Genomic DNA, 72089 nt, shown 5'->3' on the forward strand with positions numbered 1-72089 from the left:
TAGAAGGATACTATACACAAAGGACTCTGTACTGTTTTATTGGGACTCTTTTTCCTTTTTTCTCCCTTTTTTTGTCTCCTGGATTTTTTGGAAAATTCTTTTCTCTCACTTTATAGTCACAAATATATGTTTACATAGTAATCAATACTTACGTAAAATTTTATGTGTTATGTGCACCACTTCATAGTGGAATTTTTCACTGAATGCATTTGTATAATTTTGCACTTATTATGCTTATGTAAGGAAGGCATAATTATGTTTGGTGTCTGAAGTTTTGAGAAGCGCTACACTTTTATATAGCATTGTTTACTTCACACTCGAAACCCTAGTGATGTGTTAGCAGCTCTCCTGTGTGTTTCATTTTTTCATTTTTTGGTAAGAATAGCGCAGTGTTTTGTTACAAAAAAATTAACAAAATCCATCGTGTGTAGACAAGTCCGATGCACAAAGTGCCACGCATGCTCATAATAAATTACCAGATGGATATTTTTAAGTATTTTGTGCTTTTTTTTTTTTTATTTGATTGTTATCTCCATAATTTTTCTGTGGGTTTTGTGTGTCACGTTTCCAGAACACCATTATTATCTTCTAATTTGAAACCTCAAGGAGGTTGGTTGGTGTCCCTTGTTAATTTCACATTGTATTTAGGAAATGTACTACTCACAAATAAACTGTGCTTTTCAAAGTAAAACACATAGGCAAGTATTTCCGAAAAATAAATGCACCTTTATTAGGGGGTCATAAGAAAATAAAGAGGAAGGCAATGCTGGCGAAACTTCTGAAATTGGCAAAGCCTTTGTACCCCAGGGCGCACATCAACTATTTAATAGACATGTGCGATTAGTTTCGTATGAATCGAAAATTCATACGAAATTAAAATTCCTACGAATTTCAGGAAATTCGTACAAATCCGAAATATGCATTTTTATGCATACAAATTCCAATACAAAATTTCATTTACGAATTTCAGATCCAAATTCATAACGAAAATTCATAATTGTTATAAAAAGTTAACAAACTTAAATGTTAAAAATCCAGGAAGTCAGCACATCACAGGGATGGTGGGAACCCCTCATAATGATAAATTCATCATAATGAAAATTCTTAATTGTTATGAAAAGTTAACAAACCTAAAAGTTAAAACCCCAGGAAGTCAGCACAGGGATGGGGGAAACCCTATGGGAATTTCTATGCTTATGAATTTTATACGAAACATGACATTTCGTTAAGGAATTTCAAGATTTTTGGATCCAAATTAACAGAATTGTGACTGGTGTTTTGTTCACCAATCAGAGGAAGTCAGCACAGCACAGGGATAGTGTGAACCCCTCATAATGGGCACAGCGGGTGTACACTCAGACCCAGGGACTCAGTACTCAGCACAGAGATGGTGGGAACCCCTCATAATGGACACAGCAGGTGTACAGACCTGGGAACTCAGCACAGGAATAGTGGGAACTCTATGGGAATTTCTATGCTTACGAATTTCATACAAAATTTTGTTAACAAATTTCCGTTCCAAATTAACAGAATTGTGAATGGTGTTTTTTCATCAATCAGAGGAAGTCAGCACAGCACAGGGATGGTGGGAATCCCTCATAATGGGCACAGCGGGTGTACACTCAGACCCGGGAACTTAGCGCAGGGATGGTGGGAACCCGTCATAATGGACACACAGCAGGTGTACAGACCTAGGAACTCAGCACAGGGATGGTGGGAACCCTATGGGAATTTCTATGCTTATGAATTTCATACAAAATACAACATTTCGTTAAAGAATTTCGGATCCAAATTAACAGAAACATGACTGGTGTTTTGTTCATCAGTCAGAGGAAGTCAGCACAGCACAGGGATGGTGGGAACCCCTCATAATGGGCACAGCAGATGTACACTCAGACCCGGGAACTCAGCATAGGGATGGTGAGAACCCCTCATAATGGACACAGCAGGTGTACAGACCTGGGAACTCAGCGCAGGGATGGTGGGCACCCCTCATAATGATAAATTCATCATAACAAACTTTCGTTATTTTTACGAAAAGTTAACAAAACTAAAGGTTAAAAACCCAGGAAGTCAGCACAGCACAGGGATGGTGGAAGCCCCTCATAATGATAAATTCAGCATAACAAACTTTCATTATTTTAACGAAAAGTTTACAAATCTAATGAAAATTCATATTTCGTACGAATTGAATCTGCTAAAAAAATTAAATTCTTGTCACAATCATTTTTGGTCACTACTGTCTATTGATATGTAAACCACTTTGTTAAATCAGAACTTACTGATCAATAATAACATCTAGTTAACATCATTAAATTTACAACAATAAATATGTTGAACAATGCTCTGACATATTGCTGCCTGGAAGGCCCAGGTTGGACATCGGAAGCCTCAGCTGGGGGGGAAGGAAGCCTTGAAGGAAGAGTGGAGAGTGCTGGCCTGGGTTCCCTTTGGTCTGCCACAAAATGCAGCCTGTCATAGTACCACAGCCTGGTTACATAAACATCATCTGCAGCTCCTGATCTCAGTGAAATCTGGACCTTCTTGCGCTCCCTCAGATATGTACTCCTCATGATACCAATTTTGGCCTTCACAAATGCAAGCAGTTTCTCCAGCGCTGCCTTCCTCTTTCTTAGGTTCTTATAAAAGGGGTGGTTCACCTGCCACAGACAGGGCAGCTCCCTGAACATATCAATAAAGATGGGGATACATCCCCTGTCTTTGAATGGATCCATATTCATATTGTGCAAGACACAACACAAGACAAACCTTAAAGTGGTGTTCCACACACCAAAAAAAAAATGTTTAAAAATCATTAAAAAAAACATTTTGAAAAAAAAAATTAACTCCTCTCTAAATGCCTGTTGCTAGGGAGTCCCTCGTAGTCTGCCTCCTTCAGTGTCTGGGCACCTGATGTCACTTTCCCTCTGCGCAGGAAGGGCTCAACTCCACCCCCTCCTTCCTGTCGTGTCATCTGGGACACGTGACAGGTCATAGATGACTGCACAGCCAATCACGGCATGTGGCATCGCTCGCGCATTGGCAGTGGGTGCCCGGCTGTGAAGGTGGGGGAACGAGCGGGGCTTCGTTCCCCCACATCGCTGGACCCTGGGACAGGTAAGTGTCCGATTAATAAAAGTCTGCAGCTGCAGTATTTGTAGCTGCTGACTTTTAATTTTTTTTTCTTAAGGGAAACTCCTCTTTAATGTCGGGCTAAACTCTTGTCTAATCTTGTCTCAATATAAGCCTCAATCTAGAAGCAGTATAGGCCAGTGATGTACCAAGTTAAAATTGTACCTTTGCTCGAATGATCGGCGCCTCCATTACTCCTTCCTTCGCTCACAAATCGTACGTACGATGCACGCATGTTACGTTTTATATACACTGCGCATGCGTGAAACTCCGCCCACCCCAACATTCTTTCTAGTCTATTCACCGCCCCTTCTCTTTCGGCACAGTGGGTAGAGCACATGGCAGAGACACAGCAGGTGCATGCTAATTACAGCAATGAGGAGGACGAGGAAAGCCGGAGCCAGAAATGTCCCGATCCCGGAGGAGAAGATTTAAGGCCTCCAATATGTCCTTTGGTGAGATGTTGGAGATGGTGGACATATTGAAGAGGAACGACTATGAAGGGAAGTATGGACCTTACCCAAACCCAAATATCAGAAAGGCCAATATCATGACTAAAGTTGTGAAGAGTCTGCAGAAGAATTTTTGGGGTACGACAATCCAAGATTCAAATGAGGAAAAGCTGGTCAGACCTGAAACTGAGGAAGCACGATCAGTACAGAAAGATCAAGCGAGTGCTTCAAAAAAGTAAGTATTTGTCGTGTGTTCATATTATTATTATTGCTTGCATACTGCTCCATGTGATTTTCTTTATTGTTGTGCAGTTTAAAATGGCCACTTTCATGTTTATGGCTTTAATCAGTTGTAGTAAACATTGTTCTTTCGTCCACTAAAATATGATGTTTTGGGAAGCTGCAGTTAACTACATTTGTTCAGGCCTATTTCTAGTTTAAAGAAGTTTGTTGTCTAGAGGGGTTTGTAACTAGAATGAAATGCAAACTTAATTCAGTGTAAAGGAGAGGACAGCTGTTTACACATCTGGACTCAGGAGCACTAGTGTGGGACACCAGAACATTCTTTTTATTAGGGTGTCCCACACACGTGCTCCAGTGGATACTATAGGGGGTGTCTCCATCCGCTTTATAAAGTATAAAAAATAATGTTTTCAGCTTTGGACTCTGCCAAAAAACACAATTGTATGACACTTCCAAGCAATGTTTTATATTCCTATTTCTGCCCCCAAATATCTGTGTGCTAAGTATACCTTCTTTACCTTCTCATAGGGGAGAGAAGACTCTGGATGTCTGAGGACACCAGGGACACCACACCTCCCAAAGAAGGGGAAATACCAACACCAGAAGTAGAGAAGGAGGAGGAAGGAGAGGTTGTTGAAATTGGCAAAATTGTCACCACAACAGGTGAGTGTCTGAGACCACAGCTTCAGGTAATAGATGTATGCCTGCATTTTTATAATACATGGTGTGTTTTTTTATTTATTTTTAGGTGATGTGGATGTTGTGGAAGAATAATCAAATTTTACCAGTGAAAGTGCCCAGATCCTCATCGGGGAGATAATGGGGTGCAATCTCGATTTAGAAAATCTCAAGAAAAACATCAATGATGTTCAACAAAAAATTAAGAACATCATTGATGTTTTAGGGAGAATCTGAAACACACAAAACTAGCTAGCATCGATTTTCAATTTTACAAACCAGTTTTATATTTTTTCAAAAGCCAAATTTGGAAGATGTACACAGTGTGTCAACATGTGCTATCTCCCATCATGGGGGATCATTGTACGTATTTTGTGGACCCCTTCCTCGCTAATAAAGTGGCTGAGATGAAGGGGTTGCACCTCCAAAACACGTACATTGATCCCCCATGATGGGAGATAGCACATGTTGACATTAGGCATGGGATCAGGAGTTCCCAGTTTGAATCACAATTTGTGTGCATCTTCCCAATTTGGCTTTCACAGGGTGATACCCCATCTGATGAAGGCAATATCAACACAGTTTGGACATACTCATGTCTGATACTGTTTTCACTTTTCAGAGTTGAACTTTGTAAGTTTCTGAGTTGTGCATGTTATGCTTTGAAACATGCCTGTTTTATAAAAAATGGCTAGTTATATTAATGTTACCAAAAATAATGTTATATACATCAAATATGTTGGTTTGTTGAAAAACCCTTTTATAAACGCACATGTGAATGTGCTTTGAGTAAAAAGTTTTATTATCATCAACAATGTTTGGCTTCTTCTTTCAATGCTCAAAAACATTTTTTGAAGTAAAGTTGGTGTTTTCTGTGGCAATGGGGTTTATTTACTATGGCAAATCCACTTTGCACTCCAAGCGCAGTTTCAAGCGCACTTTTGCAGTGCATGTGTAGTGCATAATGGATTTGCCTTTAGTAAATAACATTCACAGTGCTTTTTAATTTGCCCCAATCACCGCATTTTCATGACTCAGCACATTTCTGTCATGGTTGCTGAAAATTAGGAATATTTTTTGTTAGTAATGCACTACATACATTAACAACAAAAACAAGGTGTGTGTAGCAGACCCACAACATAATAATATTATCTGAAGAAGAGACTGTCACCTCATCGCTCAAACAAATTTGGTTTGCACTGTTCAAGAAAAAGGCCAAAAAAATTCTAAATAAAAACCTAGGAGACAGCTAAAACAAACCCAAGTAGTAAATGAAAACAAATATTATTGCAGTTTCAAATATAAATGTATTAAAAAAATGTCTCTCAGACATTGTCTGGCATATCAATGGCCCCCCTACCCACAAAGTACTCCGTGTATCTGTTTCTGACCTTGTGGACACTTGGAGGGGGGGGCGGGGGCAAGCCAGGACGGCTAGCTTCAAGTGCCGCCAGGTTGGAAAGTTCTGGAAAGTTGGCCTCAGGCCCAACTGAGCCACATAGTTTGGTGTGAAAATTGTGCAAAATGCAGCAGGAAAGCACTATATAATTCAATTTACTTGGATTGGAGTCAAAAATAGGCTGAACCGGCTGGCTATTATCCCAAAATTGTTCTCCACTACTCTTCTGGCCAGCCGGTAATTAAAAACCCTCTGGTCCAGGGTGAGGGTCTTAATAGGGAATGGCCACATAAGATGGTCCCCCAGTGCAAACACTTCATCCCTGATGAAGATGAAGGGGAGTCCTTCCACATTCTCCTCTGGAGGTGGCAACCCCAAGCTGCCATTCTGGAGACGCCAGTAGAACTCCGTCTGGGCGATCACTCCACCATCCGACATCCGCCCATTTTTCCCCGCGTTCACATACAGGAACTCGTAGGTAGCTGACACCACTGCGGACATCACTATACTGTTATATCCCTTGTAATTATAATAGTAGGACCCTGAGTTGGGGGGGGGTGGGATATGTTTCACATCAATTGCACCTCCACAATTGGGAAAGTACCAATGGCTGGCAAAGTGGGAGGCCACAGTCTGCCATTCCTGTGGCGTTGAAGGAAACTGTGGAGTCAAACAAGACAAAAAAAATTGTCATTTTGCACATCAACATTGCAAGCAGATTAGACACAATCATTTTTGGCCAACATAAGTATAACATTTTTTGAAATGAGTATTTAAAGACAAAAGTATTAGGTCCACTTATCAGATTCCTCACCCCATCTGATGGCCCATTGCAAAAATGTAGGGAGAGGGGGGAGATGTTTTGGACAGGTAACCCTCTCCACTTCATTGAGAGCTGAATGCATAAATAAATAATAAATCATTTGTGTTACTTTGGCCAGCCCCTCCTTACTTACACTATTGGCAGCCCACTGGACAGGTAAGAAGTGTCATAAAAAAATAATGGAAGCACATTTTTACTATTACCTATCAAAATAATAATAGGAGAAATAAATTTTAAACAGTAGCATTTCAAAGTATTCAGACAGGCATTTGCACTACATGCTTTGGTGAATTCAAGCATAAAATATGACCACAAAAGAGGTTGGTATAGTGTGTATGGGTTGGCAAAGTCAGCAAATAGAGGATTGCTATCAGCTGACTTAGCGGTTGGGGAGAGGGGGGGTTCCAAATGAGTTTGTGACACCAAAAAAAGCCTCTGGCACTCTGCATGAATTTAAGGACACACATAACATTTGTACACATTTTAGGGGTGTTTAGGGTAAAGCACTACTATGGAGCTGACAAAATACATTGCTATAGCTCATACCATAGCTCAACTTTTGGTTGGACCTGAATAATGGCAGAACAGGTCTCTGGAATAATGATCCCCAGAGTCTGGGGGGAGATGCCTGTGGAGAACTTGAGGTCCTGCAGGCTTCTCCCAGTTGCCAAGTACCGCAATGTGGCAACTAGCCTTTGCTCCAGAGTGATTGTTTGCCACATGCAGGAATCCTGCCTGCTGATATAAGGGGACAGCAAAGCCAAAAGATGGTGAAAAACAGGGTCCGTCATCCTGAGATAATTCCTGAAATCATCAGGATTATTCTCCTGGATCTCAAGAAGCAAAGGCATGTGCGAGTATTGGTCACGTAGGAGCAACCAATTCTTGCTCCATGAACTCCTCCTCGCTCTGTTCATGGACTGGGCTTGTGTCAAAGCTAAAAGCCCAACACCAAGCCCCTGCAGAGCACAGACTCTATGACGAGTACGTACACACAACATGGCTTCAAAATGGCTGGTCAGAACGGACTAACAGAAAGCACTGAAAAACAGCAAGGCCTGAAATAACTAACTGAAAATCAGCAACGCGCGGACAATAAGCACTGAGAAACAAATACGGTACTACTATAAATACTGACAAACAAATGCGAACTGACTACAGGCAGCGAAAAGCAGATACAAACCCACAAGCACAAACTGAAGAGCAGTACTGATCTGAAGCACAAGTCTGAAAAACACAAATGGTCTCTAACCAAACTTCTACTAACACGCGATAAACACAAGCTCACCAGAAGGAGCCCAAAGGGTGCCACACGTGGTGCTGAATTTCCCTTTTACAGTCCCGTCGTACGTGACCATGTTCTTGATGATCGGAAATTCTGACAACTTTGTGTGACCGTGTGTATGCAAGACAAGTTTGAGCCAATATCCGTTGGAAAACAACCGATGGATTTTGTTGTCGGAATGTCGGACTGTGTGTATGGAGCATTATATTAAATCTGCCTCATAGCCGTTTCATTTTTAGTTATAGTATATAAAAAAAAATATAAAAAATAAAAAAAAAATTGTAGTACTTTATCCTTGAGTTAAATTTGTGCAGCTATCACAAGTACCATATGACCAAGAACTTCACTGATTTGCTAATGTACATAGACCTAGGACCACAGCTCTAGTGACAGCATGATTACTAACTAACTGGAAGCATACCTGGGACAGCAGCTAAATTCATATGCATTGTATGCTGAAGCTGATTTAGTGTAGCTCTGTGTTTATTTTCATGAAGGGTTCAATGCAGACAAAGTGTTGCTTTGTTTTATTTTAGCTGTAGGTTGTGGGTCTCCATTGTGAGTTCTTGGGTAAAGAAAATCTTTTATGGATGCACACTGGACAATAACAACACAGACAAAAAAATACAGATATGTTTTAGGGTGCATATTTGAATGAGGTGTGTTTAAAACCACTAAGGCTGGATACACACTGCTGTGTTTCAGTAGTGTACATTTTTTCTTAAATGGCACCTCAGACTAGTGATGGACGAACTTCCGACGGGACGTTTCGCGAACGCGAAACGCGAACGGCCACAAACGTTCGCGAAAACGACCGTTCGCCGCGGGCTCCATTGACTTCAATGGGAGGCGAATTTCGCAAACCTTTAGGTCGAATTTGCGGCCACGGGGTAATTATTAGGGGGTAGCACGTAGTCCCACCACCTGGACAATAGCATAATACATGTATGAGGTGAATTTGGGATCGATAACTACAAGCATTTTTTTTTTATTTGGGAAATTGTTCTGACAATTCAGGACTATGGAGCTAATGAAGGCAATGGAGGAGAGGGAAGGTCAGGGACCAGGGTAGGCAAACAAGAGGGTGCAGGAGATACAGAGCACTGACAGCAGCACCGTAATACAGAGCACTGACATCAGCACCGTGACATACAGCGCTGACAGCAGCTCCGTGACATACAGCGCTGACAGCAGCTCCGTGACATACAGCGCTGACAGCAGCTCCGTGACATACAGCGCTGACAGCAGCTCCGTGACATACAGCGCTGACAGCAGCTCCGTGACATACAGCGCTGACAGCAGCACCGTGACATACAGCGCTGACAGCAGCACCGTGACATACAGCGCTGACAGCAGCTCCGTGACATACAGCGCTGACAGCAGCTCCGTGACATACAGCGCTGACAGCAGCTCCGTGACATACAGCGCTGACAGCAGCTCCGTGACATACAGCGCTGACAGCAGCACCGTAAGCAGCCCCAGGAGGAAGTCAGCACAGCACAGGGATGGTGTGATCCCCTCATAATAAGAACCCCCAGGAGGAAGTCAGCACAGCACAGGGATGGTGGGAGCCCCTCATAATAAGAACACCCAGGAGGAAGTCAGCACAGCACAGGGATGGTGGGAACCCCTCATAATAAGCAGCCCCAGTAGAAATATGACACCGCTCAACCTCTTCAAAGAGGAGGGTAGGGGCATATAGTACGGTGTGCTTTTTTGGGTCAGGGAAGTGAGCCAAATGAATTAAGAAGGTCTGTGTGCTTGATTCCAAAAATTGTTTATAGACATATACATGGTCTACTGATCACATGTGTTGAATTCCTCCGAGATCCATGCCTCATTCATTTTTAGAAATGTGAGGTAGTTAACACTGTCGTGAGCTAGGCGAGTACGCTTATCGGTCACAATCCCCCCTGCTGCGCTGAACGTCCTTTCGGACAGGACACTGGATGAGGGGCAAGCCAACAGTTCGATTGCAAATTGGGCAAGCTCTGGCCAGAGGTCAAGCCTGCCCACCCAGTAGTCTAGGGGTTCATCACTCCTCAGAGCGTCCACATCGGCCGTTAACCCAATGTAGTCGGACACCTGACGGTCTAGGCGTTCCCTGATGCTGGATCCGGATGACACCTGTCGATGGGTCGGCTGAAAGAATGACCTCATATCCGAAGTCACCAACACATCTTCAAACCGGCCTCTTCTTGCAGGCGCTGTTGGATTGGTACCCGCAAATCCTTCTCTGGGAGTGGGAATTGCTCCTCTGCCAGCGCACGCAAAAGCAGAATGCAGCATTTCTCGAAGCAAGGCCTGGAAGTGCTGCATTCTGACAGCCCTCTGCGACGGCGGTAACATTTCCGCCATTTTGTGTTTGTACCGGGGATCTAAGTACGTTGCCACCCAGTACTGGTCCTTGACCCTCATGCTTTTTATACGGGGGTCCCTATTAAAACACTGGAGCATGAAGGCCCCCATTTGCACTCAAGCGGAAGGTATGTGGTGGTGGTGGTGTTGTTGGTGGTAGTGTCTTTGGGGGTGCACATAGCAGAGAGTGAAGAAGAGGGTGCAGATCGAGAGGATGAGGAGGGTGCAGAAGAATAAGGCTGAGTGAGCCACTCAACCAAGTCTGGTGCGTCCTTTAAAGTAATTGAACGCACCTTCTGCAACTTCCCACTTTGGCTCAAGGCTGTTGCTCCTGCCCTACCCCTACCACCCCTGCGGAAGGGCCTGCCTCTTCCTCTGCCTGTCATTTTTTAAATCACCCTGTGACAAAACTCTTAGTCCCTATACCGCTGAAGGACTGCTGCAGTATAGGGCAGCGGTCAGCAGTAGTGCACGTCAACCCTATGTATTGTGGACCGATAGCGGTCCTTACAGAACAGCAGACTGTACTGCACTCAGGCCTATGTACCGTAGCACCCTATACCAAGTTACCAGTCCTTATAAAAACTTTTGTGGACCAAGCAGGTTGTGTGTTAGTGTTTAGCAGACTGTGCGTCAGTCCCTATACCGCTGAAGGACTGCTGCAGTATAGGGCAGCGGTCAGCAGTAGTGCACGGCAACCCTATGTATTGTGGACCGATAGCGGTCCTTACAGAACAGCAGACTGTAACGCACTCAGGCCTATGTACCGTAGCACCCTATACCAAGTTACCAGTCCTTATAAGAACTTTTGTGGACCAAGCAGGTTGTGTGTTAGTGATTAGCAGACTGTACGTCAGTCCCTATACCAATGAAGGACTGCTGCAGTATAGGGCAGCGGTCAGCAGTAGTGCACGGCAACCCTATGTATTGTGGACCGATAGCGGTCCTTACAGAACAGCAGACTGTACTGCACTCAGGCCTATGTACCGTAGCACCCTATACCAAGTTACCAGTCCTTATAAGAACTTTTGTGGACCAAGCAGGTTGTGTATTAGTGTTTAGCAGACTGTGCGTCAGTCCCTATACCGCTGAAGGACTGCTGCAGTATAGGGCAGCGGTCAGCAGTAGTGCACGGCAACCCTATGTATTGTGGACCGATAGCAGTCCTTACAGAACAGCAGACTGTACTGCACTCAGGCCTATGTACCGTAGCACCCTATACCAAGTTACCAGTCCTTATAAGAACTTTTGTGGACCAAGCAGGTTGTGTGTTAGTGTTTAGCAGACTGTGCGTCAGTCCCTATACCGCTGAAGGACTGCTGCAGTATAGGGCAGCGGTCAGCAGTAGTGCACGTCAACCCTATGTATTGTGGACCGATAGCGGTCCTTACAGAACAGCAGACTGTAACGCACTCAGGCCTATGTACCGTAGCACCCTATACCAAGTTACCAGTCCTTATAAGAACTTTTGTGGACCAAGCAGGTTGTGTGTTAGTGTTTAGCAGACTGTGCGTCAGTCCCTATACCGCTGAAGGACTGCTGCAGTATAGGGCAGCGGTCAGCAGTAGTGCACGTCAACCCTATGTATTGTGGACCGATAGCGGTCCTTACAGAACAGCAGACTGTAACGCACTCAGGCCTATGTACCGTAGCACCCTATACCAAGTTACCAGTCCTTATAAGAACTTTTGTGGACCAAGCAGGTTGTGTGTTAGTGATTAGCAGACTGTACGTCAGTCCCTATACCAATGAAGGACTGCTGCAGTATAGGGCAGCGGTCAGCAGTAGTGCACGGCAACCCTATGTATTGTGGACCGATAGCGGTCCTTACAGAACAGCAGACTGTACTGCACTCAGGCCTATGTACCGTAGCACCCTATACCAAGTTACCAGTCCTTATAAGAACTTTTGTGGACCAAGCAGGTTGTGTATTAGTGTTTAGCAGACTGTGCGTCAGTCCCTATACCGCTGAAGGACTGCTGCAGTATAGGGCAGCGGTCAGCAGTAGTGCACGGCAACCCTATGTATTGTGGACCGATAGCAGTCCTTACAGAACAGCAGACTGTACTGCACTCAGGCCTATGTACCGTAGCACCCTATACCAAGTTACCAGTCCTTATAAGAACTTTTGTGGACCAAGCAGGTTGTGTGTTAGTGTTTAGCAGACTGTGCGTCAGTCCCTATACCGCTGAAGGACTGCTGCAGTATAGGGCAGCGGTCAGCAGTAGTGCACGTCAACCCTATGTATTGTGGACCGATAGCGGTCCTTACAGAACAGCAGACTGTAACGCACTCAGGCCTATGTACCGTAGCACCCTATACCAAGTTACCAGTCCTTATAAGAACTTTTGTGGACCAAGCAGGTTGTGTATTAGTGTTTAGCAGACTGTGCGTCAGTCCCTATACCGCTGAAGGACTGCTGCAGTATAGGGCAGCGGTCAGCAGTAGTGCACGGCAACCCTATGTATTGTGGACCGATAGCGGTCCTTACAGAACAGCAGACTGTACCGCACCCAAGCCTATGTACCGTAGCACCCTAGACAGACCAAGTTACCAGTCCTGATAAAGAGCTTTGTGGAACAAGTGAGTTGTGAATGATTAGCAGACTGCAGCAGAAGGGCAGCAGTCAAGTATAATATTCTTTCTATATTTGGAAGAAAGAATATTATACGTGTACAAGCCTATTACCGTACCACTGATACCAGTCCTGAAAAGAACCTTTGTGGAACTAATAGTAACAGCAAGTCTTTAAAATTATCCTCACTGCCTGACACACTGCTTCCTGCCTGTCCCTATACAAATTGGCAAAAAAGAGTAGGCTGGAACGATTAGCTGGAACAGCTCTTTTGTGGACCTGATAGTAACAGCTAATGATGATGATGATGATGATGATGAAGAAAGACTAATCTGGCTGAGCTGTCCCTAAAATAGCAGCATACAGCGCTCTGTCCCTTTATCTAAACTGACAAAAGAAACTCAGGCTGCTGACCTAACACCTATACCAGTCCTGAAAAGAACTTTTGTGTACCAAATAGCTAGCGTTTTCTCTGTCCCTACTCCACACAGGATCCTTTCCCTACAGTGACAGAAGAAAGAATGTAAAATGGCCACCGGATCGGGTGTATTTATAGGTTAGGGGGAATGTCCAAGTGTCCATGAGCTGTCATGTCTCAATTGGTTGTCCTGTAACACATGATAAACGTGTCACGAAAGGTTAAAGTTCTTGTATACATTAAACACGTAAGTCCGCCGGGGCGAACGACGGAAAAAGGCGTTCGAACCCGCGGACGGCGAAAGTCGGAAATTCGCCGCGAAACGACCGCCGGGCGAAACGTTCGTCCATCACTACCTCAGACTACCACACCAGTGCACCTGTGTTGTAGCACACTATAATGCAAAGTAAAGCATTGCTATGACTTGTGCTGCACTGCATTATGAAAAATAGCGCATGCACCTTTTTGGTGTGTGGGGCAGCCCATTCACATACAATAACTACCTTAACACAACACACATTAACATGCCTGCGTTAATATACCACAACAGTGAAACTTCAGCCTATATCCAGCCAAAGATCTCTCAATGCGTATTTAAAATAGCAGCTGCAAAGCAAGAACTATTTCATATGAATTTCCTTTATTTTCTTTTAAAAAGGATTTTAAGTTAAAAAAAATTATAAAGTGAAGAAAACTGTCCAACAAGTATAGTCCATTTCATGTAAATACATGTAAAGGGTTCATTCACATTAGCCTGTAGCTTGTTTTTCTCTTTTAAACCTGTCTGGAAAATGTAGCAATAATCTAAAGTAATACTATAGTTATGAGAATACACTGCTTCTTCCAGTTGTGAAAGTCACCAAAACCTTGAGATAGGCATATTTACCCAGTGGACACTTTTCTTATGAAGATTTCCATCGCATCCATCAATAAAACAAAAATTATAAGAGACAGCAAGCTTGGTGCTCGATTTCAATGACAGAACACAACACCACCTGTCAGTTTGATTTAGGTTTTCTAGCACTTAAGGTGTTGCATTAATGTTAATGCCAGCTCTCTCAGAACTACTTTATTTCTTGTGTTATAGTATTTCCATTCCTTGTATCTGCAGTATGTGATTGTAATGAATATCACACCTAATTGTACCCTATCAGTTCCTAATGAGTGAGAATAACTGTGGCTACTATAGTAACATCTATGAAGCTATGGGTCATGAAATAGTGAAGCTTAAAATGAGCAAAGGCTACATTATATGTAGTAGGTTTTTTTTTCCCACCAAACTAAAAATATGACAGACACTGTACAATATATAATTTCAAAGAAAATAATGTTGAAATATAATACAGTATACATAGATTATAGTCATTACTACATATACAGAATAGTAGGTTGATCATGTTAAAAAAAAAAACAAGCATGAGCCTCTGTGTTTCAAGAATATTATGTCAGGGTCTAAAACCTTCATGGTCCAGAAGAACAGGCCTTATGCCGCGTACACACGAGCGGACTGAACTCCGAAGGAGTTTCCAATGGAGTTCCGCTGGAGTTCCGCCGGAGTTCCGACAGAGTTCCGTGGAAACTGACTTGCCTACACACGATCACAACAAAGTCCGCCCGTCTGGTACGCGGTGACGTACACCAGGTCTGACAAGACTATAAAACGGAAGTTCAATACCAAGTGCGCCACCCTTTGGGCTCCTTCTGCTAATTTAGTGTTTACCTCGTGTTAGCAGAAGTTTGGTGAGAGACGATTTGCGCTTTTCAGACTCGTATTTTTCAGAACGTTTAACTGCTTTTCAGTTTGTGCTTGTGAGGTTTGTATCTGTTTTTTAGTGCGTGTAGTCAGGTCGTCTCTGTATTTTGCAGTGCGATCTGCTGCGCTCGTTGCTGACTTTCAGCTCGCTCTTCACAGGCCTTGCTGTTCTTCAGTGACTTCTGTTAAGTTCGTTCTGACAAGCCGACCGTTTTGAAGGCATGTTGCATGTACGTACTCGTCGTCGAGTTCGTGCTTTACTTGTGCTTGGTGCTGTAGTTCATTCTTCAACCCAAGACCAGTCCGTGAACAGGGTGGGGAGGAGTTCATAGACGAAGAATTGGTTACTCCAGCGTGACCAGTTCTCTCACATGCCTTTGCTTCGTGAGATCCGGGAGAATAATCCTGATGATTTCAGGAATTATCTCCGGATGACGGACCCCATTTTTCACCGTCTGCTGGCTTTGCTCACCCCTTATATCACCAGGCAGGATACCTGCATGCGGCAAGCCATCACTCCGGAGCAGAGGCTCATCGCCACGTTGCGCTACTTGGCGACAGGGAGAAGCCTTCAGGACCTCAAGTTCTCCACAGGCATCTCCCCCCAGGCTCTGGGGATCATTATTCCAGAGACCTGTTCTGCCATCATACAGGTCCTGCAGGAGGACTATATTAAGGTAAGATTTATCATTTAACATCACATTTTATTGTCTTTAATGTTTGCTAATGTCTTGTATTTCTTTCCTCAATCTCTAATTACCATGATTGCAATATGCTGTGAATGTCCCCTTTGTCCTCATGCATGCTGTAATCTTTTAATGCTCCTTTTTTGTCTTTCATGCATATTTGCCTTCATTAAACCTCACCAACATGCTATGGTAGGCCCATATCCACCTAGTCTAGTCACTTAAAATGTCTTTTGTCAGCTCCATTGTATTGCTTTATCCTAAAACCAAACATTTAATATTATTCCAAATTGTCTGTGTGTCCTTAACTGAATCCCCCCCTTAATAGTATCCCAAATGGTCTGTGTGTCCTTAACTGGATCCCCCCCCCCCCCTTAATATAATTCCAAATAGTCTGTGTGTCCTTAAATTAATGTTGAATTATATATTGTATTTTTAACCCACTTCAACCCTGGAATGATTTTCCCCCTTCCTGACCATCAGCACTTTTTGTGATTTGGCAGTGCGTTGCTTGAATTGACAATTGTGTGTCCTTGTAACATGGCTCCTCTAGTAAATTATATTTATTTTATTAGCACAAATAGAGGTTTGATTTGGTTGTCTTTGATCACCTCCGCTTTTTTTGTTTTTGCGATTTTACCACCAACAAGACCAAACCGCATTTTTCAAAATATGCATTATTTTTCAGTTTTCGCTATAAGAAATATAGCCCCAAAAATATATTAACTAGAATTTTTTGTACATCATTTTATGCTGATACGTATTCTTAAACCAATTTGTTCAAATGAACTGCAATAAGCGTTTATTGATTGGTTTGTGCAAAAGTTCTAGCGTATCCAAAATATGGTCTATTTTGATGGCATTTTTTAAATCTTGCAATTTTTGGAAATAGTAATGGCGGTGATAACCGAATTTTTTTTTTATTGTGACTGCCACATTATGGCGGACACATTGTACAATTTCCATACATTTTTGGGACCATTATCATTAATACAGTGATCAATGCTCTAAAATTGTATTGATTACTGTAAAAATGTCACATGCAGTGAAGGTGTTAACCACAAGGGGGCCGAGAAATGGTTAAGTGTGTTCTGGGTGAGTGTTTATAACTGTCTGGGGGATGGGCTAGCAGTGACATGACCCTGATCACTGCTCCCGATGACAGGGAGCAGACGATCGGTGTCCTGTCACTAGGCAGAAGCGGGAAATAATGTTTTTGTTGTAATGTACAATGTTTAATGTGCAAAAGTACTTATTTTGTTTTTTTTTATGCTTTGCCTCCCCAGTTTCCTTCATCGCCACAGGAATGGCAGACTGTGGCATCCCATTTTGCCACCCGTTGGGACTTTCCCAACTGGGGTGGGGCGATAGATGGGAAGCATGTCCACATCGTGCCACCACCCCATTCGGGGTCATACTATTACAACTATAAGGGGTTTCACAGTATTGTGTTAATGGCGGTGGTGTCGGCACAATATGAATTTATGTATGTGGACGTGGGGAAGAATGGCCGTATGTCAGATGGAGCAGTCTTCGCCCAGACGGAGTTCTACCAGCGTCTACAGACAGGTGGCCTGGGATTGCCACCTGATACAGATAATGTGGAAGGACTCCCCTTCGTCTTCATAGCTGATGAAGCTTTCAGTCTGGACGAGCACGTGATGAGCCCATTCCCCCAAAGAACCCTCACCCCGGAGAGGAGGGTTTTCAACTACCGGCTGGCCCGAGCGAGAAGAGTTGTTGAAAATGCCTTTGGAATAATGGCCAGCCGGTTCCGCGTTTTTCTAGCTCCCATACACATGGCGGAATACAAACTTAATCATGTTGTCCTTACATGTTGCATCTTGCACAATTATTTAAATAAGAACTCTTCTAATTATCTATCTTCATTTGGGCCTGAGGCTGGACTTGTTCCCGAAAATATGACAGGCCTGGATACTGGCCGTACTGGCTTGGCCCCCCAAAGTGCCGGTGAGGTACGGGAAAAATATGTGACTTATTTTAACGGTAGGGGGGCCATTGCAATGCCACACAATCTTTAAGTTTGAAAAATTAAAATAATAAAAGAAGATAAAATCAGGAAATGTTTTTCTTGGTTGCTTTTGGTTTGTGCTGTCTCCTATGTTATCCTAGTGCACTTGTAGTGCCAAGTGTATTTTCATTAATTAAATAAGGCCCATTGTCACTGGAAACACAAAATCACTTTTCCAAAGCTGGTATTGAGCATTGAAAGAATACGCCACACATTGTTGATTCCAATTTTTAATTTGGCCACATTCACATGTGCCTTTGAATATTTATATGTAAAATATATATTTTTTGGATTAATTTTTTTATTTATTTTAAAAACATTTTATTTGACTTTTTTTATATTTTTTAACTTTTTTATCTTTTTTATTTTTAAAAGTTTTTTTTTTCTTTTTCGTTAAAATTTTGAAAAATTTAACAACAATCAGCCCCAATATTTCTAATTTGGGAAGTTCCAATCTTAATAAAAACAACGGAAATAAAGAACATGATCGATATTCTGGAGAAACGGATTATATTCTCCCCAAAATATCGATCATGTTCTTCATTTCCTGCTGCATATTGTCAAGCCGATTCTTCATGAGATCCAGGCTAGTTCGCATGGCATCTATTTCCCCATTCCAGACCATTATCTGGCCAATCAGCCTTTGTGCACTGTCACTGGAAAATGGGGCCCTTTCCACAACCAGAACATCACCTACAATAGATGATAATAATTTGTTGAAAAAATATGCAGTCATACATGGATTTAACCAAGCTGGGGTGTCAGACACTCACCTGGTGGGGTGCCCATCTCCCCTACTTCCTCCACCTCTCCTTCCTCAACCTCTCCTTCCTCCACATCCTCGGGGGGGGGGGGGGGGCACTGGTGCTTGGAAATGTGTCCCTTTCCCCAACCAGAACATCACCTAAAATAGATGTAAAAACATGTGTTTTGAAATATGCAGGTATACATCGATTACCTGAAGCTGTGGTGTCAGACACTCACCTGGTGGGGTGCCCATCTCCTCTCCTTCCTCCACATGCACATCCACGGGGGGATGGGGCTAACCTCACATTCATTCTGGCAAGGGCGGCAGTCCCTGGGATCCTGCTTTGTGAGTCTTTTCTCCCCTATGAGAAATTAACAAACCAAAAGGTATACTTAGCACACAGATATTTCAGGACAGAACTAGGAAGATGAAACATTGATTAGAAGTGTTGTACAATTGTCTGTTTATGAAGAGATGCAAAAGTTGAAGACATGATAAATAAATTCACTTTGCAAAAAACTACAATACTTACCTTTTTGGGGCAAGTTTCACAGATGCCCCCCCAAGTATATCAAGGAACCCTGTGTGGTTTACCCTAATAAATGTTCTCTGGTGTCCCACACTTTTGCTCATGAGTGCAGATGTGTTAACCAGCTGCCAAGTGTCCTCTCCTTCAATTCCACTGAATGTTCTTTTCTAGTCATTGTAGTTTGAAACACATCTAAACCACAATGCCCTAATCTTTTTTTTCTTAAGAAAAATTACACTGAAAAAAAATGATGATTAAACACTGTATCATAAACGATGTTTGACACGAACAACGAACGAGGGTTTGTTATGAACGATACGATTACTGTATCCACCAACATGAAAGCAGCAATTTTACATTGTACAAAGGTAAAGAAAAGCATATGGATCAGTATGCAATAATCATAATAGGAACACACGACAATTACTTACTTTTTTTAAGAACTTTCTTGATCCTTCTGTACTGATCCGGCTCCCTCAATTTAAGGTCGGACCACCGTTTCCTCAATTGGTCTTTTGACCGTCGTACCCCAAAAAGATTGTGCAGGGTCTTAACAGCTTTGGCCATGATTCTGGCCTTGCACAAGTTCGGATGGGTGTATGGTCCATGCTTGCCATCATAATCCTTAGGCCGCGTACACATGGGCGGACTGTCTGACGGACTTGGTCCGCTGAAACGTGTTTCAGCGGACAGTACGCTCGTGTGTGGGCTTCAGCTGACTTTTTCAGCGGACAGTCTGGTGGACTAAGTCTTTCGGAATTTCCGTAATATTGTCCGTCCAACTTTAGTTTCAGCGGACAGTCCGCTCGTGAGTAGGCAAGTTGGACGGACTAAGTATGGCACATGCTCAGAAAGGATTTACACGGCCGAAGGTTGCATTGCAGTGTATTGGACGTCGTATTTCTAGTCCCGTCGTACGTGCTGTACACGTCATCGCGCAAGCTTTCAGCGGACTGTCTGTTCATCGTGTGTGGTCAAGTCCGTTCATTCAAAAGTAGGACGGACTGTCTGTCGGATTGTCTGACGGACTTAGTTGGCCAGACAGTCCGCCCGTGTGTACGCGGCCTTACTTCGCAAGATTGCCACCATCTCCACCATCTCTTCAAAGGCCATATTGGAGGCCTTAAATCTCCTCTTTCCGGATTGGGACGTTTGTGGCTCCGGGGATTCGTGACTACTGGAGTCATTAATATGAAGCACCTGTTGTGTTTCCGCCGTGTTTCTCCTACTGCGCACCGTAGAGAAAAAGGGGCGGGAAATATTCTTGCAAAAGAATGACGTGGGCGGGCAACGCAGGTGTGGTTCTACGCATGCGCACTGTATATAACGCCAACATGCACATGTCGTACGTGCTTACGTACGTTATGTGCGCACAAAAGGGCGGGAAAAAAGACTTGACCAAAAGAACGTCATGGGCGGGCAACGCAGGCGTGGTTCTACGCGTGCGCACTGTATATAACGCCAACATGCACATGTCATACGTGCTTACGTACGTTATGTGCGCACAAAAGGGCGGGAAAAAAGACTTGACCAAAAGACCGTCATGGGCGGGCAACGCAGGCGTGGTTCTACGCGTGCGCACTGTGTATAACGCCAACATGCACATGTCGTACGTGCTTGGAGAAAATAGGAACGGAAGTTGTGAGCAAGGAAAACGAAGGTCCCAAATCCCAAAATCTGTGGCATATACTGCTTATAGATTGAGGTCTATATTGGGCTAAGATTAGGAGAGTCTGGGCTAACATTATTGTTTTTGGCTTGTGTATTGTCTTTCAGAAAAATGAATAAGACATTTAAAGATCCAGAATTCTTGAGCCTATTTATCGATAAGTACAAGGAGCTGACAAATCTGTGGCAAGTAAAGCACAGTGCTTACTATAATAAACAAGTAAGGAAGGCAACGCTGGAGAAACTTCTGGCATTTGTGCAGACTTGGATCCCAGAGGCAAACGTGGACTTTCTGGAAAAGAAAATTGCCATATTGAGAAATATGTACAGAAAGGAGCAGAATAAAATCCTTCAATCCATCAGATCAGGAGCATCCGCAGATGCTGTATATGTACCCAGGCTGTGGTACTTTGACAAACTACGTTTTATTGGCGACCAGAGTAAGGCCAGGGAATCGCTTTCAACCCTTCCCTCCACCCTTCCCTGCAGCATTCCCTCCACCCTTCCCTCCACCCCAGCAGAGGCTGATGAGCAACCTGAGCCTTCCATCCTGGAAGAAGTGGATGCACCCAGCTTGAGCCAGGTATATTGTTACAATAAATATTTATAGTCATAATATTAATGATGTTAACTAGATGTTATAATTTAAACAATATTATTGATGTTACAAAAAAAAAGATTTGGACATATCAATTTACAGTAGTGGCCAAAAATGTTTGTCACCAGCAGAAACAATAAATACTGGGGTCAGAATGATACTGTTTTATATGTATTAACAGAATTTTAAAGTCAGGAGCTGAAAAATGTTTATGATTGATGAACAAAAAACTAAAACAATGTCCCTTTTTTATACACAGGATGAGCTCAGCCAGGAGGAAGTTGTGGAAAGTGGCAGGCAGAAGGAGGCTGGGCCCACTGTCAGCCAGGAGGTGGCCGGGCCCAGTAGGAGCCTCACCCAGTCGCAGGTGCCTCCCCTCCGTCTTCAGGCAAAAAGGCAAAAGAAGATGACGGTCACACAGGAGGAATCACTGCGCCTCATTAGAGAGGCTACAAATGTCTTAAGGAGCCCCCCCGAAGCTGAAGAGGCCTATGGCTGCTATGTAGCCAGCCGGTTGAAGCAATTAGAGAAGGGCCAACGCCTCCAATGTGAGCAAATCATTTTCTCGGCCTTGCAGAAGGGGCTGAGTGGCGAGTTAACTGCCACAAGCGAAATCGAGGATCAAGTTCCTCCTGTTCCTCCTCCTCCTCCTGCCACAAGTACACCACCAGAGACACAGCCTCACAGGAAGGCTGCTGAGAAGTCTGCAGGGAAGGGTGCAGTGAAGGGTGGAGCGAAGAGAAGAAAGTGATGACCTGGCTACAGTCTGGTCTGACCAAAGACGCAGCCCGTTGTACCACAGCCTGGGGACATATATACCATCTGCTGCTGCTCTTGATATCTGGGATTCAGGGACCAGATTGTGCTCCCCATTATATGTACTTCTCAATATGCCAATTTTCTTTTCCACAGACTTTAATGTTTGCCCTGGGGGCCAAAAGGCTACACAAATGTCACAAGTTTCTCCAGTGTTGCCTTCATCTTTATTTTTTGAACCAGAATAAATGGATATTTTTTTTGGAAAATATACTTGCCTATGTGTTTTTAGTCAAAGACATTTCTAAAAGACAATGTGAAATTAACAAGGGACACCAACCTCCTTGAGGTTCCAAAAAAAAAAAAATGTTATTGTGGTAACTTGTCACTAGAATAAAAATAAAAAGGTTATTGTGGTAATGACACACACAAAATATAAAGGTTATTGTGGTAATGACACACACAAAAATAAAAATAAAGTTTTTTGGTGTTAACTTGACAGAATAATTAAATATGGAGATCACTAGAAAATAATTGGGAAATAATTCTACTAAAAATATGGATGAAAGAAAAAAAAAAGAGGACTACCAACAAAAAAAAAAAAAAACATTATTACTGAGATGGGGCTTTAAACTAAAAACAATATCATTCATGAGATCAGGAGAAAAAATCAAGAAATGTGTTTGTGAGAACTTTGTGTGAGTGAATATGAGCAGCAAAGCAACTTCGTTCTTCTAGCATTATAAAGAAGATGCGCTGCATTTAAAGCACAGAATTTGAAGCATGGCGAATGTGCTACTTCCAATACGAACTGGAGTTTTACAAGACCGAGCACTTCCGTCTTGTACTTGCTTTAGAGCATGCGTCGTTTTTGGTCTGTCGGAACAGCATACAGACGAGTGGAATTCTACATCGGAACTGGGAGTTCCGTCGGAAAAATTTGAAACATGTTCCATTTCTAAAGTCTGTCGGATTTTTGAAAATCAAAAGTCCGCTGCAGCCCACACACGATCGAATAGTCTGCCGGAATTGTTCCGTCTGACTTTTGATGTTGAAAAGTCTGGTCGTGTGTACGCGGCATTAGACCTCAAACAACAATGGATACAAGAATATCTTTCGGCACCTGGGCTTTTGACAGTCACTACGGACATGATGGATGCCCCACTACAACAGATGACTTTCTGCATGCTGTTAATAACACTTAAACTCCATAAGGCGCCAGGTTCCGACAGGTTCTCAAATGGCTATTAAAAACTCTTTGCACTTCTTTTAGCCCAAAATGCCTGGTAGCCTTTAGTTCTATACTTCAGGGACAGGCCTTTCCCCTGGATGCTTTATGGGTACATATTGCAGTGATCCCGAAAGAGGGCAAGAATCTGACAGTCTGCAAAGTACTGTTTGATATTGCATTTGAACACAGACCTAAAAATCTTTATGGTAATCCTATTGACTGGACTTATGAATTTGATTGGGTAGACTCACTATTTTTAAAAGATACATTGGCCCATATCTAGGTTGGAAAGCATAAGTGCAGAAGGACTGTATTGTATCCTTCACCTACTGTGTCATTAAAGGCTAACAAGGCAATTTTCCCCTATTTTTCTTTACACGACAAGGATGTCTATTATGGCCGCCTTTATTTATTTTAACCGCCTTAATACCTGGACACTTTCTCCTACTTTCTGCCCAGGCCAATTTTCAGCTTTCAGTGCTCTGTGGACTACGGCTGGTGTCAGTGCTTCAAGAGACAACACTCAAAGACATATGAATGACATGAGCTACAACTGTAGCATGCCTTGTGTTAAGCCACTCCTGAACCAGGAACATCTTACCTAGGCTAAAGAGAGAAAGGACTGGACTGTTGCTCAATGGTCTAATGTCTTCTTTTTGGATGAAAGTCAATTTTGCATTTCATTTGTAAATCAAGGTCCCAGAGTCAGGAGGAAGAGTAGAGATGCACTGAATCCAAGTTGCATTATGTCAAGAGTGAAGTTTCCAGTCAGTGGAGATTTGGAAAGTCACGGAAATTCTAGAGCACTTTGTGCTTCCCTCTGCTGACCATCTTTATGGAGATACTGATTTCATTGTCCAGCGGGCTAAAAGTACCAATACCTGGTTTAATGATCATGGTATCACTGTGCTTGATTGGCCAGAAAACTCGCCTGACCTAAACCCCATAGAGAACATATGGGGTATTGTTAAGAGGAAAATAAACACCAGACCCAACAATGCAGACGAGCTGAAGGCTGCTATCAAAGCAACCTGAGCCTCAATATTACCTCTGCAGTGCCATAGGCTTATCGCCTCCATGCCATGCCACATTAATCCAGTAATTCATGCAAAAGGAGCCCTGATCAATTATTCAGTGCATACTATACTGTATATGGACATTTTTTTCAGTAAGTCATATTTCTGTTTTAAAAATTCTTTTTTTTTTTTTTTTTTGGTCTTATGTAATATTACAATTTTATGAGATACCGAATTTAGAGTTTTCACTAGCTGTAAGCCATAATCATCAAATTTAAAAGAAAGAAATGCTTGAAATATATCACTTTGTGTGTAATGAATATATATAATATATGAGTTTCACTTTTTGAATTGAGTTACTGAAATATATTTATTTTTGATGATTGTCAAATTTGTTGAGATGCCCCTGTGTATTTGAAAATTGACCAGTACTGATGTACTGACTGCCTATCTCATTTCTTGAGGCTTTAAATGCCAGGACAGTACAAATACCCCTAAATTACCCCGTTTTGGAAAGTATGGAAAGTAGACAGTCTAAAGTATTTTGTAAGAGACATGGTGAATTTTTCTTTTTGTAGTTGTATTTTTTGTTACAATTTTTTGGAAAATCAAGATCTTACATTTTTTTTTTTCGTAACGCTATAAAGCTGTAATTTTAACAAGATGTTTCTCACACACAGCATAGACATACTTATAATTACACCCCCAAACACAATCTTTTATGTCTCCTGAGTATGGAGATACTATATGTGTGAGACTTTTATAGCCAAGATGCATAGAGGGACCTAAAAATCGATTGAACACCTTTGATCTTTCAAGAAGCATAAATTACGCATCTAATTTCAGGACTACCTTTCACATCTTTTGAGGCCTTGCATTATGAGGACAGTGGAAACACCTACAAAATGACTCAATTTTGGAACGCAAACACTCCAAGATATTTTCTTAACCACTTGCTTAATGGCCACTTAAACCCCCCTCCTGTCCAGACCAATTTTAAGCTTTTAGCACTGATGCACTTTGAATGACAGTTGCGTGGTCATGCTACACTGTACCCAAATTTACATTTTATAATTTTTTTTCCCACAAATAGAGCTTTCTTTTGGTGGTATTTGATCACCTCTGCAGTTTTTATTTCTTGTTAAAATAATTTAAAAATACCAATTTTTTTTCTTTTTTATATTTTGTTATAAAAGTTTGAAAACAGGTAATTTTTCTCCGTCATTGATGTATGCTGATGAGGTGGCACTGATAGGTGGCAGTGATGGGCACTGATGGGCGGCAGTGATGGGCACTGATGGGTCCCAATAATGGGCACTGATTGGTTACATTGATAGGCAGCACTGGTAGGTAGCACTGATTGGCACTACTGCTGGCCATTGATAGGTGGTACTTGTGGGCATTGATAGGTGGCACTCATGGGCATTGATAGGTGGCACTAGTGGGCACTGGCAAGTGGCAATGGCAGGTGGCACTGGCAGGGGGTACTGGTGGGCACAGATGAGGCATAATTGCCTCTTCCTCTTCAGGACCGATATAACTTGAAGATAAGCTGATGATTGGCTTTTTTTTTCTGGCTGACAGCGTGAGGACAAAAAAAGCGATTATCGGGCTTTTGTTTACATCATGTGATCAGCTGTCATTGTATTGCCTTTTTTTTGCACAATGTTGAAAATTTATTAAGATATTTCTCACACACGAATACTTTAAATATCCCCTAGGGCAGGGATAGGCAACCTCGGCCCTCCATCTGTTTTGAAACTATAATTCTCATGAGACATTGCAAGACCCTGACAATCACAGGCATGACTTCTAGAGGTGTTTCACCACAGCTGGAGGGCCGAGGTTACCTACCCCTCCCCTAGGGGATATAAGACAGTGCTCTTGACACTACACCTTTAAATCAATGTCCATTCATGTGTAATCCAGTTCACGTGAAACATACAGTACTCATTATTGTAAACAATCCAACCAGTGCTCTTATGATGTGATACAGAAAAAACAATCAGTGTCCTCCTCCACATCTACAGTGTACAAACCACACCCATCAGAGCTAATTGACCTCTTAAATAAGAAGTCAAAAAGTGCTTTACAATAATGGCCTCTCCTCGTAGATACTGTTAAATTATCTCTTCCAAACAACCTCTGGATCCTTACATGAATGTTGCTCCAATAACTTTAAATGGCCTCTGTGCCTTTAGGAAACTCTGCAATGTTCCATTAACATATGGATAAAGAGATATAAAAGCCTCTCATGGTGCAGTAAATTTATTATAAAAGTGGCCAAAAAACAATAAAAATGCACTTGCATAAATGAGGTAAAAAGCAAGAAGTAAACGAAGAATGCCAATATGTATTCCATTAAGCGGAAGTGATGTTCACCAGAAGCCCCTCTCTATGTGTTTCTACATTAACATCTGTCATCATCATTAGGAAGAGACTCAATGATCTTACAGCAGGAGAGGCCATTTTTGGAACCCATTAATTTTTTTTTATTTAAGAGGTCTATAATCTCTGGTGTGGTTTGTACACTGTGGGAGCAGAGGAGGCACAATGATTGTTTTTTCTGTGTCACATCATAAGAGCACTGGTTGGATTATTTACAATACTGAGCACTGTATAGTTCATGTGGACTGAATTACACATCAATGAAAATTGATTTAGAGGTGTAGTGTCAAGAGGGGAGTCTTATATCCCAAGGGCATATTTAGTGCATTTATCTGAGACTTTCAAGGTTTATATTATTGGAACTTCTAAAGTTAGCTGTTGGCTGCTCTTTACTTGTGTAGAAACAACATATATAGATATTTTGTGATATAATGGATATATATATTTTTCTATTTCGTCTTTTGAGTATTACATCACTTTGCACTACTATTGTAAGGTTTATTTAGTTGCACGAGTGTATAAGTATTGTTGTTTTATTTCTCACACACAGCATGGGCATACTTAGAACTACATCCCAAAATACATTCTACTACACCTCAGTATGGCACTACCACAAATGTGGGACCTTTTCACTGTTTGAACTGATTATGTACTGGACATTGTATCTTGTGTATAACACAAATCAACCAATTGTATCAATAGCATAATGTAATCAGGTAATATAGCTAAGGGTAATGGCACCTATAGTGGTCTCCATTCTTAAAAGCCAAGCAAGCCTAGCCTTCTGGTAGATGGCTTCCCCCAGGAATGCCATATTCATTATCCAGGAAGTACAGGAGGCTGAATAAAGGAAGAACAAGATGATGAGGGGGCCGTGACCAGATGTGCTAGAGTGAGAACGTGTGTGACCTAGCTCCCGCTGCAACTCCGGAAGAGATCCTGCTCACTGATGCAGATACTGAAGCAGTGACATGAGGATGGCTTATACACACAGTGATTCAGCCACCTTAGCCCAGGGGATCCTGACTATCACGCTGGGATTGAAGAGAGAAGAGAGCCGGTGGTGCCTTTGACGATATGCCCATCACCATTCCTGGCACGCAGTGTGTTGTACAGACAGCCAGTGTTTTCCAGCAAGCAGCTGAGTGGAGGAGAGCCCACAGAGACTGTGCAGTAGCAGCCAAAAAGTGAGGGGAGAGACCCTTTTGTCAAAACATGAGTGGATCCTGTATGAAGACGCTATTATAACTATAATTGTTAGAGGAAGCCCTGGCTTGTCCTACAGCGACATCTAGTGGACACTGATTCAACTTCAGTTGAAAAGGGAAAAAAAGGGTGTCCCGGGGACTGTTGCATGTATATCTCTCTCCCCTTCTCTTTCTTATCTAGGAGGAGTGAGCATTGTCTGGCCTTAAGGTGGAGAGGAGGTATTGGGCTACTATAATACCCCGCTATGATGAGGAAGAGGGGGAATACCCAACACAGCAGAATGGTGCTACAGTTGCAGCGAGCTGGGAAGAGTAATCAGGCAGTGGCCAAACTGGAGAAATGTGCGCATAGCCCGGGTCAGACACCTACAAAATGAGGGCTACAGAACCCGCAAGTTCAACTTAAGATGTAAAAAAAAAAAGCCAAGGTCATGGCCAAGCAGTAGCAGTATCGGAGGTGAACTATATAGGAGAGAAATCTGTAGAGGAGGATATCCTGCATGCCTCAGAGTCTCTGCCAAGAGCTGGATCACAAATAGAAGGAGAACCGTCACTGAAAGAGGTCCTTCAAGCAATTAATTCTTGTAAACTTTCTTTAAGTGAATTGCCTGACCAGCTTAAAACCATTAGGGAAGAGTTATCCGTTGTCAGGCATGATTTACAAAAAGGTTGTGAAAGGACCCTTGGAGGGGAGAGTTAGCTTAGTGGAGGATGACCTGAACCCCCTTAAGAGAGAGATAAGGATTGTAAGAAAACAAATGGCTAATTATGAGATGAAAATATATGACATGGAAAACAGAATGTAAAGAAAAAATGTGAGGATTGTGGGGCTCCCTTAACGAAGTTATGGACCAGACCCTGTAGCATTCCTGGGAAAGGGGTTTAAGGAATTATTTGGAAAAGACACTTTCTCACCCTTTTTCGCAATGGAGAGAGCTCACAGGGTGCCCTCCAGACCTCCCCCACCAGGAGGTCACCCAAGATCTCTCCTTGTAAGATTGCTTTGTTATAAAGATAGAGTAACTGTACTACAGAAGGCCAGGGAAATGGGTAACATCCTTTATAACGGCACCAGGGTATATATATACGCAGATTTCTCACCAGTACTGCAGAAACTGAGGGCTAAGTCAGTGGAAACATAAACTACAATTGAAAGTAACTTATGCCATGTTATACCCAGCAAGACTGCGGGTAACCGCCCTAGGGGAGACATTGTTCTTTGACAGTCCACAGGAGGTGGAGGGTTGGCTGGCAACCCACAAGGGAAAATTATAAATGAAAAGGATAATACTGCTTTGAAGATACCAGGAGTATAATAGGCAGCATAATTGATTTAAGGGCACAGTAGAATATAAATTCAGAAAATAAAGGAGTTGGGGAGGGGGGGGTCATATTTAGGCTAGAGGGGATAATGTGCATAGGGTTACCTTTTATAAAGGGGTCCGGGGAAATTTTTTCTTATTTACACTGTTTTTTTTTTTTTTTACTTTTTTGGGGAGGGAAGGGGAGGGGGGAAGGTTTGCACATGAAAGTAATAATATCTATAACTATGAACACACGGAAAGGTCACATCAGAAGCCCCCAATATAAACCCAAATTGGAAGTGAGTGAGGTTGGAGAGAGAGATGGATGGTCTGATTGGCTGAAAGGGAGTGTATGAAAAATAAACACACTATATAGGAAATATTTTGTCACGAAAATTCCAGAGAAAAAATATGATAAGAAAAAGAGGTATTGGACACCAGAAAGATTATACAATGTTTATAGAAATTACACAATTAGTTTTGGGTTGATTTAATTATTTTCATTTTTTTTCTCACATTAAATGGTTAATAGTATACAGGTAAAAAAGTTAACTATATGCTCCTGGAATTGTAAAATGTGGTAACTCAAGCGCTAATATAAAATATGTAAATGATTAATTAAATGAAAAACAGCTGCAACTATTCATATGTGTTCTGACACCACATAAGATATATATACTGGCAAAAATAATAGTGCGCTAATATTTAAAATTAACAATACCCTCCATTGAATAAGTGACACACTATATTATGCATGCACATTAATAAACAACACAAACTCTTGATTGCTGAAAAGGCTTCAATCCAAAATGATACGTGCTCCGTGACAGTCTTTACGAAAAATATGTGTGCAAACAAATGACCACCACCTCAGTGTGCAATGCCTGCTCTCCTCACTTCAAGACCCCCTTGGATAAGGACACATTTCAATAATAAAGCTGAGTTTATAATCAACCAGCGAATACTTCAGTTCCAGCTAATAATTCCAGGTTTGCAAAACTTTTCCAAACCTAGCCGATTCCTCCAGGTTCAATTTCTCAAAGTAAATAAAAACAACATCATCACGCAAGATTGCTGAGGGATATTTGCTTTTACTAGATAAAAATATGCACTCACATTTGCACAGTAAAAGGAAACACATTAAAACAATAATTTGGCTTTGAAACAGCTCTCCTCCTCACTACACATCCAGAGTAACGAGACACCAGAAGTGTCATCACCAGCTCCTCCCGACACATTGTGTCACAGGTCACGTGACTTTCTCAAGGGAAATTAAGCCATGTGATCAACAAAACATTATAGTTGGCACAATTTCTGTATCGGTTGCCATGGTGACGTACGAGTCATTGGATCATCATGCCATCAATCAAACTTACAAAAATCTTCATTGTTTACAGATTAATGCATTGGCTATTAGATCTCTTAATGTAGATGCCTGCCTATAGTTAAATTATGTTTTTTCCAGTAAAATAGTTCACAACTATCTGCTCTGAGGAGTGATCCTGGAATGTTCGGGGTCTTTTTCTCTGTAGTAAAAATGTATGGGGTAGGATTGCTCTATCTACAGGTCTCCTGCACCTCACTAAAGTCTCTATACCCCAACTGGAATGGGGTGGCTTTCAAACTCCGTACCATTCTGTTCACACCTCCTATTCTAGGAGGGTGAGTATTTTGATTAGATCTGGGTTGATGTTCACTTGCAGGCAGATTAAGATTGATGAATTGGGGCATTATATTTGTTTATATTGCATAATAGAGAAAAGTAACTATGTGTTGACTAACCTGTATATTACGCCACCTTTCAATACTCTAATCCTGTACAAACAAATGGAGTTTGTTCTGGACAAGCCAGGTGTGCCGGTTATTGTGATGGGAGACTTTAACACGGTTATGGACCGAAAGGTGGATAGGTTCCCTTTGGGGACACAAATGGACACTGTAGTCGATGACTGGCTATCCCTATTTTTGGGGGAGGCTGGATTAATGGATATATGGAGAGTACGGAAACCCCGAAGCTCGACCAGTATTCGTGCTTCTCCAGAACACACTCCACACTCTCAAGAATTGTTCTGGTTCTGGGGAATGACGAAGCATTACGTGTGATAAATAACATAAGTTACATGCCAGGAGGTCTTTTGGACCATTCCCCAGTGACATTGTCAGTAGAACTAAGGGAGAAATGCTGCCCCAGGGAGTGGAAAATAAGCCCTTTTTGCTTGGAACTAATGGGTGAGTCGGATGAGGTATTAACAGCCTTAAGAGAATTTCTTGATCTAAATAGACGTACTGCCTCGGTATGGGTGGTATGGGATAACCTGAAGGCCTTGCTCCGGGTATAATGATCCAACAAGTGTCAAAAATGAAAAAACAGACCAAGGACTGGGAAAAGACAGCTGGATAGAGGGTTACAATAATGAAAGAACAATACGTGGATGACCCAACCTCTGATAGACTAAAGCCGCGTACACACGGGCGGATTGTATGGCCTACTTAGTCCGTCATACAATCCGACGGACAGTCCGTCATACTTTCGAATGAACGGACTTGACCACACACGGATGCACAAACAGTCCGTCGAAAGCTTGCGCGATGACGTGTACAGCACGTACGACGGGACTAGAAATAGGAAGTCCAATACACAGCAATGCAACCTTCTGCCGTGTAAATCCTTTCTGAGCATGCGCCATTCTTAGTCCGTCGAACTAGCCTACTCACGAGCGGATTGTCCGCTGAAACCAAAGTATGACGGACAATATTACGGAAATTCCGAAATACTTAGTACGCCAGACTGCACGCTGAAAAAGTCCGCTGAAGCCCACACACAAGCGGACTGTCCGCTGAAATGTGTTTCGACGGACTAAGTAGGCCATACAGTCCGCCCGTGTGTACGCGGCTTTAGGCCCTGATTAGAGGAACAACAGAACTATAGGACTATGGTGATCAAGAAAGCAGAGAATAAACAACTTTTCCAGAAGCAGGGCACCTTTGGGGAGGGGGAAAGTGTGGGACGAATGCTGGCCCATCTGGTCAGGACAAACTTATCTCCATTGGTGGTCCCCACGATTAGAATAGGGGAAGGCAGGGTTTCATCACATACCACAGAAATAGTAGATAAGTTCTAAGAAAATTATGAGGATCTGTATAGTACTTGGCAGGGGCAGTTGAGGGAGGAAATTGATCTGTTTCTTAGGAGCTTGGCGATTCCAACTCCCTCTGAAATCAACAGGGAGGAATTTGATCTACCTATAACATTAGAGGAATTACAGTGGGTAACAAGGGAGATGGCCTCTCTGTGGTCTCTCGGTGGAGACCTACAAGCGCTATGGAAAGGTGTTACTCCCGGATTTGCTGAGGGTCTTGAACTGGTTGATGGCGGAGGAAGAGCTTCCCTTATCTATGATGGAATCCACCATAGTAGTGCTCAATAAGGAAGGTAAAGACCCACTTAACACATCTTTATATATATACCCATTTCCCTGTTGGGCACTGATATAAACATTCTGGTGAAGGTCTTGGCGGCTAGGTTAACCACTTGCCGCCCACCATATAGCGATATGACTTCGGCAAAGTGTTTGTGTGACCCTGTCCGGACCGGCCACATCGCGTCACCAGGATATCCAGCTGCTGCACACCCTTGGGACGCGCATTGCTGCAATAGTTGTTGCGGTGTGTCAGTCACACCGCAACTCCGATCTAGGTAAAGAGTCTCTGACAGAGACTCTTTACCACGTTATCAGCCACTTTACCACGTTATTTACCACGTCCAACCATGGCTGATCATGATGTAAACAGAAAGAGCCGCTGATTGGGTTTTCCTCATTCGCATCTGTCAGACACGACTAGAGGAGAGCCGATTGGCTGCTCCTCTGACAGGGGGCTCTGTGCTGATTGATTATCAGCGCAGCCCCCCCCGAGGAGGCCCACACTGGACCACCAGGGATGCCACCACTAGTCACCACTAGGTATGCCACCCTAGACCACCAGGGATGCCAATCAGTGCCCACAATGGATGCGCCTTATCAGTGCCCATCAGTGCCCATCAGTGAAGGAGATTTTGTACAGAAACACAACTTTTTTTTCAAAATGTCCAGTCTTTTTTTTATTTGACAGAGGTGATCAAATACCACAAAAAGACACCTCTATTTGTGGGAACAAAATTATAAAAATGTAGTTTGGGTACAGTGTAGTATGACCGCACAATTGTCATATAAAGTGCAACAGCGCTGAAATCTCAAAATTGGTCTGGGCAGGAAGTTGCATAAGTGCCCGGTATTGAAGTGGTACAACAAAATTATTCAGAAACGTGTCCACCCCGATCAGTCGGGATTTATACGTGGAAGGTCTACTAGTAAAAAATATAAGATGTGTATTTTTGAACCTGCAGATCCTGATTGAGGGGGAAGGACCCTGGGCGGTCCTGTCTTTGGTCCTGTCTTAGTAGCCTACCGCAAAGCCCGCAACATCAAAAGTAAGATTGCCCCCAGCAAATTTAAGTGCATAAAATCAACAACTTCTCCCAATAGTTTGCATGTATCAGTGCAAAAAAACACTTTCCCTGACCTGCCACTTTGTTCAATATGGGCAAAAAATGTTTACAGCCAAAGGGAAGACATATTCGTTCAATAATTTTTATAATTGTTCCACTGAATATGTTATATACTGCCTTACTTGTCCCTGCGGGCTCCTTTTATGTAGGAAGGACCATTAGAGCACTTAGGGCACGCTTTAGTGAGCACAGACGATTTATTGAAAAGGGCTGTGACCACCATAGTATTCCCAAACACCTCCTATGTCAGTGATGGCGAACCTTGGCACCCCAGATGTTTTGGAACTACATTTCCCATGATGCTCAGCTACACTGCAGAGTGCATGAGCATCATGGGAAATGTAGTTCTAAAACATCTGGGGTGCCAAGGTTCGCCATCACGGTCCTATGTCAACACAAAAAATCCACCCTGGGCCTGAAGTTCTGGGTCCTAGAATCCATTCCAGAAATGTTTCCTGTGGCTGAACGATCCAAGCGTTTATGCCAGCAGGAATCCTTCTGGATCTACTGTTTAGGGACTTTTGTACCTGGTGGGTTAAATGAAGAAATAGAAGTCCATACCCTCCTATAATAGCCTATTGTGTTTTTTCTCGGTTTACGTCATCAGTTTCTTGTTTATAACCATTTTTTTCATTTTTTCCATCTTTTGCAGCAGACCCTCATGATCCCGTTCTACCATCCGTTATTCCACTCATAGTACCCTAGTTATAGTGCTAAGTAGTATTATCTCAGCGTATACACATTTTGGCATAGATATATATTTACTGACACTAATTTACTAATAATTGATATGGACGCACCATATACATCCCTTCAGTGAGAGACAAATACGTTGTATTGTTAAGGTTAATCTATACACACACAACCCTTAACAACTCCATACAATCAGATCCGTCCATTTATCTATTGATTTATCCCTTCATTGAGAAGTGTGGAATCATTCTTGTGTATGTGGTTATTTGGTGTGAATGTACATGCATACGTGCACACTTGCACGTTGTTGTGATGTGTACATGGATTTCTCCATCTGCACATCCCAACAATGTTCTACTAGACCTGTCGCTGGCTATACATGTTTTACATGTGGGTATTATTATTATTATTATTATTGTATACGCAATACCATTTCTCTATACATTTTTAATTGTGGTTATGATGGTCATTATTATGGTTTTGCATATGTGTGCATGCTTGTACACACACATATACATACATATATATATATATATATATATATATATATATATATATATATATATATATATATATATATATATATATATATATATATATATATATATATATATATATATATAATATTTTTTTTATGAACTCTGTGGGCTCCATCCCCTTCTCTTTTTTATTTATGGATACTTATATGGACGTTTAGTTTTCATTTAAACTCACATTTATTTATTGCTGTGCTCTTAAATATCCCTGGGTAGTAGGGGTGCTGAAATTAATCGATGCATCGGGATTCGGGTGTTCCCGATTCGGCATCGATGCATACGGACCGGAAAATTGATTGCGGGTGACGTCATAAAAACTTGCCCCGCCCCTCCCAGGAAAGCACTCCGAGCATAGTTTTATAATTACTTTTTTTTAAATAAATGGCGACTTACAGTTAACCACTTGCTTACTGGGCACTTAAACACCTTCCTGCCCAGACCAATTTTCAGCTTTCGGTGCTCTCACACTTTGAATGACAATTACTCAGTCATGCAACACTGTACCCAAATGAATTTTGTGTCCTTTTTTTCCCACAAATAGAGCTTTCTTTTGGTGGTATTTGATCACCTCTGGGGTTTTTATTTTTTGCGCTATAAATGAAAAAAGACCGAAAATTTTGAAAAAAAATGCATATTTCTTTGTTTCTGTGACAGAATTATGCAAATTATTAATTTTTCTTCATAAATTTTGGCCACAATTTATACTGCTACATATCTTTGGTAAAAATAACCCAAATTAGTGGATATTATTTGGTCTTTGTGAAAGTTATAGAGTCTACAAGCTGTGGTGCGAATCGCACAAAATTGATCACATCTGATGTACTGGTGGCCTATCTCGCTTCTTGTGACCCGAACAAGTCAGGAAAGTACAAATACCCCCCAAATGACCCCTTTTTGGAAAGTAGACATTCCAAGGTATTTAGTAAGAGGCATAGTGAGCTTTTTGATGTTGTCATTTTTTTCCCACAATTCTTTGCAAAATGAAGATTTTTAATTTTTTTTATTTTTCTCCACAAAATTGTCATTGTAATAGGTTATTTCTCTCACGTGGCATGTGTATACCACAAATGACACCCCCCAAAAAATTCTGCTACTCCTCCTGAGTATTACAATACCACATGTGTGGGACTTTTTCACAGCCTGGCCACATAGAGAGGCCCAACATGCAGGGAGCGCCATCACGTGTTCTAGAAGCATAAATTACACATCTAACTTGTTGACTACTTATTACACTTTTAAAATACCAGGACAATGACACGTGACACTGATGACAGATGGCACTGATACGTGGCAATGATGACACTTATACGTGGCACTGATGACACGTGGCACTGATGACAGATGGCACTAATATGTGGCACTGATGACAGATGACACTAATATGTGGCACTGATGACACGTGGCACTAATACGTGGCACTGATGACATGTGGCACTAATACGTGGCACTGATGACACGTGGCATTAATACGTGGCACTGATGACACGTGGCACTAATACGTGCCACCGGTGACAGATGGCACTAATACGTGGCACCAATGACGCGTGACACTGATGACAGATGGCACTGATAAGTGGCATTGATGACACGTGACACTGACAACAGATGGCACGTGACACTGACAGGTGGCACTGATGACAAATGGCACTGATACGTGGCACTGATGACAGATGGCACTATGTGGCACTAATAACACGTGGCACTGATGACAGATGCCACTTATACGTGGCACTGATGACAGATGGCACTGGGGACAAATGGCACTGACAACAGGTGGCACTGGGGACAGTTAGCACTGCGGGCAGGTGGCACTGGGGTGGGGTTGATTGCACTGGGGCGGATGGCACTGGGGCAGGATGGCACTGGGGCGGATGGCACTGGGGAGGATGGCACTGGGGCGGATGGCACTGGGGCAGGATGGCACTGGGGCAGGATGGCACTGGGGGGGGCATGGCACTGGGGGGGGATGGCACTGGGGGAGGATGGCTCTGGGGGAGGATGGCACTTTTTTTTACACTTTTTTTTTTACACTTTTTTTTTTTTTTGCTTCTGTACACTGACGGCTGCTGCAGCCGTTCTTCTCTCCCCTCTCACACGCTGTCTGTGTGAGGAGGGAGAGCGGCGCAGAGAGATGATCTCATATGTTTACATATGAGATCATCTCCCATTGGACACGCCGATCACGCTGTAAACGGCCGCTGTGATTGGCCGTTTACAGCGATCTGTGTTTGCCTGTCCCCGGGGGACACGGCAAACACAGAACTTCCGCGGTGCGCGCCCGCGGCGGCGCGCATTGCGGAAGTAAACACCAGGCCGTCCAGGGACGGCCAGGCGAAGGAAGCCGCCCGCTCTAAGGCCGTCATTCGGCTATAGGGCGGGTGGGAAGCGGTTAATGATGTGCCCTGCTGTATATGCTTTTAAAAAAAATGTGTCATTTGATTCCCAAAATTCACAGTAAATACATTCCTATCATGTGCCATGCCTAGCCCGGCCTGCCTCTCGCCTCCTGCCTCCCTCCTCTCTCCTCTCACGTCTCTCGAGTCATCACGTCAGTGGGGAATTCTTAGCCGACCCCGCCTCTCTTCTGATATGATAACTATAGTCAGCGGGCGGGGCTGAGAATTCCCCGCTGATGTCAGGACTCGAGAGAGGATAGAGGAGAGAGGCGGGAGGTGAGAGGCGGGCCGGTGTTGTGCCGAGAATGGTTTCCACGTCGACATATGTACCCCCTGGCTCTCGGTTCACACCGGAACTCCGCCTGTCCAGCCCTCTGCACTGCGGCTCCTCCCACTCTACCTTTGAATGCAAATCACATTTCCACCATTCCCTGTACAATATTATTAGTCTATTCTATACACACACACACATACATATATATACAGTGCCTTGCGAAAGTATTCGGCCCCCTTGAACTTTTCAACCTTTTGCCACATTTCAGGCTTCAAACATAAAGATATAAAATTTTAATTTTTTGTGAAGAATCACCAACAAGTGGGACACAATTGTGAAGTGGAACGAAATCTATTGGATAATTTAAACTTTTTTAGCAAATGAAAAACTGAAAAGTGATGCGTGCGAAATTATTCGGCCCCTTTACTTTCAGTGCAGCAAACTCACTCCAGAAGTTCAGCGAGGATCTCTGAATGATCCAATGTTGTCCTAAATGACTGATGGTGATAAATAGAATCCACCTGTGTGTAATGAAGTCTCTGTATAAATGCACCTGCTCTGTGATAGTCTCAGGGTTCTGTTGAAAGCGCAGAGAGCATCATGAAGACCAAGGAACACACCAGGCAGGTCCGTAATACTGTTGTGGAGAAGTTTAAAGCCGGATTTGGATACAAAAAGATTTCCCAAGCTTTAAACATCCCAAGGAGCACTGTGCAAGCGATCATTTTGAAATGGAAGGAGTATCAGACCACTGCAAATCTACCAAGACCTGGCCATCCCTCTAAACTTTCAGCTCAGACAAGGAGAAGACTGATCAGAGATGCAGCCAAGAGGCCCATGATCACTCTGGATGAACTGCAGAGAACTACAGCTGAGGTGGGAGAGTCTGTCCATAGGACAACAATCAGTTGTACACTGCACAAATCTGGCCTTTATGTAAGAGTGGCAAGAAGAAAGCCATTTCTCAAAGATATCCATAAAAAGTCTCGTCTAAAGTTTCCCACAAGCCACCTAGGAGACACACCAAACATGTGGAAGAAGGTGCTCTGGTCAGATGAAACCAAAATCAAACTTTTTGCCCACAATGCAAAACGATATGTTTGGCGTAAAAGCAACACAGCTCATCACCCTGAACACACCATCCCCACTGTCAAACATGGTGGTGGCAGCATCATGGTTTGGGCCTGCTTTTCTTCAGCAGGGACAGGGAAGATGGTTAAAATTGAGATGAAGATGGATGCAGCCAAATACAGGACCATTCTGGATGAAAACCTGTTGGAGTCTGCAAAAGACCTGAAACTGGGACAGAGATTTATCTTCCAACAAGACAATGATCCCAAACATACAGCAAAATCTACAAAGGAATGGTTCACAAATAAACGTATCCAGGTGTTAGAATTGCCAAGTCAAAGTCCAGACCTGAATCCAATCGAGAATCTGTGGGAAGAGCTGAAAACTGCTGTTCACAAATGCTCTCCATCCAACCTCACTGAGCTTGAGCTGTTTTGCAAGGAAGAATGGGCAAGAATTTCAGTCTCTCGATGTGCAAAACTGATAGAGACATACCCCAAGCGACTTGCAGCTGTAATCACAGCAAAAGGTGGCTCTACAAAGTATTAACGCAAGGGGGCCGAATAATTTTGCACGCCCCACTTTTCATTTTTTTATTAGTTAAAAAAGTTTCAAAAATCCAATAGATTTCGTTCCACTTCACAATTGTGTCCCACTTGTTGGTGATTCTTCACAAAAAATAAAAATGTTATATCTTTATGTTTGAAGCCTGAAATGTGGCAAAAGGTTGAAAAGTTTAAGGGGGCCGAATACTTTTGCAAGGCACTATATATATATATATATATATATATATATACATATATATATATATATATATATAATATATATGTATGTGTATTACTCCATCCACACATTATTATATATATATATATATATATATATATATATATATATATATATCCACACATTATATATATTATATGTGTGTATAGAATAGACTATAATATTGTAAGGTTTACTGCGGCAGAATGGCAAGGGCAGGCAAATCGCCGTCATGTTACGGCAGCTGGATGATCAGAATTGATCCAGAACCAATTAATCCCCATGCCCAGGCCAATGATATCTGGCCTAGACCTGGTGATCGCCCCTGGCAAATGATATCTTTGCCCTTCATGTGTAAGTGTAAACACTCCAGCGGAAGTGATGCCATCTCTCCTCGTGGAAGTCTTTCCGTTCCAGAGAGAGGAGAAATAACATCTAACCATGAGTTGCACTAACACTACACTGACATCAGTACAGATAGGCACATATTTCACACCCCCGCCCCGATCACCCCCCTGCAGTTAACCCCTTCACTCCCTGTCACTGTGTCACCCAGTGCTGTGTTCATATTTTTTTTTGATCACTGTACCGGTGTCATTAGTGACACTAATCGGTGTTAGGGTACTTAGTGTAGGCCCAGATAGGTCTAGGGACCCCCCTAATAAATGTTTAACCCCTTGATCACCCCCTGTCACCAGTGATCACTGTATAAGTGTCACGGGTGACACTGGTTAGCTAGATATTTTTTCATAGTGTCAGGGCACCCGCCGTATATTACCCAAAAAAAGTTTAACACCCTGATCACCCGACGATGACATCAGTTAGCGTCAGTCAGGGTCTGCATCCCCCCAGGCAGCGTCAGATTAGTGCCAGCAGCGCTAACACCCACGCACGCACAATACACCTCCCTTAGTAATATAGTGTCTGAACGGATTAATATCTGATCAGAGCTATATTAGCATCCCCAGCAGTTTAGGGTTCCCAAAAATGCATCGTTAGCGGAATCAGCCCAGATACCTTCTATCACCTGTGTTTAGCCCCTCTGCCAAGCCCAGCCCATCCAAGTGCAGTATCAATCAATCACTATCACTTACTAAACACATAACTGCAGTGTTCGCAGAGTCAGGCCTGATCCCTGCAAACGCCAACCGTTTTTTTGGGAGCATTTGAATCAGTCGCTTACAATCAGGAGTCTCACTAGTGTATCAGTAAATTTAGAGACCAAAATGTCAAACCGAAGGTACACTAGTGAAGAGGCCTTCACGTTTCTGAGCATGATAGATAGTGAAGAGGAAGTCACTCATCTTTCAGATTCAGGTTAAGAATATGAACTAGTAGACAGCAGCAGCACCCTGACAGATAGCTCTGACGATGGAGTTGTGATCCTTGCCAAGGTCAGGCATACCAGACCCTGTTCTTCTGCTGCCGTTGAGGTGCAAGAACCGCAGGGCTCTTGTATGGAGCAGAGAGCCAGTACTAGTGCTGCTCATCCTTCTGGTGAACTTGCAGGTACCACAACTTCTAGTACTCCTAGGTGCCTAGTACATCCTGGCTGTACATCCAGCACTGCAGTATCACGTGATGACGTGGCTTGTCCCATAGGTACAGTTCAAGTTGGTGAGGTGGTTAACAAGACTAGAGTCCCGCAGCCACCAAGAAGACAAAGACAGGCCCGTCGAGCCCATAGTGCCCTTACCACTGCATTTGCCAATCCTAGTTGGGAGCCCACCACTTCTACAGCACCCGTACTCCCCCCATTCACTGGCCAACCTGGAATTCAGGTGGAAACAGTTGATTTTACGTCACTTGATTTTTATTCGCTGTTTTTCACGGAAGAACTCTATAGATCTATTGTGGACCAAAGCAATTTATATGCTGGTCATTTCATCTTCGTTAATCTCCAGCTGACTCTTGCCAGAGATTGGAAACCTATTACGGTTTCCGAATTTAAGACCTTCCTGGGCCTATCCCTCCTCATGGGAATAACTAAAAAGAGTGAGTTGCGGTCATATTGGTCCACTGACCCAATTCACCGTATGCCCGTGTTCTCTGCCTCCATGACCGGAACACGATACCAGCAGATCTTGCGGTTCATGCACTTCAATTAATGATTATGAACTCTGTCATCCTTGGGGTGACCCTGGATTTCATCGGCTCTACAAAATTCAGCCCCTCGTTAACCACTTCAACCAACAGTTTGCAGCCTTGTTTACTCCCCATCAAGTTGTTTGCGTTGATGAGTCCCTGATCACGTTTTCTGGCTGCTTGTCATTCAAACAGTATCTTCCCAGCAAGCATGGCAGATATGGGGTCAAGATGTGACAGAACCACAGGCTATACATATAGTTTTATGGTTTACGAGGGAAGATATATTTGCGTAGAGCTGGAGAACTGCCCAGACTACATAGGGATCGCTGGTAAGATTGTGTGGGACTTGGCGTCACCCTTATTCGGAAAGTGGTACCACTTATATGTGGATAATTATTACACAAGCATGGTACTTTGATCATGGAATTGGCGCATGTGGCACAGTGCTATCTAATAGGCTGGGCTTACCCCATCGGCTTGAAGATTACCGTCTTAGGCTGGGGGAGAGAGCCTGCTTGAAGTGTAATTATTTGCTCACTGTGAAGTGGAGGGATAATAAGAATGTTTTCGTTCTGTCTTCCCTTCACGCAGACACGACGGTCCAAATTCCTACAGCGACTGGTGTTGTGGAGAGACCCCTCTGTGCACGAATATAACCTTAATATGGGAGTGGTGGACCTCAATGACCAGTTGTACCTAATTGCCCATAAGGCCAGACGCTGGTACAAAAAAGTATCTGTATACTTAGTTCAGTTGGCTCTGCTGAATGCTTATGTGCTATACAAAGCTTCAGGATGCACTGAATCCTTCCTTAAATTCCAGGAGATCATCACAGCCCTTCTGTTTCCAGACAGGTACAGCACAGTCCTAGGCATACTAACACAGGGTCTCGAAAGATGTGATGGGTTTATATAAAAGTGCAAAAAGAAATAAAAAATACACACCAAAAAATAAAAAAATAAAAAAGCCAAAAATAGTTGTGGTTTTATTTTTCTTCTCTCTATTGTTCTCTCTCTTACATTTGCTCGATATTGTCTGCTCTATTCTTCTCTCTCTTTTGTTACTGTATTTTATAACTGTAATGTTTTATTTTTACTATGTTTTATTGCATTTGCTTTTCAGGTATGGCAAGTCTTATGCCGCGTACACACGATCAGACTATCTGGCGGACAATCCACCAAACTTTGCAGTGGAGGTCCGCAGGACTTTCCGAATGAGCGGACTTGCCCACACACACCCACACGACGGACTTTTCCGGCAGACTGGGTCCAGCGGACAATCAGCCAGTTTCAGGGCTGGCTTAGCCCTTCCTCCTCTGGGCTGGCCGCTCAGCTGTTGACTAATTGCCAGCTCTCTTCTCTTTCCACAGTTACCAGCTGTTCCCGATGATGCTCGTCTGACCTGCCTATTTATAGCCTTCCAGCACACTCCTCCTTTGCCTTCACGTTGATCACATCACAAGGAACCATCTCCTGCTGTTTGTTTCAAGACTGGCTTGCTGACATCCCTCCTGACTTCTTATTCTGCTTGCAGTTGCTCTCCTTGCATCCCTAACTTTGGACTGGCTGACTACCCGATCTGGCTACTGGACTCTGGCTATGCTTGACTACGCTTTTTCTATTTACCTTTTTGTTTTTATTAACCACTTGGTTCCCACACTACGTCTATTGATGTCATGGGCTTTCAGTGGTTATATCTAAATGATGCCTGAGGCCACAGACATCATTTAGATATTGCCGTTTTCAGCCGGCGATTCCCTGCACCTTAAGAATGATCATAGCGGCTGTTCTGCCGCTTGATCGTTCTTCCGGGCGGCGGGAGGGGACGCCCCCCCTCCCGCCGCCCTCCGGTGCTTCTACCGACTCACCGTTTCCATCGGTGAGTCGGTCACAGGATCCGCCGGCCCCAGCAAGTAATCATAGAGATTTCCGGCGGACTAGATTGTCCCCGGAGTCTCTATGATCGTTCGGAGGCCGGGCGCGATGTTATGACGTCACGCCCGGCCTCGGTATTCAAATTAATGGCGCCGATCTGGCTAAGAAGCCAGGATCGTTTTTTTTTTTATTATTCTTCCCAGCCTAGAGGTGAGATATGGGGTCTTATTGACCCCATATTTCACTGTAAATAGGTCCGATCGTGCCATATTCCTATTACAAGGGATGTAATATTCCACGAGCGCGTGCAATTTTGAAGCGTGACATGTTGGGTATCTATTTACTCGGTGTATCCTTCTCTTTCACATTATGCAAAAAAATTGGACTAACTTTACTGTTTTTTTTTTTTTTTTTAAGCATGAAACTGTTTTTTTTTCTGAAAAAAAGTGTTTGAAAAATTGCTGCGCAAATACCGTGCAAGATAAAAAGTTGCAACGAGCGCCATTGTATTCTCTAGGGTCTTTGCTAAAAAAACCTATATAATGTTTGGGGGTTCTATGTAATTTTCTAGCAAAAGAATTTGGAATTTTACATGTAGGAGAGAAATGTCAGAATTGGCCTGGGTGCGAAGTGGTTAATAAACAAGTGTGATTTAATTGTACTTCTGTCTAAGTCTGATTCATGGTTTCTGACAGTAAGAGCCCATTCACACAGGGGCAACACGACTTGTAGGCGACTTGATCAGGCTACTTGGACACGACTTGACAGCGGCGACTTGGGACGACTTCAAAACGACTTGTGATGACTTCAAGCGCGACTTGGGACGACTTACAAGTCGCCCCAGGCCAGGCGACTTTTGCCGCGGCCAAGCAGAGAATGAGCTCAAGGGGAAACTCCACGGCAAATTTCTGAAAAAAAATTGGCGTGGGTTCCCCCTCCGAGAGCATACCAGGCCCTTAGGTCTGGTATGGATTCCAAGGGGAACCCCCTACGCCGAAAAAACGGCGTGGGGGTCCCCCCCAGATCCACACCAGACCCTTATCCGAGCACGCTACCCGGCCGGCCAGGAAAGGGGGTGGGGACGAGCGGGCGGCCCCCCCCTCCTGAGCCGTACCAGGCCGCGTGCCCTCAACATGGGGGGGTGCCTTGGGGGAGGGGGGGCGTGCGGCCCCCCCACCCCAAAGCACCTTGTCCCCATGTTGATGAGGACAAGGGCCTCTTCCCGACAACCCTGGCCGTTGGTTGTCGGGGTCTGCGGGCGGGGGGCTTATCGGAATCCGGGAGCCCCCTTTAATAAGGGGGCCCCCGGATACCGGCCCCCCACCCTATGTGAATGAGTATGGGGTACAATGTACCCCTACCCATTCACCTGTGAAATAAAGTACAATAAAACACACAACACAGAGAAAAAGTATTTTATTGCACAGCCGGGGGTCTTCCGTCTTCGGGGGTCTTCTCGCCGGACTCCTCCGCTATGTGTGTGTAGCTCTTTTGCCAGCGGAGGAGTCCGGCTTTCTTCCTCCCCGCCGCCGGCCTCTTCTCCCGACTTCGGGGGTCTTGTCCCCCTCTTCGGTTCTTCTGCCGGGCCACCGCGCCTGGTCCGGTGGCCCGGTCTTCTGTCGCCGTCTTCCGTTCTTCTGTCGCCGCCTTCGGTTCTTCTGCCGGGCCACCGCGCCTTCTTATAGCTCTTTTACAGGCGGTGGCCCGGTCTTCCGTCGTCGCCGCCGCCGCCGCCGCCGCCTTCCGTTCTTCTCCTTCTTCTTCTCCTGGAGATGTTGACTCGACGAGCTCTCCGGCCACAATGCCAGGGACGCGCTCCGCTGCCTCTTATATAGGGACAATGGGGCGGTGTCACATGGGTTGATGTCACATGGGTTGGTCACATGGGTTGATGTCACATGGTAAGGGGGGCGGGGTCACATTCATTGGGATGAATGTGTTGGAAGGTAACCCGAAAGCATTATATCATTAAGACGGAAATGGGTGCTTATTGGAAGCACAAAGTAGGTAGTGGGGCTGTGTGCATAGCATAGCAGCCAAATTGCTACGACAGATGGCGGGCCAAGGGATTTATGGACCAAACAGAGCCCCCCTCTGCACAGGCAGAAAGGGGGAGAAGAAAACCCAGTCCAGGACATCAAAACGTTGTTGTCCTGAAAAAGGGATACGTCTTCTCTGCCTGATGCATTGGGGAGGTTCTGCTTTGTGAAAAGAACAATTTTCCATCTTTTTGAGATAATGCTGGAAGTTTGATTGTGTGTGTGCGAATGTGTGTGTGTGAGAATGTGTGTGTGTGTGTGTGTGTGAGAATGTGTGTGTGTGTGTGTGAGAATGTGTGTGTGTGGGTGTGAGAATGTGTAAGTGTGAGAAGGTGTGTGTGATTTGGATAACAAGTTTGTAATGCATGTGAGAAATGGATGAATTCTGATTTTTACCTATGTATGGAACAAGTAGACTGCATGAGTTTTGTAGAGCAGTTTGTAATTGCAAGTTTGTGGTGCCATGCGGCCTTGTGTTGAATGGGATACGCCCTGTGGGAAGGGAAACAATGGCTTGTTATGCTAGCTTTGTTTGAGGAAAGAGGCGATGTTTGAGCTGGCCTGGGATATATTGTGTTATATTGTGGTTTTATGTGGTGTTTTTGTTTCATTGGATAACATGTGTTACTAAGAGTGCATTCTCAATTGTGTAGTAAGATTACATACTTTTCAGTGAAACTGTTCCTAAACTGTGTGTCTAAGTGTGCATTTTCAAATGTGTAAGTTTGTGGGGAGAAATGATGGTTTTGGCGGGAAAAAACGCCATTTTGTTGAAGCCTAGGTTTGTTGTCTGCCATGTGACCAGGCTTGGTGGCCATTTTTGAAAATTTAAGCATTCCTATAGGGGAAGGTGCAGACACCATTGCCTTGTGTGTGAAACCATGTGACATGAACCACCATCTTGTTCTTAGACCATGTGGTCTGGGCACCTCTCTCTAGGCGCCATCTCCTTTAAGTGAATTCTACTTTTGTACCTTTTATGTGATTTTTCAGTTAAGCTATTGCATTTTCTGTAGTGAATTTTTGGTTTTCAGTGTAAATCTCTATTTTGCCTTGAATTTCAGTGGATGGTGAAACTAGCTTGAACTGAGATTTTGTACACAGCAGTGTGTTATTTTTATTACAAATGTATGGAAGTTTCACAGAGGGCAATTTATTTGTTTTTTGTTAGGCTTGTATTGTATAGTCTGCATATGGGGCGAGGCTCCCTCTCCCTTTTCCTGTAACATTGATATGTAAATGAACTTGTTTGCTGGGTTCATGCTGCAACCTTTTGGAGAGACAGGAAGTTGGTGGGAGGAGTCGGGGGTCTTCTGACTCATGTTTGGAAACACAATGGAAAATAATGGCGTTTGAAAGAGTGTTTTAAATTTGAATTTCAGTTTTTTTAAGGTTTATACTGTAATACAGTTTTGGGTAGAGAGCAAACAGGAGGCATCCATGTTGGTTGTTGTAATATCTAGATACAGAGAGAGAAGCCACATTGTTCTGTAGAGTAAGCGGGAGTAATTGTGTTTTCTGTGCGGCTAAATCTGGCGACGCAGTGTATGGGCGTACAAAGGAAACGTTTGTGTACGCATACACGGTGAGGGGTAGTGTCACGTCCGGGAGATGAGGCCGAGATGCTGAGAGGGCTCCCCTTGCGGCCGAGTGCAGCACAACCCTGAAGGTGATACAGGGATGCAATGCCCACAGTAGCACAGGTTGCCAGGTAGCAGCAGCTGAGGACAAGGGCCTGGTGAATAGGAGTCCGGGGCAACCGTGCTAGGAAGTTCCGTAGAGAGGTCAAACCAAGCTGAGGTTCAAACACGGGAGGTAAGTCTTTGGAGGTAGATGAGACCGGAAGCAGGAGTCTGAGCCAAGCCGAGATCGGGTACAGGAAGCAGACAAGGAACGTCGGGTGCAAGCCAAGGGTCGAAGCCAGGAGAACAACAGGAACAGGTTAAACAAGCCGGGTCGGTACACGGGAGGTCAAATCAAACAAGGATCGCAGGCACAGGTACACAGGAGAGCTGACGATAATCCAGCGATGCGGCTCTGTCAGGTGAACGTTTAAATAGCCGAGATGACCGGGTCACGTCGTGGGCGCGTCGGAGCGATCGTACGGCTACGTAGAGTACTCGTAACATCCCTGCGCACGTCCGCCCGGCTAGGCGTAGCGTCGGTCGTTCGTTTAGGAACTACTATGCGTTTACGTGGGCGCCGACGCGCGCTAACACGAACGTGCCTCGCGAGATTGCGGCTTCTTCCCTGACAGTGCCCCCCCCCAAGGGGCAGCCTCCGGATGCCCAACCGAGCCCATTTTTCAGGGTACCGGCTGCGGAAACTGCGTATAAGTTGAGGAGCATGTACATGGTTAGCAGGCTCCCAAGAGTTCTCCTCAGCAGAATACCCCCTCCACTTGATCAAAAACTGAACAGTCCTACCTCTCCGGCGGCAGTCAAGGATAGCTTCAACTTCGTACTCAGTTTCTTCACCAACTTGAACTGGAGGCGGGGGCACTTCTTCTCTTCCTGAAAAAGGGCTGAAGGTAACACGTTTAAGCAGAGAAACATGGAATACAGGGTGGATTTTAAAAGATTCAGGTAAAACAAGCTCAAATGCTACAGGATTGATCTCCCGTTTAATCTCAAAAGGACCCAGAAATTTAGGTCCCAATTTCCGGGATGGACATGGCAGCTTGAGATTTGTCGCTGAGAGCCACACCTTGTCCCCTGCCTTGAAGGCGGGATTAACCCTTTTCCCCTTGTCGTACTGTCTCTTATACTGTTCCTGAGCCTTTTTCATGGTGTCTTGGAGCATTTGGTAGTTTGCCTGAATAAGGTTTACCCTATCTTGAACTGCCGGGACAGAGGATTCCGGAATGACATTAGGCAGAAATGAGGGATGGAATCCGTAATTCGCCCAGAAAGGCGATTGATTGGTAGAAGCGTGTACTGAGTTGTTGTAGGCAAATTCTGCACAAGGTAACAAGGAAGCCCAATTATCCTGGGAAAAGGAACAGAAGCATCGTAGATATTGCTCTAATGTCTGGTTGGTCCTCTCCGTTTGACCGTTGCTCTGTGGGTGATAGGCTGAGGACAGGCATATTCCAATCGAGAGCAGTTTACAAAGTTCCTTCCAAAACTTCGAGGTGAATTGTACCCCTCTATCTGATACGATGCTATCAGGTACCCCGTGTAATCGAACAATTTCCTTTATAAAGGTCTTCGCTGTATCCAAGGCAGAGGGAGTTCCTTTCAAAGGCACAAAGTGTGCCATCTTGGACAGGCGGTCTACCACTACCAAGATAGTCGTAAACCCTTCAGAGGGAGGTAACTCTACGATGAAATCCATGGAAATTTCTTTCCATGGTTTCTCCGGGACTGGCAGTGGTCTTAACAGACCCCAGGGTCTGGCGTTGCATCCCTTGTTACGTTGACAGGTGGTACAGGAGTTGACGTAGTCTTTACAATCCGTCTTTAGGGTAGGCCACCATAGGGACCGCTGTACAAGGTCAATTGTTTTTCGAACTCCAAAGTGGCCTGCTAGTTGGTGGTCGTGGAACGTTTTTAATACCAGCAACCTGGCTTGCCGGGGAACGAAGATCTTGTCTCGATGCCATAAAAGCCCTCCTTGGCTTCTTAGAGAAGAGACTTCAGACTCCGTACACTGGCTAGAGGCCTGCTCTATTGAGGACCTCAGGTCCGGTTGTATTAGTAGAAAATTTTGGGGAGACAAGATTGTACTGGGTGGAGCATCCTCCGGAGTATCAGGAAACATCCGGGACAAGGCGTCTGCTTTGCCATTCTTAGATCCTGGGCGATAGGTTAGGTGGAAATTGAACCTTGAAAAGAATAAAGCCCATCGGGCCTGTCGGGGTCTCAGGCGTTTGGCCGTACGGAGGTATTCTAGGTTCCTATGATCCGTGAAAATGAGGACGGGGTGAGCAGCACCTTCCAAGAGATATCTCCATTCTTCTAGAGCGGTTTTAATCGCCAGAAGTTCCCGATCCCCCACATCGTAGTTCCTCTCTGGGGAACTCATCTTCCGAGAGAAAAAGGCTACGGGGTGAAGTAAAGCCTTGGGACCCTGACGCTGAGATAGAATCGCCCCTGTGGCCACCTCCGAGGCGTCAACTTCTAACACGTAGGGCAAGGCGGGGTCTGGATGCTGTAGGATTGGTGCGGTAGTGAAGAGGGTCTTGAGCTGGGCAAAGGCGGATTGCGCTGCTGGGGACCAATGGAATTTGGTGTGTAGACGAGTAGTTTGAGTGATGGGTGCCACAATGGTGGAGAAGTTCCTTATGAATCTTCGGTAGAAGTTGGCAAACCCAATGAATCTCTGAACCCCCTTCTTGTCGGAGGGAGCGGGCCAGTCCAGGATAGATTTCACCTTTTGGGGATCCATGGCAATTCCACCTGTGGTAATAATAAGTCCCAGAAATTGGATAGATTCTTTCTCGAAATCGCACTTCTCGGCCTTGACATATAACCCATGCGTTCTAAGGATGTGTAGTACCTTTTTAACATGCACTCTGTGAAGTTCCAGAGAGGTTGAGAAGATGAGGATGTCATCGAGATAAGCGACCACAAAGTGGTCTAGATGTTCCCGGAGGACATCATTGATGAAATGTTGGAAGGTTGCTGGAGCATTACATAGTCCGAATGGCATGACTAGGTACTCGAAATGCCCGAATCTCGTTCTGAACGCCGTCTTCCACTCGTCCCCCTCCCGGATACGGACAAGGTTGTAAGCCCCACGTAGGTCAAGCTTGGTGAAGATACGTGAGGTGTGGAATCTTTGGAAGAGTTCAGGGATGAGCGGGAGTGGATAACGGTTTTTTAGGGTGATATTGTTCAATTCCCTATAGTCCACACACGGTCTCAAGGTCTTGTCTTTTTTTTCCACGAAAAAGATGCCTGCACCGGCGGGGGATGAAGAGGGACGAATGAATCCCTTGGCCAAGTTCTCATCAATATATTGTCTCAGGGCCTCAAGTTCAGTTTCTGAAAGGGGGAATATCCGGCCAAACGGAATGGGGGCCCCCGGAAGTAACTCGATAGGGCAATCGTAGGGACGGTGTGGTGGTAGAATGTCGGCTTTCTTCTTGTCGAAGACATCTTTGAATTCCTGGTACGCTGCTGGAATGTCAGGATGTGGACTGGGTACGGGTTGGATGGTCAGACAACGGGACAAGTCACCTGATTCGGGATCCAGGCAATGTTGTTGGCAATAGGTAGAAGTGAAGGACACCTCCTTCTTGATCCAATCAATTCTGGGGTTGTGTGCCTGCAGCCAGGGGGTCCCCAGGATAACGGGAAACATTGGAGAACTGAGGACATCGAACTTAAGGAATTCCCGATGACCTGAATCAGTGATCGTTAGGATGGGTATGGTTTCTTTGGTAACATGGCCAGAGCTAGGTAAGGAGCCATCGGCCAGGTGCACGGTCAATCTCTGCTTCTTGAGGTTGAGTGGAAGGGCCAGACTTTCAGCCAGGGCTAGATCCAGAAAACAGCTACAGGCGCCAGAGTCAAGTATTGCCTGTAGCGGGACCCTCTTGCCTGCTACTATCAAAGTGACCGGAAGGGTGACGTGGGTGGAGGCCAACCTTGTCACCTGTAGGTGAAATGGGGTACAGAGGACAGGTCTACTTGGTCTTGTAGGGCAATTGTCTATGAAATGTCCTGATTCCCCACAATAGAAACAAAGACGTGCCTGTCGGCGATACAGTCTTTCTTCAGAGGTTAAGGCGGGACGGGGCATGTTATACGGGACAGCAGTCATTGCTGGGTGCACCGAAGGTGGAGCCTGGGAAGAACAGGGAATCCGGGCACGTTCGGACTGACGTTCCCGAAGACGCCTGTCTAGCTGGGTGGTGAGTTGGATAAGGTCCTCGAGGGTAGAGGGAACCTCTAATCTGGCTAGCTCGTCTTTTAGAGCTTCGGACAACCCCATCCGATATTGATATCTGAGTGCTGCTTCATTCCAACCGGAGTCAGTACTCCATATGCGGAACTCTGCTGTGTAGTCCTCTGCGGGTCGCTCGCCTTGGCGAAGGGCGTACAAGTTTGCCTCAGCTGTTGCTGTCCGAAAAGGATCGTCGTATAGGCGTGCCATGGCTTCGAAAAACAGATCCAGAGTTTCTACCGAAGGGCTGCGGTGCTCCAGCAGGCCATGGGCCCATGTCTGGGGATCGTCTCTTAACAGTGAAACGGTGAACCCCACCTTGGTTACTTCAGAGGAGAAGGTCTGAGGTTGCAGGGAGAAGTATAGGAAACATGAGTTTCTGAAGGATCGGAATTTCTTTCGGTCTCCATAAAAACGCTCTGGGGCTGGAACTCGTGGTTCTGGAGCGGTTAAGACTACTGGAGCAGGTACTTGACCAGGAGAGGTGGGCAATTCGAGACAGTGTTGTAGACGTTCCTTCAGCCGAAGATAACTTTCCTGGAGTTCCTGAATAGCTGGCGTAAGAGCCATAACTTCTTGTAGAATGGCTTCTTCTGGGGAGTTGCCTCTGTCGGCCTCTGACATGGCTGGATTATACTGTCACGTCCGGGAGATGAGGCCGAGATGCTGAGAGGGCTCCCCTTGCGGCCGAGTGCAGCACAACCCTGAAGGTGATACAGGGATGCAATGCCCACAGTAGCACAGGTTGCCAGGTAGCAGCAGCTGAGGACAAGGGCCTGGTGAATAGGAGTCCGGGGCAACCGTGCTAGGAAGTTCCGTAGAGAGGTCAAACCAAGCTGAGGTTCAAACACGGGAGGTAAGTCTTTGGAGGTAGATGAGACCGGAAGCAGGAGTCTGAGCCAAGCCGAGATCGGGTACAGGAAGCAGACAAGGAACGTCGGGTGCAAGCCAAGGGTCGAAGCCAGGAGAACAACAGGAACAGGTTAAACAAGCCGGGTCGGTACACGGGAGGTCAAATCAAACAAGGATCGCAGGCACAGGTACACAGGAGAGCTGACGATAATCCAGCGATGCGGCTCTGTCAGGTGAACGTTTAAATAGCCGAGATGACCGGGTCACGTCGTGGGCGCGTCGGAGCGATCGTACGGCTACGTAGAGTACTCGTAACATCCCTGCGCACGTCCGCCCGGCTAGGCGTAGCGTCGGTCGTTCGTTTAGGAACTACTATGCGTTTACGTGGGCGCCGACGCGCGCTAACACGAACGTGCCTCGCGAGATTGCGGCTTCTTCCCTGACAGGTAGAGACTTAATTCGGGGGGTGATAACACCTCAGGTGGAGTTTCTAGTTGAGGGACTAGCTGTAGTCCGTTGATCCACGCAGAAGAAGACACCTGGCGGTGGTCCCCAAAGTAGGTGCAACGGTTTCCCTGGACGCAGGGGTAAGACGATAAGCCGATTCGAATCGCCATGGGCACTAGGAGGTTCATGCAAGGGAAGGATTGGAGGCTTCCCGCAGTCAGACTGCTGCACAGTACATAAGGATCCTAGTTTTGGGGCTAAAGGCCATTAGCCCTTCAAAGATTGACATAGGTGGTCCAAGGATACTATTTTGTGTATCCCTCTGGAGTTGATTGTATCGCAACTGAGGCTTCAGAAATCTGTAAGGCTGAGTGAGTTGATGGATTTGTAGTACTTGCTTTTGTGATTCTCAGATGAGAAACTGTGGTTGAAATTCTCATGCCCGTTTTAGAACTTTGTGTGGTTGGTCCATACAATATTCTGAGATGTCCTTGTGTCTTTCCCATTGTGTGTATTTCATTTTTTTTCTATCGCTAAGAGTGAAGGCAGAATTCCATTTGGTTGTTTTTAAATTTGTAATTTTTGATTTGGAACTATGAAATATCTCCCCCACATTTGTATCTAAGTGTTTGTCTCAGGTTTTAGTATTCTCATTGTTTGTATGTGGTAACAAGAAGATGTCTGAACCCACCGCGGCAGCCCTCTTACGGGTGTTGTATTTTTAGTAAGAACGTGAAAGTAAGAGTTACAGAGGGGTTTAGTTATTATCGGTTTTGAGGAATGTCAATGACAATTTACCAATGTACACGAATGTTGTATTGTCTATGAAGGACAGAGTAATAACTTTTGTTTATAAGTATCTTTTCAGGTCCAAGGAGTTTCTGAAAGTGTATATGAAGGTAAAAGTATCATAGGCTATTTCACAGTTTACCCTGTGTGTTTTCCTCCAGTTTGTAATGAGGAAAAAGGGGGGATGAGAGTGCTGAGAATGACAAATTTTTCAAACCAATAATACTAACTACTCTAATTCTAGCCAAGTTTGTGACAGGTGACTGGGTCGTTGTAAAGAAGATTGCAGAAGGAGAAAAGGATGAGAAGTATCTTTTTATTTATATTTTTAAAGTGTATTTTCCAACTAGGTACGGAAGTGAACAGGACACATGGTGGGGTCTACTCTGAGTCTCCACTGAGCTCTAAGTGCCCCAGCAATGACAGCGGTGTATGAGATATATAGGCATATTGGTGTGAGGAGTTTTTGACAAACTAGTACAATCCAAACAGACACAGGACAATAGAATTTAATGAGACCTTAGAGGGTAAAATTTATTATAATTTTAAAAATAGCTCTGGTTCTTGCCAGGTTTGGTATTGGGATAACAAGCGTGTTTCAGCTCTAGTCTGGTATTAATGTGGATCTACAGCTTATAAGGTAATTCCCCTAAGGCAAGAGGTTCATGTGTGCTGGTGAATCTCGTCCCAGCATCTTATGTCGCGGCCGATTCTGATGGCGCGAGAGACGGTGAGGATGGCAGGGACAGCTGGAAGGGAATTGCTTGTACACGGTGGGGCTTGAGCTTATGAAACAATTGAACAATTTCTCATCCATTGAGGATGGGATGTTTTCATGTAACTGTTGAAGCTACAAGGAAGTTCCTACAGCCCAAGGGTGGTCCTGGGATTTCATAAGTAAAGATTGCTATACCTGGATCGGGGATACTGGTGACAAAGTTCAGGCCCATATGGATAAGGCTAAGAAACCTAAATGGCAAAGCCAGAGCTATAGCTAGTGAAGGTTGGAATCTTCTTAAGGGTCTGGGAATCTGGGGGCATTTTTATTTTTGCAGCGGATCATATTTGAAGGAATTAGGGGTATATTTACTCATGTTGTTTTTGTTTCTATTCTTCTATATTCCGCGATGAGGTGTTCCTGTTGCCTGATTGGACGCGTGACCAGAGCCCGAGCAGATGAGCACAAGATGCCTGACCCAAGAAAAAGACACAGAGGATCCCAGACCGACCAGCGACTACTACAGCTCACCATGTCATCCCTCCTGAGGAAAAGTCTACATGTCAAGCCGTGTTTTCCTTTTTATGGACTCATATGGACTGTAAGGCCAGGTGTAAGAAGAAGATCAAGATTCATCGAGGGACACATGGGAGCATATAACAAAAAAGGAAGGACTGTTGTGGAAAATTTGATTGTATAACATTTTATTCTAGGATGTGTGTTTTATAGTTTGCCATCTGTCTCCCTGTGTCTGGTTTGATAGAGGAGCACTCTATCAGAGCACACTTGGGTCAAATTGAGACCAGTGGTAAAAAGTCAGTATGAAAACCTTCTCATCGGATTTGAGACGTGTTCTCTGTGTCTGTGGATGTTTGTAGGCATCAAGCGCAATGCGCTGGGCTTCTTGCCTTCAAATGAATATGGGCATTAGAGAAGCGAAGTCTACATAACGAGATAGACATATTATTTTATCTCTGTGTGGCTACGTTATCCTTTTTGGATACATATCTGCTTTAATGAGAGGACATTGGTATCTGCCTTGTTAAAATACTTGTACCGTATGTTAACAACACCAGTAGCAAAGTCCCCGCAGATTGTCTCAAGCTTTTAAGAATCATAATGAGCTCACCCCATACTGTTTACTTTAAAGGCACTATGGTCTGTGCTCCATTCTGACTAAAAGGGGGCGTGTGTATTTCCTCTTGTGAATGCCCTCCCATTTAATGTATGTCATTTCCTGTGATGTCATTTTCTGTACTAAGGAAGTCCAGCCTGTTGGGGGCAGGACTTCCTGTTTGTCATTCTTTGGGAGATAATAAAAGGCGATGTTGAGCCCCCAGGGGGGGGCAGAAGCATGGAACTGAGAACGTAGAAGGATGGTTGAGTCTGTTCATTGGGATGAATGTGTTGGAAGGTAACCTGAAAGCATTATATCATTAAGACGGAAATGGGTGCTTATTGGAAGCACAAAGTAGGTAGTGGGGCTGTGTGCATAGCATAGCAGCCAAATTGCTACGACAATGGGAGACGCAAAAACCTGTTGTCTTGAGTTACCCTCAGTTTGTGGCCTCCTTTAAAAGGGTTTTTGACATTCCCGCACGCTCCGCTTCTGCTGCCAAGTGCCTCATGTCCATCAAACAGAGTATGAGAACTGTTGCCGACTACACCATTGAATTCTGTACTCTGGCAGCAGAGTTTGCTTGGAACAATGAGGCCCTCGTGGCTGCTTTTTCTCATGGTCTCTCGGATTCCATCAAGGATGAGATAGCAGCCCGAGATATACCCACTGAGCTGGAGAGCTTGATCTCGTTTGCCATCCTCATTGACTCCAGACTCAGAGAAAGACTTTCTCTTAAAGAGCGCTTGCGGAAGCCTCCTGTACATTTGCCTCCGAGCTTTGTAGTCCCACCCACGCCTCCCTCACCTCCAATGCCTCCTGGTACCGAGTTGGTCAGTGAAGATGAACCCATGCAGCTGGGCTTCACGCGTCTCTCTGCGGATGAGAGAGCCTTTAGGAGGAAGGAGAGATTGTGCCTTTATTGTGGCCAGGCAGGTCACTTTTTTAAGTCCTACCCGTCCAGGGAACGCCCGAACCTCTAGGTCCTGTCATGGACAGACCTTAGGTGGCGTTGTTTCGTCCCCAGTTATCCAGAAGGATAAGTCCCTGGTTTTGGTCACCCTTTCTTGGGCTGAGTCGTCCATCGAGATGATCGAGATATCTAATCGACTCTGGGGCTCTAGGCCTGTTCATTGATGCTGCATTTGTTTCGCAGCATTTGATTCCGCTGCAGACCTTTACAGCCTGCCCACATGACTCATGAGACGGTTCCGTTGTCCATGGCCATAGGGGTTCTTCACCATGAGATAATCCAATTCCAAGTTATTTCTTCTCCCAGATTTCTGCTGGTTATTAGTTATCCTTGGTTACAGAGGCACAACCCCTCTTTTGACTGGCTCCATGCTGAGGTTCTCTCCTGGTCACCACAATGCAGTGAGACATGCTTCCTGAAGGTATCCAAGGTCCTGTGCACCGCTTCACTCCCCTCCCTGCCGGAGGAGTACCGTGATTTTGGCGATGTCTTTGATAAAGCTCAAGCCGGTAGTTTGCCTCCACACCAGCCTTATGATTGTGCAATTGACCTTCAACCTGGTGCCATACCTCCTCGTGGCCGGGTTTACCCTTTGTCAGTCTTGGAGGATAAGGCCATGGAGGAGTATGTTGCTGACGCACTTTCTCAAGATTTCACCCGCAAATCCTCGTCTCCTGCTGGTGCTGGTTTCTTTTTTGTGAAAAAGAAGAGGGGTAAACTGAGACCTTGTATAGATTATAGGGGTCTCAATCGTGTCACGATTAAGAATGCCTACCCGATTCCATTGATTACAGTGTTTTTGACCACCTCAAGGGAGCAACAGTTTTCACGAAGCTTGAGCTGAGAGGGGCATACAATCTTGTGCGCATTAAGGAGGGCGACGAGTGGAAAACTGCGTTTAATACCAGAACAGGCCATTATGAATACCTGGTAATGCCTTTTTGGCCTTTGTAACGCCCCGGCAGTTTTCCAGGAATTTATTAACGATGTCCTCCGATATTTGTTGCAGTTGTGTGTGGTGGTTTATCTCGATGATATCCTCATATTTTCCAAGTCCCTGGAGAACCACCACACAGATGTCTGTCGTGTACTTCAGAAACTAAGAGAGAACAATCTCTACTGTAAACTGAAGAAGTGCGAGTTCCATCGTGAACAGGTTACATTCCTGGGCTATGTCATTTCCACTGCTGGTTTTTCGATGGACCCAGAGAAACTTTCAGCAGTCCTACAGTGGCCTCGACCGTGCGTTTCCTGGGCTTTGTCAACTACTATCAGGAATTTATTCGTAACTTCTCGTCTCTGGTCAAGCCTCTGACTGATATGACCAGAAAGGATGGTAACCCACAGAGATGGTCTCCAGAGTCCATTAAGGCCTTTGAGACTCTCAAGGCTGCCTTTCTTTCTGCTTCTGTGTTGGCACATCCTGATCCTACGTTGCCTTTTATCCTAGAAGTTGATGCTTCCGAGACTGGAGTTAGCACATTCTGTCTCAACGTCCTAACTCTGAGACCGCTCTGCATCCGTGTGGCTACTTTTCCAAGAAATTGTCACCTGCTGAGTGCAATTATGAGATTGGTGACAGAGAGCTGTTGCCTGACTCATTTGTTCCGCAGAGTATTCCTGCGTTAGAGGAGCATATCCGTGGTCTTTGTTCCACTTGGATACAAGTCCAGGAGGCTTTGCGTCATGCTAATGATAGGTACAGACTCCATGCTGACCGCAGACGCCTGCCTGCGCCTTCCTACCAGGTTGGGGACAGGGTCTGGCTGTCATCTCGCAACCTCCGGCTTCGTGTTCCCTCACTAAAGTTTGCACCTCGGTTTATTGGGCCTTTCCTTAACCTTCGCAGGATTAACCCTGTAGCTTACGCGTTGGACCTTCCTCTTAGTATGCGCATCTCAAATGTGTTTCATGTCTCCTTATTGAAACCGTTGGTCTGTAACAGATTTACCACCTCGGTGCCACGTCCTCACCCTATTCAGGTTGAGAACCATGAGGAGTATGAGGTACAATCCATTGTTGACTCCCGTAGGTTCCGTGGGCGCATACAGTACCTGGTGCATAGGAAGGGGTATGGTCCGGAGGAACGCTCCTGGGTTTCATCCTCTGACGTACATACTCCTGTCCTCCTCCGCGAGTTCCATAGATGGTTTCCCTCAAGCCTGGTTGCCCTCCGAGGGAGAGGGGTCATTGAGGAGGGGGTGCTGTCAGGGCTGGCTTAGCCCTTCCTCCACTGGGCTGGCCACTCAGCTGTCGGCTAATTGCCAGCTCTCTTCTCTCTCCACAGTTACCAGCTGTTCCCAATGATGCTCGTCTGACCTGCCTATTTAAAGCCTTCCAGCTCACTTCTTCTCTGCCTTCACGTTGGTCACATCACAAGGAACCATCTCCTGCTGTTTTTTCAAGACTGGCTTGCTGACATCCCTCCTGGCTCCTTATCCTGCTTGCAGTTGCTCTCCTTAAATCCCTGACTTCAGGCCTGACTGATTACCCGATCTGGTTAATGAACTTTGGACTGGCTGACTACCCGATCTGGTTAATGAACTTTGGACTGGCTGACTACCCGATCTGGTTAATGAACTTTGGACTGGCTGACTACCCGATCTGGTTACTGGACTCTGGCTATGCTTGACTACGCTTTTTCTATTTACCTTTTTATTTTTATTAATAAACAAGTGTGATTTGATTGTACTTCTGCGCAGTCTAATTCATGGTTTCTGACAGCTTGTTCTTTTTACTTTTATTATTAAACAAGTGTGATTTAACTGTACTTCTGTCTCGGTCTGTTTCTGACACATATAGACACCTCCTTCCCCCTCTTCTATCTTTCCTGAGAGAGCTGTCAAACCAAGTTTCAGTTATTCCCATAAAATCTAAGTCCTCCCCACGTAATACCAGCTCCAGTTCCTCTATTTTGTTAGCTAGGCTCATAGCATTTGTGTATGCTCCTCTTTGTGTTGTCTGAGTGCGTATTATTTTCTCCATTTGTTTCCCTTGGCTTTGTTTTTACATTTCCCAATTGTTTACACCTGGATTTGATGATATGGCTGTATTTTTACTGCTGACTCCCCCATCACCCTCTTAAGTCTGCTCACTGCGGCTACCTCTTCCTCTGTCCCTTCCCCCCCAACACCTAGTTTAAAGGCCCCTCCAACTTAGTGGCCATCTTTCTTCCTAATAGAGCTGTACCATCCCCACTAAGGTGCTGCCCGTTCTTACTAAAGAGCCAGTAACCGACTGAGAAGTCAGCCCAGTTCTCCAGGAATCTAAACCTTTCTTTCCTACACCAGTTACTCAGCCACTTGCTCAGTTTACTGAGCTGCTGCTGCCTCTCTGGTGTGGCTCAAGGTACAGGTATTATTTCCGAGAAAACCACCTTGGAGGTCCTTTTCCTTAATCTATTCCCTAAGTCCCTGAAATAATTTTTTAGGACTCTCCACCTTCCTCTCACTTTGTCATTGGTACCAACGTGTACCATGACCGCTGGGTCCTCCCAAGCCCCGCCTAATAATCTGTTCACCCTATCTGCTATGTGCTAAACCTGAGTACCCAGTAAAGAGCACACTGTTCGGCAACCACTGTCTTTTTGACAGATCGCCCTCTCTGTCCTCTTAGTAATAGAGTACCCTACTCCTGCTTGGCAAGCTCCTTGCCTTTCCTATATTTCCTCCCCCCTCCTACCTGGAGCTGTCACTTCCCTGGCAGCTAGGGGAGGGCGCCTGCTCCATTACTGCCGCTCCTAAGCTTATATCCCCAGCATCATGCAAATTGGCATATTTTTTGGGTGTACCAACTCAGGACTTGCCTCCCTAATGCTCCTTGCCCTACCCCCCCTTTTAGTTGTTACCCAGCTACCTACCACTGGCTCCTGTGCCTCCATGTCCCTAACCTCCTCTAAGTTGCCCCTGCCAGCACCTGCTGGGTAATGTCAAAGCTCTTTTCCAGGTTGTCAATGCTTCTCAGTGTTGCCACTTGCCTCTCCAGAACCGGGATCTTTTCTAGAGAACCAACCTGCTCACATCTCGCACAGCAGTATTCACCCTCGAATGGTTTGCATACATGGAGCAGGATGTGTACTGAGTGGTATCACTAATCCTGTTGGACATTTTACCCACTATTCTATTGGGGATATTGAGAAAGACTTGCTAACGGTAACCTACACTACTCCCCACTCTCTACTCCCAGCGCACCCACAGTACACGGTACTCACAGTACACGGGCACTCCCAATCCACGTCACCCACACTAAATGGGCACTCACAGCACCTGGGCACTCAATACACAGAACTCACAGTACTCGGGCGCTCACAAGCAGTACCCGGCACTCCTTACGCTATGGCACTCACAGCATTAGGGCACTCAGGCACTCACAGCTCAACGGCACTTACAGTATATGGGCACTCACAGCACAGGGGCACTCACAGCACATGGGCACTCACAGTACATGAGCACTCTCAATCCATGTCACCCACACTACACGGGCACTCACAGCACCCGGGTACTCACAGTGCTTGGGCACTCACAGTACTCACAGTCCACAGGCACACCCAGTTACACCGCAACACTCAAACCCCTGACAGTTTCTCAGCTACTCCACAGTACTCAATACTCAGTATGCCACACAGCTTAGTTACTCCAGTACAATATTATACCACAATACTCAGTTACCGTATATACTCGAGTATAGGCCGACCCGAATATAAGCCGAGGCCCCCAATTTACCACAAAAAAACTGGGAAACTTATTAACTCGTGTATAAGCCAAGGGTGAGACATGCCTGTCCATCCCTGTGTGTCCGTCCATCCCTGTGTGTCCGTCCATCCCTGTGTGTTTATCCATCCCTGTGTGTCCGTCCATCCCTGTGTGTACAGCCTTGTGTGTCCAGCCTACCTGTGTCCCGAGCCTGCGTCCCGAGCCTGCGTCTCGAGCCTGTGTGCTTCTGCCATGTCAGGATCGCCGCTCTTCTCGTCTGACAGACGGCGTCGGCGCCTCGGCGGCCATTCCACTGTTCAAAAGCCGCGCCTCCGTCTGTGATAGGCGGAACACTCAATTTCCCAGCAGTCTGTGTTCCGCCTATCACGGACATCCTCTCATCCTCGTCCGTAGTATGAGGATGAGCGGATGTCCGTGATAGGCGGACCACTGACTGCTGGGAAATTGAGTGTTCCGCCTATCACAGACAGGGAGGTGCGGCTTTTGAATAGTAGAATGGCCGCCGTCTGTCTGCTCGACGTGCTGATCGGGCAGGCAGACGGCGATGACTCGAGTATAAGCCGAGGGGGGCACTTTCAGCCTCAAAAAAGAGGCTGAAAATCTCGGCTTATACTCGAGTATATACGGTACTCAGCACTACATAATTATACCACAATACTCAGGTACCCAACAGTACTCAGTAGTACCACAATACTCAGTTTCTCAACAGTACTCAGTACTTAGTTATACCACAATACTCAATTACTCAATAGTGCTCAGTAGTACCACAATACTCAGTTGCTTAACAGTACTCACTACTCAGTTATACCGTAATACTCAAATACTCAACAGTACTCAGTAGTAGCACAATATTCAGTTACCCAACAGTACTCAGTAGTACCAGAATACTCAGTTGCTCGACAGTACTCACTATTCAGTTATACCACAATACACAGTTACTGTCACGAATGTCATGTCTACCCCAACGCAGGTGGTCAGACACTATAGTTAGCTACTGTGTGCTTCACCTATAGCAGCCCCCTTTCCCTTAAGACAAGCAGGCCTACCAGTACTTGGTTGCCCCCAGGACTTATACACAATGCTATAGTGCCTGGCCACCATGCCAAGGCAGAAGCGAACTGAGCAAAGCAAACAGATACTTGCAGTTTAGCAGACAGATAGTGTGGTACTGTGAAAGTACAGGTAAAGGGCAGGCTGAGTTTAGGGAATAGTTCAATATCCGATCCAATAACAGTGCAGGTAAAAAGGCAGGCAGAGTTCAGGGAATAGTCCAATATCTGATCTTGGTCATAGAGGCCTAGAGGCGATTCAGTTCGCATTGTGCGCTATACAAGTATTTCATTAATTCATTCATTCATTCATTCATTCATACACAGGGAAATCCAGATTAGCAAAGCAGGGCAGACAAATGGGAGGCTTGATCAGGAACAATGCAGGTATACTGTCTCTATCACAAGCAAGGGATAAAGTGTTCAGTTTGATTATATTAGGTGACTGACCAGATCAATCACCTTCCAGGTGAACACAGACAGGGCGACAGCCAACACCTGGATCCTGGAATGAGTAGCAGGAGCACTAAGTGATCCTGACATTACCCCCCTCTGGGAAGGGGCCCTCGGACCCTAAAAGACCAGCTGGACATCCAGGACAGGACCATCAGACTGGGCAGAGGTCTGTGGATCCACGAGGTCAGGCTGGTTAGCAGGGGACGCGTCACAGTGGTCAAGCCAGACAGCTGAAACACAAGCGGAATGCAGAGAGCCCTGAAAAAAGGTTGAAAACCCCACCTGGCCGAATGAGGCAGTTTATCCAAAGGGTGGATTGAACTTCTTATTGAACTATTAAACCAGTCAGAATGGGTGTAGTAGAAGTAGGGTGAGGCCAGGTTACAGAAAGCCCTGAATAAGAAAAAGCAGGGGGCTCAATGGGTGTGGGCCAGACCAGCAGAATTGATGCAGTGGCTGACCGAGCCACATCGCCAAGCTCAACGACTGTCTGAATCGCATCACCAGAAAGTCCTGAATAAGAAAAAACAGGAAGTTAAATGGGCATGGGCTGGACTGGCATAACTGATGCAGTGGCCGACTGGGCTGCATTGCCATTGCCAGGTGTAGCGACTGTCTGAATCGCATCGCCAGGCATAGCAGAGGTGGAACTTGTGGCCAAGTTAGCATGGCTGTGCATCCATGGGAGTTTAGTGACTGGCAAAGGTAAGGGTAATCCAGGGAACTTGATTTCTGAGGACTTAGAGGATGTTTCCAAACAGGGCTCAAGGCTACAAGACAATGGGTAAGCTTGGTTTCTAGGAGGAGAGGGTTCAGGCTGTGGTAATTGGCTGGAGAGGTGACCTATAGAGAATTCAGTAGACTTGTCAGCATCTTTTGTTATGACAGAGTCAAATAAAAGCACATGGTTATGTAAACTGTAGTCACATTTGGAAACGTTGTCATGATCAGGATCTGAAAAGGACTGTAATAAAGGCACGTGACTGGTCTTGGCCACACAAGAGTTATACATGGGCAACTAGTCAGCAGTTTTAATGCATATCTGGATTCAGGTCTGGGACCAGTATCCAATCTCCTCTGCAGCCCAGTCTATGTGCGGGGTGTGCAGTTTAACCCAGGGATACCCTAAGATAAGGGAATAAGCAGGAGATGAGATCACGTAGAAGCTGATTGTCTCCCTATGAAATTTCCCAATGGTCAGAGTAATAGGCAGTGGCGAAACGTGCACAGTGGGCGTACGGGCACCGCCCCCCCCATCCATGCCCCCCGCCCCTTTCTGGATGCCGGACACATGGATTCCTATGGCATAGAAGGGAGGGGGTGGTACATTTTAAAGCACCTGATTAGAGCCAGAGGCTCTAATAGGCTTCAAAATAGGGAGGGCTTGTGGCACAGAGAGCATGCCCTGATCCCACCCAATTGTGTGATTCACACTAACCTTCCTCCCTGCCAATCAGGAGGCAGGATGTCAGACCTGCTTTCTGATTGGCCAAAGTGCCAGGCCACCCTATTGGATGGTGCTTAGAAAAAAGAGGAGCGAGGAGACTCCCGCTAGAGCAGAGGCCGCCGCTGCTCTGAGAGGTGCCAGGGCCGAGATCCGTGCACAGGGGGTGCCAGAGAAGTGATCCATGTGCACGGGGGTGATGCAGCCAAAGCCGCAAACCCCACAAGTGGGGGGCATCAGTGGGCACAGTGTCCATCAAATGCCGCTATCTGTGCCCATCAAGTGGCTGAATTTGATGAGCACAGTGGCTGCGTTTGATGGGCACAAGTGGCAGCATTTGATGGGCACAAGTGGCAGCATTTGATGGGCACAGGTGGCTGGATTTGATGGGCACAAGTGGCTACATTTGATGGGCACAAGTGGTGGCATTTGATGGGCACAGGTGGTTGCATTTTATGGGCACAAATGGCTGCATTTGATGGGCAAGTGGTGGCATTTAATGGGCACAGGTGGCTGCATATGATGGACACAAGTGGCTGAATTTGAGGGGCACAATTGCTGCATATGATGGGCACAAGTGTCTGCATATGATGGGCACAAGTGGCTACGTTTGATGGGCACAAGTGGCTGCATATGATGGGCACAAGTGGCTGCATATGATGGGCACAATGGCTGCAGTTGATGGGCACAGTGAGGCTGCAATTGATGGGGTGGTTTCAGTATTTTTCAGTTTGTTTGTGCCCCCAAAATATTTTGAGCACAAGCCGCCACTGGTAATAGGTACAGTGCCCAAGGTCACCAGGCCCATGGACAAGGGAGAATTATCAATGGCTAAAACTGAGAAGGGTCTGCGTACTTTACCGGAATCTGTAGACGGTGTGCTAGGTCCCTATCGATTAATTTACCAGCAGCACCCGAATCTATAACAGCTGAGAGATGGTGTGAAAACTTGGCAGAACCAAGTTGTGCAGGAACAAATAGTTTATCTCTGAGGGAAGCAGACATAGGAGGTTATTTACGAAAGGCAAATCCACTTTGCACTGCAAGTGCACTTGAAACTGCACTTGGAAGTGCAGTCACTCTAAATCTAAGGGGTAGATCTGAAATGAGTGGAAGCTTTGCCGATTTTATCATCCAATCACATGCAAGCTAAAATATTGTTTTTTATTTTCCTTGCATGCCTTTACTTCCAAGTGCACTTTCAGTGCACTTTCAAGTGCACTTGCAGCGCAAAGTGGATTTTCCTTTCGTAAATGACCCACATAGTATGGTCTATAGAAGCAGACCCCACCCGCACTAGACTCTTGGCGTAATCGGCTTATTAGGACAGCTAGTGACAAAGTGGCTGTGGTTGCTGGTCTTTTGCCACTCTTTTGCTAGCGGTGGCCCTGTTTTCTCCTTTGTCATCTTCTTCTTCCTTCTTCTGTTCTTCCGATGTTGACACGACACTCTCTCCCGCTGTAATGCTGTGGACACGGTGCACAATGACTTATATAGGCAAGTTCCAGCATGCTCAGGGCATGCTGGGACTGTGCTGTCATAAGGGACGGGGTCACTGGGTGATCCTGCCCCATGCCTATATAAGTCGTTGCACACCGTGTCCACAGCATTACAGCGGGAGAGAGTGCCGTGTCATCATTGGAGGAACAGAAGAAAATGAAGGAGAAAATCGGGCCCCCGCTAGCAAAAAAGTGGCAAAAGAGTAGAAGATAGCAGAGGAGCCCAGTAGAAGAATCGGAGAGTGGGAGAAGAACCGGAAAGCACTGAGAAGTTGGAAGAGACCGCCAAAGTCGGAAGAAGACCCCCCGGAGTTGCCTGATAAATTACTTTAAAACCTGTCTAGTGTTTTTTGTTATTGACGCTTTTCCCCCAGGTGAATGGGTAGGGGTACGATGTACCCCATACTTATTCCCCTAGGATGGGAGGGCCAGGATCTGGGGGCCCCCTTATTAAAGGGGGCTCCCGGATTCCGATAAGCCACCCGCCCGCTGACCCTGACAACCAACGGCCAGGTTTATCGGGAAGAGGCCCTTGTCCTCATCAACATGGGGACAAGGTGCTTTGGGGTGGGGAGGCCCACATGGCGTCCCCCTTCCCCAAAGCACCCACACCCCATGTTGAGTGCATGTGGCCTGGTACAGCTCCGGAGGGGGGGGGGGCGCTCGCTCGTCCCCACCCCCTTTCCTGGCCTGCCAGCTGCATGCTGGGGTAAGAATCTGGTATGGATTTTGGGGGGACCCCATGCCGTTTTTTCGGCATAGGGGCTTCCCCTTAAAATTCAGGGGACGGGGCTCGCAAGGTGTCAATCTCGCCCATAAAAGCGGCAAAATTGACTTCCTTTTCTAGCCCCATCGTAAACTCATCACGTTCAAAATTAACAGACTTTAGTCCGTGTGTGGGCAAGTCCGTTCATTTGGAAGTCCGCCGTAACTCCGTCGAAAGTTCGTTGGACCTAGTCTGCTGGAAAATCCAGTTGTATGTACACGGCTTTAGAGTTGGGTCATTCTACCCTGAGTCAGGTGCCCAGCAGCGAAAATCAGAACAGTATTGTTCAGCGGTCCGTTTATCCTGATGTAATGACATAAGGTTAGCTTCAGCTGAATGGGCACGGTCAAGATCATCATACAGTAAACCTAATGCCCCGTACACACGATCATTGGATGTGAGCTTGTTGGCTGAAAGTCCAACTGCGTGTATGCTCCATCGAACATTTATTGTCAGACTTTCTGCCAACAAATGTTGGCTAGCAGGTTCTCAAATTTTCTGCCAACAAAACTTTGTTGTCGGCCTTTCCGATCATGTGTACACAAGTCTGTCTCACAAATGTTCACGCATGCCCAGAATCAAGTACGAGCCAGAAGCACTCGGTCTTGTAAAACCAGCATTCGTAATGGAGATATCACGTACGTCTTGTACTGTACGTCACTACGTTAGTAATTGTTGGCCAACATTTGTGTGACTGTGTGTATGCAGGACACAGTAATTGTTGGAGCCAACATCCTTCAAACAAAAATCCACGGTTTTGTTGTCGGAAAGTCTGATTGTGTGTACGGGGCATAAGGTTTTGAAAAAGGCTGGGTGATCTGCAGGGAGACTAAACACCCAGGACTGGGGATCCCCCTGCAACCATGGAATAATCAGGCTGACCTGCTGTGCTTCGGAACCAGAGGAGTGTGGCTTAAGGCCCATACACACAATCAGACTTTTCAATAACAGCGGTCCGACTGACTTGTTTTATCGGACAATTCGACCGTCTGTATGCTCCATCGGACAATTGTTACTTTTTTAATGGACAAATGTTGAATGTGTCAAAAAAAGACTGCTCTATTGTGCAAATAACTAAAGCAGCAACTCAAAGTGATATACAGCACATAAAAAGTCAATGGAACAGAAGGGACTGCGCTTATGATAAACCAAAATATGTGATATAAAAACAAAAAAATCCTTCAAACAAAAAACACCAAAATGAATTGCATATGTGTGCCTAGCACCAGAATAAACACATAGTAATAAACTATCCAAACTCAAAGTCTACAGTGCTAAATGTTCAAATTGATTGTGCACAGACACAGGGAACAATGGGGCTGATTTACAAATAGTTTGCGCCATGAGTTGCAGCGCACGCCGATGCACAACAGCTGTTTTCGTATTCACAAAGCATTTGCAGCTGTAACACAGCGCAATTCCCCATATACTATTTACATGCCGGAGCACGGGCGGCCGCGATCGCTATAGACCTGGCGCACGCATTATTCAACTCAGAATTAAAAGAAGGTGGAAGTGCCAATATTATGAGGGTGATGTGGGTGATGTGATGAAGTATAGTTATAACTGTCCAAGTAACAAATATGCCCAAAATAGAATGGAAAAGTAACAAAATCTTAGTAAATATCAAGCCATGTAGATGCATTTGCGTAAGTTGAACAGGCGCACCTCTCAACTTGACTTTTTTTTTGCGCTGGTTCACTTTTATGTTTTTTTTTTTAAGGCTATTTGCACACAGGTCATGTTAGCATTAAGAAAAAAAAGAAAATAAAATGCGTGGGGGTCTCTGGAAATTCCATACCAGGCCCTACAGGTCTGGTATGGATATTAAGGGGAACCCCGCGCCCAAAAAATGGAATGGGGTCCCCTCAAAATCCATACCAGGCCCTTCAGGTCTGGCATGGATTTTAAGGAGAACCCGTGCTAAAAAAAATGGGGTGGGGGTCCCCCTCAAAATCCATACCAGACCCTTATCCGAGCATGCAACCTGGCAGGCCGCAGGGAAGAGGGGGGGACGAGAGAGCTCCCCCCTCCGGAACCATACCAGGCCACATGCCCTCAACATTGGGAGGGAGCTTTGGGGTACCCCATTTTGATGAGGGCCAGGGTTGTGGGGATCTGCGGGCGGGGGGCTTATAGGAATCTTGAAGCCCCCTTTAACAAGGGGACCCCCAGATCCCAGCCTTCCCCCTGTGTGAAATGGTAAGGGGGTACCTCGCTTCCTTCTCGGGCCGCTCCACGCAATAGGAGGCTCCCGCTGTGTGACGATTCTCTTCTTCTGACAGTTCTTATATAACGGAGGGCGGCCCCCGCCCCCTCTGATGCACGGTTATGTTATATAAGAACTGTCAGAAGAAGAGAAGCGTCACACAGCGGGAGCCTCCCACTGCGCGGAGCGGCCTGAGTAGAAATCGAGGAAGAAGAGACGCCATGGAGGAAGATGTCGGACTAGAACACCGGAGCAAGAAGCAGAGGATCAGAGGAAGAAGAAGATGGAGGAAGAAGAAGATGGAGGAATAAACTGAAGGATGAAGGAAAGAAGAAGGAAGAAGACCCGAAGAAAGAAGATGAAAGAAGAAGACTTTAATAAAGGAATTGTCAAAAACTGTCTCTTGTCATTTTTACCACTTTTGTCCCTTTTTTGGTGAAATGATAGGGGTACTTTTGTTAAAGGGGACTTCCAGATTCTGATAAGCCCCCCACCCGCAGACCCCCACAACCACTGGCCAGGGTTGTGGGGATGAGGCCCTTGTCCTTATCAACATGGGAACAAGGTGCTTGGGGTGTACCCCAAAGCACCCTCCCAATGTTGAGGGCATGTGGCCTGGTACGGTTCAGGAGGGGGGCGCTCTCTCACCCCCCCTTTCCTGCGGCCTGCCAGTTTGCGTGCTCAGATAAGGGTCTGGTATGGATTTTGAGGGGGGCCCCCACGCCATTTGTTTTTTTGTTTTTGGCGCAGGGTTCCCTTTAAAATCCATATCAGACCCTAAGGGCCAGTATGGATTTTGAGGGGGACCGCCACACATTTCTTTTATTTTTGCTTTTTTTTTTTTTTAACGCGGTTTTCCCCTTACTATCCATACCAGACCTGAAGGGCCTGGTATGCTCTTGGAGGGGAACCCATGCCATTTTTTTTCTTAAATTAAAGTCGCCTGGCCTGGGGGTGACTGAAAGTCGTGTTGTAAGTTGCCCCAAGTCGTGTTGTAAGTCGCCCCAAGTCGTGCTGTGGTTCATACTCAAGTCGCATCCAAGTTGCCTCCCAAAGTCGCACTGGAAGTCGTGTTGCCCCTGTGTGAATGGACTGTTAATGATACGGCATACGCTATTATCAATGGCATATTATCGCCTGTGCTGGCACATTATCTGTTGCGCTTATGCGTGCGCCAGTTCATGCGCTCAATTAATAATTTATCTTTGTGTGACAAAATGCGTAGGGTGAGCGACGTGCTGAGGTCACTGCGTGCTGTTCCACTCCGCATTGCATGGGCGAGTTTTTCTTTTTATTTTTTATTTCCCGGCCAGCTATATTATATGCTAGTCTATAGCGATTTTTTATGTATACCAATTGATATTAATCAGTCCCTTTTTTATGTACCAATAAACCATCGGATTTTACCTATGGCAGCCCCCCTTTTTTGTTTCTTTTTCATGGTCATTTATATGTGATTGTTTTGTCCCCCTCCACTAATCTCCATCTGCTGGAGGTTAGGCTTGACTGGGGGACAAGCCTAATCAAATGTTCAATGTGCATGCTCTCAAACTTTTTGACACCAAATGTCCGATGGAAGATAATCCGATCGTGTGTACACAGATCCATCAGACTAAAGTCCAATGTACAAACACGCATGCTCAGAACCAATGCTAAACATCAGCCAACAATAGCAGAACTTGCCCAAAGAGCTGAAAAACCACGAGATTTGGTAAAAGTTGGCTGAAAATGTTCTGCCGTGTATATGCAGAACAAGTTCATGGCCAACGCCCATTCGGACAAAAATCCACTGAAAAGTCTGGTGGAAGTCCGATCGTGTGTATGTGGCTTTAAGCTTAAAGTATAGGATACAACTATTTTTAACCACTTTAGTCCCGGAGGGTTTGGCTGCTCAATGACCGAAGCACTTTTTTACAATTTGGCACTGCGCTGATTTAATTGGTAATTGCGCGGTCACGCAATGCCGTACTCAAACAAAATTTGCGTCCTTTTTTTCCCCACACATAGAGCGTTCTTTTGATGGTATTTGATTGCCTCTGCGATTTTTATTTTTTGCGATATGAAGAGAAAAAGACCGAAAATTAAAAAAATAAAAATAAGCTAAATTTTAGTCATACATTTAGGCCAAAATGTATTCAGCCACATGTCTTTGGTAAAAAATATGTTAATAAGCGTATATTTATTGGTTTACACAAAAGTTAGAGCATCTACAAACTAGGGTACATTTTCTGTAATTTTGGGCCAGTTCACCTTATTGCGATGGGAAACCCCGGCAAATCAACTGCGGGTTACCGCATCGCACCCGGCACGCTGCCATATGCGAACTGCTGGGGAGTGTCATTATATGTTAACGACACCCCTATTTCAGCTCGCATATCGCACTGCGAACTGACAGTTCCGAGATGAAACGGATTGCATATGTGTGAACACACATGCGATCCGATTCTAGTCCACAAAGAAAAAAGGGCCCTGTGTGTGTTTGCACCAAATGCGGTGCAATATCAGCCATACTATCTGTATGACTGACATCGCACATGCACAGACATTGCATGTAATGGGAACAGCAGTGCGCTGCGCATTACATGTGATGTCTGCCATCGCAATAATGTGAACCGGCCCTTACGCAGCTTTTAGTTTATGACTAGCTATCTCATTTCTTGAGGTGCTAAAATGGAAGGGCAGTATAAACCCTCCCCTCCAAATTAACCCATTTTGCAAAGTGGACACCCCAAGGAAATTGCTGAGAGGCATGTTGAGTCCATTGAATATTTTATTTTTTTGTCACAAGTGATTGAGTAATTAAAAAAAAGAAAAAATTACACAAAGTTGTCACTAAATGATATATTGCTCAAACATGCCATGGTTATATGTGGAATTACATCCCACAATACATTCTGCTGCTTCTTCTGAGTATGGCGATACCTCATGTGTGAGACTTTTTGGGAGCCTAGCCACGTACAGGTCCCTGAAAACCAATCACCGCCTTCAGGATTTCTAATGGCGTAAATTTTTGATTTCACTCCTCACTACCTATCACAGTTTTGAGGGCCATAAAATGCCAAGATAGCACAATCCCCCCCCCCCTCCAATTACCCCATTTTGTAAAGTAGACACCCCAAGCTATTTGCTGACAGGCATGTTGAGTCCATGAAATATTTTGCCACAAGTTGTCACTAAATGATCAATAACAATTAGTTTTTTTGTTTATTTTGCACAAAGTTGTCACTAAATGATCTACTGCTCAAACATGCCATGGGCATATGTGAAATGACTCCCCAAAATACATTCTGCTGCTTCTCCTGAGTACAGGGATACCACATGTGTGAGGCTTTTTGGAAGCCTAGCCGTGTACAGAACAGTTGATATTTTCAGAGGCCATGAAATGACAAGATAGCACAAATCCCCTCCAAATTACCCCATTTTGGAAAGAAGACACTTCAAGCTATTTGCTGAGAGGCATGTTGAGTCCATGGAATATTTTATATTTTGCCACAAGTTTCAGGAAATTAAATGTTTTCTTTTTTTTACACAAAGTTGTCATGAAATGGTATATTGTTCAAACATGGCATGGTTATATGTGGAATTACACCCCAAAATACATCCTGCC

The sequence above is a fragment of the Lithobates pipiens genome, unplaced genomic scaffold (assembly GCF_037356315.1).
Source record: "Lithobates pipiens isolate NorthernLeopardFrog02 unplaced genomic scaffold, aLitPip1_a1.2 Scaffold_8, whole genome shotgun sequence".
NCBI classification, from domain to species: domain Eukaryota; kingdom Metazoa; phylum Chordata; class Amphibia; order Anura; family Ranidae; genus Lithobates; species Lithobates pipiens.